We start from the raw sequence: 70,824 nt of genomic DNA on the forward strand, positions 1-70,824 counted from the left end.
TTCGTACGTAGGGATAGATATGGGTCGGGTTGAGTTAGATTTTTTGTCCACCCAATTCGGCCCGAAAATTTTACATCTTTCACCCGATCTGATCCAACCTGAAAAATATATACCTTCCACCCGACCCAATCCCGACCCGACTTTTTGAGATAAAATCGAACCTGGCCCGACCCGAAATAATCAAAAAATTATTTTTATTAAATAAAAACAGTGATTTAATTAGAAAAAAATAATATATATAGGGGTATTATTGTAATTATTCCTAAATATAAGATAAAATTATATTTTTTTCGAGTCAGGTCGAGTCGATTATTTTTCACTCTAAACCCGAACCCGACATGACCCGAATATCACACCCGAACCCAATTTTTTTAAAAAAAAATCTGACTCGATCGACTCGGATAAGGTCGAAATACGTCAGATTCATGTCCGATTCACATCCCTATTTGTACGATTTTGAATCATTATAATATGATAAAATTGATTGAATTAAGACTTAGGGGCCATTTGTTTACTTCATAATGATTAAGCGTTGAATGATTCAAATGTTAAATGATTCAGAGGTTATGTATGAATTAGCTTTGAATGTGACATGCTGTTTGATAATGATTCTGAATCATTCAACGTTGTTTTGCTGAATCAATCAGCACTGAATCATTCAGAGGTACGAAACAAACGCGTTGAATGCTAAACGGTTCAACATTCAACGCTAAATGATTCTATTAAGAGAAAAACAAACAGCTCATTAGTCTAACCTACAACTTTTAATTAATTGGAGACAAAAAAAGAAAAGAAAAAAAGAATATTGACTGGTTGCTTTTCAAATTTATTCAGCACCAACCAACGTACGCAGCCGCACCAATTCCTTTACTCCTTAAAATTAAATAATATAATTAAAGTTTTAACTTATATTTAATTTAAGGAAATTTACAATTATAATTTTTATTTAGATGATAAATTATATCTTTTTGATTTCTTAAACATTACATAATTTTGTGATAATATCCAGACTCAAATTATACATGTTTTTTTTCTTCTAAAGTCACTGCTATATTTATAATTCAAATTCAAAATTGTGATTTATTTTATTTGGACTAACATTTTATTAATATAATATAGCAGTCGCAGTGACACTGACGACAACCAAACTTGAAAGTCAGAATATAGAAAATAGATTTATAATTCCCGAGCACACTTCCATTTCACCAATCCGAACTCAACTCCCTTCACCTTCCTTTTCTTCGCTCTCTCTTCAGATCCGACCGTCGTCCGTCTCCTAAGTAGGCATGGCTCTATCGCAGCTTTTCTCTTCTTCTTCAAGCTCCCGGAATCTTCTGAAACACCTCTCGTCGGCTATCTCCCTCCGCCGTCCGATCTCGACGGACACCACTCCCATAACCGTGGAGACTTCCGTTCCTTTCACCTCTCATCAGTGTGAAGATCCCTCACGCACCGTCCAGACAAATGCTAATGAGCTTCTTACCTTCTTCCGCGACATGGCGTTGATGCGTCGGATGGAGATCGCTGCCGATTCACTCTACAAGGCCAAACACATCCGCGGTTTCTGTCACTTGTACGACGGACAAGAAGCGGTCTCCGTCGGTATGGAGGCCGCAATAACTAAAAAGGACTGCATCATAACTGCCTATCGTGACCACTGCACGTTCATTTCTCGCGGTGGGAACCTGCTCGAAGTTTTCGCATAGCTGATGGGACGCCAGGCTGGGTGTTCTAGGGGAAAAGGTGGTTCGATGCATTTTTACAAGAAGGATTCGAATTTTTATGGTGGTCATGGGATTGTCGGAGCCCAGGTTCCGTTAGGATGTGGCTTGGCGTTTGCCCAGAAGTATAGTAAAGACGAAGCCGTGACCTTTGCTTTGTACGGTGATGGGGCTGCTAATCAAGGGCAGTTGTTTGAGGCTTTGAATATCTCTGCACTTTGGGATCTGCCTGCAATTTTGGTCTGCGAGAATAATCATTGTGAGCACTTTGAATTGGAATGAAATTTTGTTGTTTGATAAATTTCAGTATTTCGTGAATTTTATTTTTTATTTGATGTAACAGATGGTATGGGAACGGCAGAGTGGAGAGCCGCGAAGAGTCCTGCTTACTACAAACGTGGAGATTATTCTCCTGGTTTGAAGGTGAGACTTTGTTTGCTGAGTAAATAGTGGTTATAATTTTTGGTTCTTTAGTAACGTTATTATGATATTAAGTAAACGAGGATTTTAGATGTATGTGGTTTTGAAAAGCGACTACGACCATTATAGGTCATTATTGTGATTAGTTAATGTTAAAAACTGAGAATTACATGTCATTATAGTGATCATTGAATGGTAAAAAAGTGTGATAGTTGTGATTTTGAGGCTTTGAGCTATGCTAGAAGCTTCTTCGGCTGGTTTATTGTTTTGTTCTATTATCCTTTTACATTAGAGCTTGAATTTTGACTGAAGTTTCAAAAAAGCAGAATCTGAAGGTCTTTTTACTGCTTATACTGTTGGTTCTTAATATTTAAGTTGGTTCTATTCTAAGCTGTAGGTAATGCTTTGATGCAAAAAGAATACTTTGTAGTATATCTTTATAGAAAAAACCTTTTGTTCAGCTTACGAAGCATTATTTTTTTGACAAAACATGTTTGCACGTTTAGGATAGTGTATTCTTAAAATTCCTTTTTCCATGTGGTAAACAAAAATATATTTTTTATCTTAAATTCTATTTGTCATATGCTTCATATCCTGTAGGTGGATGGAATGGATGTTCTTGCTGTGAAGCAAGCTTGCACATTTGCGAAAGAACATGCCTTGAAGAATGGACCAATTGTAAGTTTCTTCATTCAACTCTTAATTATTATTTTTAAAGTTTTTATTATGTTCATTTGCTTGCCATTTTTCATATACTACTTTTCCCTTTTTTTAAAGGTGTGTATCTTCGATGTTTAACTTGAAAAAACTTGATTTTATTTGTCACTCGTCTGAATGTTTGTTAATTTGTGTTATCTTGCTTATGCCTAAAGCTATTTGAGAATAAAAAACCCCACTACATAATTGATCATACTTGAACAACCCCTATAACCTTATAAGCTAATTCTACATGCTTAACCTTATCAGCTAATTCTACTATTCTTCTGGGTAGTTACTGCACTTAGATAATATTTTTATCATTTCTCCTCTACACTTTGACTGAGTATGCACATGCTTCGTTTTAAAACCTTTTCTGATTAACTGATATTTGTTCACAACATTTGATCTGCGAGCTGGGGAATAGAACTCTCCGTTGGTATACTGTGCTTGCTTCGAACAGTTTAATACTTGTAATACTTGCAGTGTTGATCTATAAAATTTGGAGTTTGATAATCCATCTTGATATGTGATGCAATATTAATGCTTGTATTGCATTCCAAGGAATCCAAGCCTTAAGATCGGCAGGTCACTCCTTGACATTGGATTTCGGAAGTAAAATACAAGAGATTTGCACATAACGGACTAGACTATTAAGGAAACTTGTTACTTTTAACTTACTGCTCTAGATTGTGGCCTTGAAATTTCGAAGAATCAACTTTTAAACCTCATTTTGATCTATCTCTGATTCAAGATGGATAGGACTTCAGATGAGTTGATAAGGATAGAGCTTATCGAGAACAATGTTGGAACCAATTGCTTGAGAAGTTTATCCGAAATTAAAATAAATATAAAAAAGCTTGACAAGTCTTCATGGCTTTAAAGATGCTTGTGAAATCTAGGAAACATGGAAAGTAGGTCTAAATGTGTAGTCCAGGGTAATCATAACTTTCAAACTTATTTGGGAACAATAGGCGACTATGATGTTATTTTACACAAGCTTTTTGGGAGTCCGGACTTATGAATCTCCATTTTCAGTTGCTTGTTGATAGTTCCTCTGATTCCCCTAGGATATTATGGTATGGCAATCACTGAGTAGCTGATAACTTGCTTTTTTGCTAATATTTGATGAAAAGATGCTTACAAGGACAATCTATTGGTCTGAGATAATAGTAGTATGAGACAAAAACTGTGATTCTTGTAGGTACTTAACTCCTATGAATTCAAAGTATTGGAAACTTCATTCTACAAGATGCCTAATGATATATGACTCCTAATTTTTTGGGCTTACAAGTCATGATAATTGGAGTGGTATTGATGGAATGATTGTAGATTAGCATTCTATCTAATTAGTTGATGAAAAATATCTATATGTTGCTATTTCCGTTTTGAAATCTCATACTATTTTATATAATTTATTGCATAAGTAATTTATATTAATTCATGCCCTCTTATATGCAGATTCTTGAAATGGACACTTACAGGTATCACGGTCATTCCATGTCTGATCCTGGAAGCACCTACCGAACCCGTGATGAGATTACTGGTGTTAGACAGGTTGATGTTCAATCATGTTACTTCTCCAGGGATTCATTTCTTAAATGTTATATATTTCTTGTTGTCTTGAAATTAAGTAATCTAAAACTGACATTCTAAATGTGATGTTTCTAGGAGCGTGATCCAATTGAAAGAATTAGGAAGCTAATATTGTCTCATGACCTAGCTACTGAGAAAGAGTTGAAGGTATTTTTAACTAAAGTTAATTTTTGAAACTATCAGAATTGAAATCTTGTAAGACTTGTGTAGCGATAAGACATTACAATAATGGGAAAATTTTCAGGACATTGAAAAGGAAGTAAGAAAAGAGGTAGACGATGCAATTGCTCAAGCTAAGGTAAGACATTTTCTTGTTGCCTTCGTTTTTTGATTTTGTAATTCTGATTTTAGATGGTTGTATTTATATGTATGTATTTTTTTATTATTTTATTGTTTATAAATTTTGTCTAGTTGTCAGCGTATATGGTAGGAATGTTTACAACATTTGTTCTTTCTCCTTTCTCTGATTCCGGGAAAATCCAGTGCCAGAGTCCTCTGAACTCTTCACTAACGTATACGCAAAAGGTTTGGGTGTTGAGGTATGGAACATTTACTTAGTATATGTTTTTTTCTTATCCCTATCTTTGCATATGTTCCTTACTTCATCCTATTAGGTAAGTGTGAATTTCAGTAATGAGTGGGCTCTCTTTTTCCTTTTCTTCTTGAAGTAACATTGCTATCAGAGAAGAATGGTATCCTTCAAATGTAGAGCTGTGCTAAAACTGATCATCACGACTCTATTTTGAAAAATCAGTTAATCCAAACTAGTCTAATTGTTAGCCTATTTATTTCTTACCAAGTTCTCCATGCAAAATGGGCAAGAAATTACCTGATTAATGCCAGTGGGCTTCAATGTCAATGGTTAAAATGTTATGTTTTCCCTTTCAATTTTGGTTTTCATGATTAAGTTTGTTTAGTATCCATCATGATGATCCTAGATGCTTTGACAATAAAGTTGAAGATCATGGGTAGGAACCATGAGTTAAAATACTTTTGTTGCTTAATCAAGGCATTGATATTTCTTTTGTGTACTTGTGCCTGAAAGGGAATTGTATTTTGGCCTTATGCTCAAACATTGAGGTTAATACGTAGGAATAGGTGTGGCCATCATCATATAAAATTTTCAATCATATGAAAACAATGCTCAAACCTACTTAAGATATTGTTATCAAAATTTTCTGGCCGACAGTCATTGAGGAGTTTGGATTGGACTAGGTTGTATACTTGGCAAGAATTCTAATTGAACTACCTTCAGTAGTTGAAATGGTTTCAGCTAACTTTGGATTTTTACTAGAATTCCTGTTATTCAAGGCAATGAACATGGCAAAACTCACAGTTAGTACCTTACTTGAAGGTTGTCTGGTCGAATTAAAACTTTGGATAATGAGTTAGTCAACTGATAAGAGTTTCAAGCTGGTTGTCTTGGTCTTCCACTTACGGGAGTTTTAACTCAACCAAAGCGTATCCCCTTAATCAGACCTACCATGAAAAATCATACATTTATATAGTTGGTAAGTGTACAAGGGGAAATGTGCCAAGTAAATTATTGGAGAATGCTAACCTGCCCTTGCACGCTTGATTGACTAAATGGTTTAGGGATTGACATCACTTTCTTGCCTTGTGTTAAGACTTTTCCCGGTGTAAGAATGGAGCAACCGGAATTTACCAAGATCTAGTGCCTTTAACATTCTGCAAGGCGGACTAGGATTGCATCCTATGGAACTGAACTAAAACCTCGAAAGAGGCAATTCCGGTATCAAAAAGTTCTAGTAAAGCCACCTACTATTTCAAAAAGAAGGAAAGCATATTACATCTATTCTGAGATTGCTAAAAGTAAAGCGTGCATCACCTGGACTATTTAGTATTATCAGTTAGAATTCAAAGTTGATTTGTGGTTATGAAAAGAGATTTCAAGGCTATAGCGTGTCGCGGGCTTCATCTACAATATTAAAACGTGATTGCAAGTCATGTCACAAACATGAAGATAAAAATAAAACTGATAGATTTGTGTTATTAACTGAATATGCTTAACCAAGCTGTTTCACTTTAGGACATTTATTAATGTGTATTCTGCCTCTGTTTATACCTATATAAATATGTAATGTTGCATGGAATATGAAATTATGTTGTTGAATCAATTGGATGCTGGCTCACACAACCCTTATTTCTTTTTAACTGCAGTCATTTGGAGCAGATAGGAAAGAAGTAAGAGCTACACTTCCTTAAACACTTGTTCGGAACATCATTCTTTTCGAGTTTTACCCACCATCAAGAACAATAAAGAACCAAAAAGAAAAGGCTTGACCAGCTACAGGTTTGATTTTGTTATGTGTATGGAATACTTGATTATTTTCCTTTAGATTATGGGGCAAAATAGTTCCATTTTAGCAGTGTGCAGAAATCGTGGGTTTAACTTTAAGCCCATGGTTTTACGTTCCTATGATTTAATTGGTTGCTGATTTGCTCAGACCGATCCATGGATAAATTCATTTCTTGAATTGCAGAAGAGCATTAATGCTCGCATTTATCAATAACAAATGCGTTCAAGAATCTTAAGGTTCATTCTATATAGTTTTGTCCATGCCCACACTAATCCATTTCCAGTGTTGCCAACTTAGATTATGGATGAATGATTGAGCCACTGACTTTTTAGCATATTTCTTTTGCCCCTCTTAATAAATACTTCGTCGTCGAATTAAACTCTTCATTTTAAGAATTAAAGTTTAATTTATTACTGTTCAATATATTAATTATTATATGTACGTAAGATTCATTTCCAGATTGTATAAAAACAATAATGAATAACAAGTAAATGTGTATCGAATGGTTTTTTTAGATATCCATTGAAGTTTTGAATCTTTTCATTCTTATTTTTCTATGTTCGTGTTAATTTTCTTTATTTTCCCCAGATTTTCTCGCTCTATTTTGTTAGTAAAATTTTTTGGAAAAATCAGAAATTAGTTAATATAAAAGTAAAAAATGAAAAATTAGTTATAAATGAAAATCATATCAATAGTGTAACTTTTTAGGAGAACATAAAATTTTAAGTTGAAACTAAAAATATTTTTTTTTTATAATATAATCCTTTCGTTATAACTGAAAATGCTATAAATTTTTATAAATTTTTTAGATTTAATAATATAATATTTTAGATTAAAGTTATCTTAAATTAATCTTAAATTAAGATGTCGTATAACATAATAACAAAATTATTGGTTAATTTTGCATATTAAATTTTAGAGTAGGTTAGAGGCGGGTGAAAAATTCACTTCTTAGGCGGTCAAAAATTTACCCACCCTATTCCGTTTCCATCCATATTATCAACCAACGCCTATTATGACGGCTATTTTAATTTTGATAAACTATCAAAATGGTCACTTCCATTTAATTTTTATTCACTTTATGACCGTTTGAAAAAATTAACGTTTTGATTATTATAACGTTAAATGTTTTAACTTGATGATTTGATTTATTAATTAAAAATTGATTTTTTTATTTGATTTCTAAATTTTAAATATAATATTAATTTGATCATAAAATTTTAGATAAAATATCAATTTAACTTATAAGTTTCAAATAAAATATTAATTTAATCTTTAAATTTGACTAAAATCTCTCGTTATCAATTATCACTCATCATCGTGGTTTGTCACTATCGGTTTCCACAAGTTGTTATCATTGACAACATAAATGAAATTAATTAAATAATAAAAAATTAATCAAATAATTAAAGTTTTCAATGAAAAAAATGAATATCCCAACACATAATGTCACGAAAAATAAAATCGAATATAATTAAACATGTATTTATCCTATATATAGTTAAAATTAATCTCATTTATTTAAATTATGAAATGAGTATAATTCTCGTACAATTGCCTTTAATACATCTGACCACCTGTGTCGGTAGTAATGAAGTCGGTGTGCATTAGAGGTGGGTACATGGGCTACCCGCCCGTTTAGCATGCGGGTTTTGACGGAGCGGGTTAAAAAGTTTGCATTCATAAACGGTTTTAAATTTTAAGGCCCGTGGCCCATTCATTTAACCAGCGGGCTAAACGGGTTTACCTGCGGCCCGTTTAATAAAAATAATTTTAAATGTTTTAAATGAAATAAAAAATAATGTTTTAACTTATTACACCTTTAAAAATGATCGAGCAACTTGAAAAGGAAGGTAGCACTGTCAAAATAATAAATAATATTTAAATTTTATTTTAAATAACCGGAAATAATTATAAAATAATATTTTTTTAATTTTTTAATCATAAATATATATAATGATATAATTACTTAAACTCAAATTAAAAAAACAATATTCACTTATATCACCAAATTGAAAAATAAATAAAACAATAACCACATTATATTTTTATAAAACACGATTATTCAAGGCTATAATATGAATACACAGAAGTGTCTGAAAGCATAAATTCAAACATAAAAATTCAACAAAGTCAAACATTATACAAATCTAACAAGAAAGTTGTCAAGTGTTCCTAATAATTGTATTTTATGGATACTTTAGAGAAATAATAAAACATAATATGAAAATATAAAATAAAATACTTACAGTATAAGAGTAAATTTGAAAGATACAGTTACACTAAAATTGATAAAATATAAGTCATTAATTTGTTAAAATATATTTATTTTGTAAAAGTCTTTAAAAGTTGAAAAAATATGTTTTCAATTTTTTCTTTTACTTTTCTTTATTATTTTTAATCTAAATATTACGTGTCATGTGATATATTATTAGAATATCACATGACTTTTTATAATTAAAGAATAAAATTGATAACATACTTCATGAAAAAAAAAATAAAGGTCAAAATTAAATAAAAAAATCTTTAAATACCAAAATGATAATGATATATATTTAAATGAAAAAATATCAAGCAACGGTAAAATTATGACAAACGTCCTAATAAATTTAAGAATTACAATAGTTATAAGTAGTATCATATTTATAAGTAATTTATATTATTTTTCTATAAAATTCTTTAAGTTTATATTCTCTAAAATTTTATAAATTTTAAATTAAGCGGGCTTTAGCGGGTTTTACGGGTAGCCCGCGGTTATACCCATTAAACCCGCGGGTTTAACGGTCCGGACTAAAAAGCTCGTAATTTAAACGATCTTCAATTTTTTAGGCCCGAAATTCATATGCGTCGTGGTTTAAACGGATAGCCCGCGGGCCTTAACCCATATACTCAGCTCTAGTGTGCATTGCCCAAAATTGAATATTAATTTTCTACTTTTAGCTGCAACTCTTCTCACTTGTAACCGTGCAAATAAAATTCAGAGTATCCTGTGTCAAATATACCTACTTCCCCCATCTTCCAATAAATTTCTGAATTAATCCCTTAACCCTGTTGTTTTACCCGGGCAGACCCACACGTACAATTAGTTAAATAAACATCATATTTCTGACTCCCCGTTAACAACATTTAGACAGAGTTGTAAGTTTGTCTCCATTGCTCAGGTCTCCTCTCTCACATACACTGACAGTGGTTGTTTATTAGGCAACTTTTCATGGAAATCGGTGGAGTTTTGTGTTTATAATTCAGCAAGTTGTTGGTTGGTTCACGAGGTCTACTCTAAAACTGTAGCATCTTTCGTTAACTGTATATTAAGATTGTCACACGTTAAAACTTTTTCAACCCTTATTTATTTACAACTTGCCCATGGAATCTCTTTCATCTACAACTTCATTTCCCCCTTTTATATTTTCAAAATTTTCTTGATTTTAAAAAATAAAAATCAGTTAATTCATACTATCATATTAATATTATTAAGTGTCACACTGTACACTAATAATCAACTATGATTTATAGTAAAAAAGACAATACTAATGTAATTTTTAAATTTAAGAATTCATTTTGATATGTTTTTTTCACAAATAAATGGATATTATTTTTTTAAAATATAATTAGTGGTGAGCATTCGGTCGAGTTAAGTCAAGTTAAAAATTTTTGAGTTAATCAAGTTGATGAGTCGTATACACTTATTTTATAAATCAAATTTTGTTTAATTTTTTAGTGAAGTTGAGTTGTTTGAAATTTTGTTTAAATTTAATTATAAATATTTATAATGTTATATCATTAATTGATTCTGATTTAAAAGACTTCTTATAATAATATATAATAGACATATATTTCTTCATATTTTATCATATGTGATATACATTTATCATGTAAAATTAAGGGGTTTGACTCGAATTTGAAAGTCGATTCACTAATTAGCTAAAATTTTAAGTTTTTCGAGTTTTATTTTACATCTCATTTTTTTATCTTCAAATTAGGTCAAAATTATAAAATTACGAGTCAAGTTGAAAATTCAATTTTTTAAATCGAGTTTTATTCAATGAAAACTAAAATAATCTAGAAGCCTATATAATAATATAATTATTCAATGAAAATTCAATTTTTATCTCATTTTGTTTCATTTTGGTATTCAAACTTTATTTTTTTAATCATACATAATGTTTATTTTATATTTCAATTTGGTATCAAGCCATTAAAAATTAACATAATTGCTGACTTAATATTTTTTTCCAATGACGATATATTATTACTTTATAGTGATACAATAACATCACTTTTAAGTTTTTAACGGCGGTATATCAAATTGAAACATAAACTAAACGTTATATATAATTTTTTTTAAATAAACTTTAATTATTAAAATATAATAAAAGTGATATTTTAGATACTAGACATGTAGTTTACCTTTTGTTTATTTAGACCAATGACATAGGTTTTACGAGTAAAGAGTCGTAAAAGAAAATTACCGTAGTGAGCACGAAAAGTTAGTTTGGAAGTGGAATAATTTCTACTTCAGGACTTGGGGGGGGAAAAGTAAGGTTTTAAGTCAAATTTAAGAATTGAATGTGAATTGGGTTATTTGATCCTAATACATCTTCAAACAAGATATCTGACTCTTCATGCCCACTCAACCCTTGATTCTTGGTCTAATTATAAATTCCATCCCTCTATTTCACGACATTTTATATGATAATCCATCCACTTTTATTTCTCAAATTTTGATTTTTTTATTACGAAAAACTGTGAAGTTAGTTTGATTGTTGGTAAATACGTAAAATTTAAGAGTTGACTTTTTGTTATATTTCATTTGCATGTTAACAATTGAACGAGAATGTTTAACAATGCTACTCAACTAGATTAATCTCTCAAATTTTCATATAATAAGAAAACTAAAGTTTGACAAGTGAATATCGAGGGACTAACTTGTCAATTTTCCTAAAGTGAAAGGATAAATTAATAAATAGACCTTGATTCTTCTTCTCTTTTCGCTTTTTGACCTCTTTGGGAGATCACGCTCATTTGTTTAGTAAAACATGGATTTTTGATAATAAATTTAGGGTAAGCTTTAAGCTAATCAAACCTAAAAGAGAAAATTGCAAACTAACACATGTTAGTTATTACTACTAGTATAGTTGTTAATAGTTTTATTAGCAAATAATGTACCAAAACTCTATAGTTTGTTTATATTTTTTCACAGGGTCGTGGCTAGGTTGCTGAAGGCCCCGTGAAAATTCTTGTAAAGAGCCCTCAGATCTCGAACTTATTTTTCTGAAATAATAAATGACTAATTTTATTAATTTAAAAAACTGATAGATATACTCTATTTTGGGGCCACTGTGCAAATTTGAACTTGTTTTTCCCAAAAATAAATTTGCTTGTTAACGAGATTCGAACTTAAGATCAACAAAGTCATGGGCCCAATGATCTAATCACTGCTTTATATATATATATGTTTTTTAATGGCAACAACTGATAGATATACTTTATTTCGGAGGCCCTGTTTTTTGAAGCCCTGCGCTGTCGCGCACTATGCACTTGCTTAGCCAGGCCCCTGCTTTTTCATATAAAATTTTAAAATATTTAACTATTTATTTTAGATAAATAAATAACATTTTATTTTAATTGATTGAATTCAAAATCTTAAAAAATAATATTTTATTTTATTATTGATGTCACTTGACTTGTTCATATTTAACATAATACTTGAACTTAGCTCAATAGTTCAAATAAATTATTTACAGTTAGTGACAGTATAATGTAGGTATAAAGGTAGGTCGTGGTCCTCTTCAAATATATAGGATAAACTACTTATTTACTCACTTAATTATTATTTTAATTTCATTTTGGTCACTTAATTATCATTTTTTTATCAAACCTAACATTATGTTTTGGTTATATTTTGATCACCTACCGTTAAAAATAAACAAATATGTTAACATGACAATTTTTTTATCTTTTCAATAATAATGTGACATTACTTTTTTATGACACCTTAGCATTATCATTAATCTTTTAATGACGAGTGATCAAAACGTAACTTTATATATGATTTAAAAAATAATCAGATGACTAAAAGTAAAATTAAATAATTTAAAGCCATATTTAAATGCCTAATTAGATGAAAAATATATTTATGAATCAAACAAACTAACTATAAATTATCATTTTGAACCTAAATATATACTTTTCCAACATATAATAATAAAACATCTCTCTTAATAGTAAATGAACTAAAACAAACATTTTGTGGTAGCCGAGAAACTTCTAGTGAATTTTTAATTTTTTTAAACTCCATTAATACAATTTAAAAAAATCGTTGTGAATTGTATTTTGTCTATTATGCTTTAAATTCAATTAAAAATATAAAATGATGCGAAATCAAAATTTTCCTACATATTATATAGTTATTTATGTTTTCTAATATTTATATATATATATTATTGTTTTAAAATAATATGATATGATTAAAGTGTGATATATGTTTAATTCTTAATTATTGATAATGGACACACCCTGCATATACAATTGCTCAAATCTAAATATTCTACAGAGAATAAAATTCCCTATATGATAATAAATATATTAGTTTGATACAAAATAGACTTGTCTAATAATCGAGTAATAAATAGAGTAATTTGTGAATTAGACCTATATAGAATGACTCAATCCAAATAATAATTTTTTTAAATATTAATTTAAAAATATTTTTATTAAATTGAAAATTTTGTATTTTAAGACATTATTATTTAATATAGTATTGATGGAAAATAATTCTACAAACAATATTAACATAAAATCAAATATATTTAAAAATTAAAACAAATACATTTATTATATTTAAACATCATTTATAAAATTATATTTTACTAATGATCAATGCATCAAATAATAACTTATTTTTAAAATTAAAATCAAATATTTTTGTATTTTTAAAGCTACAAAAATTTTATTTTAAAATAAAAACAAATCTCACATGATGAAACCCTAATAACGTCTTACTTAAATCAACAGTTATTCTTGTCATTAAAGGACAACCCAAAGCTATCCTTTCCCTCTGGCCTCTGTTACTCCCATAAGGAAAAAACAGGAAAGGACCAACAAATTTTCCCACTCCCCAAACACTCGGTTTTCCCTTTATGTATTTACCTTCCTTTTATTTCATTTCCCTTCATCAATAAACCGCGTTTCGCTTTGAATGAAACCCGAATTAATAACCAGCGAAAACCGTGTTGATTCACCCAAAGTCTTGAAACTTGAAAGCTCTGTTGCTTAATCTTTACGAGCATCATTTTCTTTCTCGTCTTCCCTTTCGCCGCAATGCCAATCACCTGAAATTTCTTTGTCAAAGGAACTCAGAAGTGAAAGCTAAAACCTAAATAGAACACAGTTGTCTGTCTTTTTCTTCTTCTGTTTTTCTGGAAAAACGATAATGCGTCCCGTTTTCTATGTCGCCGCTGTTTTGCTTCTTCATTTCTCGCTAACGGCGACGCTTTGTGACGGGATTCGGACCATCGGAGGGGGAGATGGGTCTGGGTCTGGGTCCGGGTTCGAGTTCTCGGAGGCACCGGAATACCGTAATGGAGTGGAATGTCCGGTTTCTGCCAACAAAGAAGTGGTTTCGTCTTGCGATCCGGATTTGGTCCACGTGGCGATGACGCTGGACTCCGAGTACTTGCGTGGATCGATCGCCGCCGTCCACTCCGTCCTCCGCCACGCTTCGTGTCCCGAAAACGTATTGTTTCACTTCATTGCCGCCGAGTTCGATCCGGCGAGTCCAAGAGTCTTGAGCAAACTCGTCCGATCCACGTTCCCTTCACTCAACTTCAAAATCTACATCTTCAGGGAAGACACGGTAATCAACTTAATCTCTTCTTCAATCCGTCAAGCCCTCGAAAACCCACTCAACTACGCCCGGAACTACCTCGGAGACATCCTAGATCTCTGCGTTGACCGAGTCATTTATCTCGACTCGGACCTGGTCGTCGTCGATGACATTCACAAACTCTGGAACACGACCCTGACAAACTCACGTGTGATTGGCGCTCCCGAGTACTGCCACGCCAACTTCACAAAGTATTTCACGGATGCGTTCTGGTCCGACCCGGTGATTTCCCGGGTATTCCATTCGAGAAAGCCGTGTTATTTCAACACGGGAGTAATGGTGATGGATTTAGTCCGGTGGAGAGAAGGGAATTACAGGAAAAGAATAGAGAATTGGATGGAAATTCAGAGGAAACGAAGGATTTACGAGTTGGGTTCGTTGCCGCCGTTTCTGCTCGTATTTGCCGGGAATGTGGAAGCCATTGATCACAGATGGAACCAACACGGGCTCGGCGGCGACAATGTACGAGGTTCTTGTCGATCTTTACATACCGGTCCGGTGAGTTTGTTGCATTGGAGTGGGAAAGGGAAGCCCTGGGTTCGACTGGATGGCAGAAACCCATGTCCGCTCGATCATCTGTGGAAACCCTACGATCTTTACAAGGGAAGTTCAATCAAAGATCAGTCTTCTTTTCCTTCTTCGATATTCTTGGGATTTTCCAGTTATTTGTTATGATTCTCTCTCTTTGTTTCTTTACATTGTTACGGAGCTGTACACATATTGAATTCTTTTTTCTTTTCTGGGTTATTCTTTTGTGCTCTGCATATGGGTATCGATTCCTTTCGTTCATCAGATAAGGGTTCCATGATTATGGAACAATTTTGGTTGGTTGGGTTTGATGTCTTTGTATGTAATTGGGGAAGACAACATTACTTAGAGAGGAATAAAGTTTAGTTGTTCATTATTCATTATGTATTTCTCAAATCTCACTTTTGTTCACGGGACCAACTCTTTTTACCAGAAATTTCAACAACCCAAACGACATCTGTTATGAACTTGATGTAATAACAGTTTTGATCTCCTCAATATTAAGTCAACTTATGTAATGGTTACACATTGGTATTAGAGTTCATAAATGACTTGTTTAGAATATCACCTTTATCAGTGAAAGTTATCCATTTTGAAGTCACATCCCAACGCTTGACATATGTTGATATCACATAATATCAAAATAAAAAAATAATGAATAATGAGCTAAAAAAGACTATACAAAATTTATTATTCATATGAATTAGCCTAGACTATTCTACTAGTAGTTTTTGCAGACGTGTCGATCCAAGACCAAGTGTTGAGCAGAGAGGTTCCTCCTCCAAACGTCACATTCTCACATGGGCTCTTCCAGAAGATTTCATAATACAGATCAAGAGGGTGAATTTGTGTATAATCCAATCATAGACTTATATGTTAGACTCTCTTTACAAGCAACCATAAAAAACAAACAATTTTAATGCACAATTATACGACCGTTGATGGGTCTATTTTATGTGAGTGAAAGACTTCAACTACCCCTTCTCCTGCATCATCATCAGCACATAAATATATCAACCGCCAAGGTTCCTACGTATTTTGGCAACATCCTGCGGACTCATTTAAAACGCCTTTTCCAAAACCACGTCGGGAATGGGCGGACCCGACACGAACGCGGCCCTCGAAGCTATTTGTGCGCCAGGGTTTTGGCTACTCAGGCCCGAAATAGTCAGAGCCGGTTTCCTCGAGTCCGTGTTGTAAAGAAAATGGATCAGTCCTCTAGGAAAAACGAACGAGTCTCCAGGCTCAAGCCTTTGAGTGAATAGACGATTAGAGGAATCCACAAAGCCCACTAGAATAACACCCTGGAGACAAATGGAGACCTCCGAGGCTCGAGGGTGCGAATGCGGCGAACAAGTCCGTTACCGGCTATGTCAACACGGGCCATGGTTATGCCCATTGTGTTGATCCCTGGCAAATTCGCAAGGATGGTGAGGGTGACACTGAAGCCGAACTGGTTCGCCTTTGTGTCGCCTGGTTTAGCTAGGGCCGAGGTGGTGAATTGAGAGGACAAAGATAGAGCTAGGTTGAGACAAGGTGCACCATTGAGGTATAAAGGGGATTTAGTGTCTGCAATGCAGTAGTCTTAGAGTGTGTCCGGGTCGGGTTTAGCTAGACCCGTTAGAAGAGTTGGGCACAAGAATATTTGAAGAAAGAAAGAGGAGGTATCCATGGTGAAGTTTGTTATATTATGTGAGTTTGAAGAAGCAGATATATATGATGGATTCTGAGACAGTGATTGTACGTGGAAGTGGAGATTGAGTAGCTTAAGAGGCATTAGAGTTCGAGGAAGAAACAAGGCAAGTTAGAGTGCCCCTAGGGGCCATGGCAATTGGCATGACTTATATATGTTCCAAATTCACTGGATACCACACCACCCACCATTCGTGTTTTCCACTCTTATTTCTATATTATCTTTAATCTAATAATCGTCTCTAAATTACTCTTTCTTTATATAATTTTTCATTAACTTATAGTTTCTATATTGTAAAAGAATGACCCTAAGATTTTAAATATTTCAATTTCATCCTCAAATTATGACTATCATTCTAAATTAGTCCTCAATCTCATCCCCAAACTATGACCTTCATTCTAAAATGGTTCCCAAACTTTTTGATCATTCTAATTTTATCCCAAACTATATGTATATACTAATCACATCCATTGCAAATAAAATTGCTATGCCAAGTTATATTAATATATATTTGAAAAAAAAACAAAAATTAGGTTAAACTATGGTTGAAACTAATTACATATTTGGATGAAATTAGAATATTCAAAAGTTTAAGAATTAATTTAGAAAGATTATCATAGTTTAAGGATGAAGTTATAATATTTAAAAGTTTAAAGACTAATTTAAAATAAAAATCATAGTTTGGGAACATATGATGCAGTTAAATTTGTATTTTATTGCATGTCACGTTATTTTCATACATTTTCAAGGTAAATGTTAGAATTTAAACTCACACAAGATGAGACAACATAAATATTATTTACTATTCAATAAATTATTGAATCTTAATACTTAAATCGTTTAATTTGTACTGTATAGAGTAAATGTCCTTATGATTTTTTAGATCGTATTTTTTATTATATAAATATGTTATTTCATCCATAAGGTTTAGAAGAACAAATTAAGATAGTCGATACTATACTAGTGTACATATTATTTTTTTTAATGTTGGTACATATCGATATTTGTATGTTTTGGTATTTTATTTTATATTTATTTTAAATCATTTAAGAGCATGAGATATTGGTAAATAAACAAAAATGAGCAAGACAATAGCATACACCATCTTAGTTAAACGAAACTGAAAAATCAAAAGTCCAAATCGCAGCACCGCCGCCACAACAACCACAACTCTCCTTTAAGGCAGACATTGTGATATTTAATTATGCAAAGCAAGTGGTTGGTTTCCTTATCTCTTCTACTTCACTACTTTCCAATGTGGACCCTTTTCTTATACCCTTATCTATTGTTTCATTTTCCAACCATCATCTCATCATCACTCTTTTTTCCCAGATTTTGACTCAATTGTTTTTCAGTTACTATCATTAAAATTATTGTCTAGATTCTGTAGTTACATCTCCTGTTTCTTTTTACTCAATGTACCCAACTTTTCCTTCACTTTATGGCTTCAAGCTTTAAGCTTTTATAATTGTACCAACTAACCTTTTAGCCAAAGTGTCATATATGTACCTTAAAGCAAGTCTTTTCCCACAGTAATTATTCATGATAATATGATATAACAAGTTTCAAAGGTAAATAATCTTTGGGTTCTTTTGTGTTTGCTTTGATGATTGAGTTTTTTCTTCTTCTTTTTATTTGGGACTTTCCACAAGTACTAGAAAGAGACAGCTTTTTCATTTTTAATATGAGAGCTTAAATCATACAGACACGACCACATGCTTTCCATTATTGGTTTTCTTTGAAGTGTCATATATTTGGTTTTCAATTTCTTCGAGGCTTCTCTTGTCTTTACACTGAGTTACTTCTACTTTGGGTCCTTCCTTAGTGATCCAATGGATATGGACAAATGATGCCAGCTGCCATGTTTGATGTTGTTAGCTTTGTGTGCTTCAAGTTTTCTTTGTGTGTGTGTGTTTTTTTGGAGAATTTAATGGCTTCAAGTAAAGAATTTAAGGTACTACACTGTCCTTTTGGTTTTTAATTCACCTTCTTCCATTATTGTTGCTTGGATTTAATTTTGTTTTGTTATTATTGGGTTGTTGATTGAATTTTGCACTTCATAATTGCTTCAATTCTGTTTGTTCCTTCAGAAAATGCTCTCAAAATTGTTTTTTTAATGTGATTTGAATAGATAAATACAATGGGTTCTTCAAATCCAGCTCTTGAAGTGTCGGTTTCTTTTGGTAGATTTGAGAATGATTCACTTTCTTGGGAAAAATGGTCGACTTTCTCCCCAAACAAGTACTTGGAAGAGGTCGAGAAATGTGCAACTCCGGGATCGGTTGCTCAGAAAAAAGCTTACTTTGAAGAACATTACAAGAAGATTGCTGCAAGGAAAGCTGAGCTACTGGCTCAAGAGAAGTCTGATGAAGGAGATCCGGTTCGAAAATCGAATGGCGATGAAGGCGATAAGCAAGAAATTAACTTGTTAAGTGAGGTTAATGATGTTCAGGAGCCTGAAACTGCAAAAAAATATCAAGATTCATGGGTTGAGGAATTGAAGGCGAGAATAAATAGCATGGTAGAAAATGAAGAGAAACAAGGAACAATGGGTAGCATAGTGGAAAGTCCTGTGATAAATGCACCAGAAGAGGCCTTTGTGGTGAAGAAGGAAATGGAAACCCCTTCAAAGGGGTCTCAAGATGTTGTGCAGTTATCATCGAGATCGGAAAATGTCATCGAAAGCACTCCCGAGATTAAAGATAAAAACTTGAAATCGGGCCAATCTGCAAAATCTCATAAGGTAAGTTTATCATCATCTTCATCACAATGTCTTTTTCTAATCGATTTGTGTATTGGAGCTTGACTTAAGTGAATTTGTTGTGTTTGCTTGTCTAGATCACAGCAGTGAATAAGGAGAGAAATGATTTGAGGATGAAGAAGAAACCTGCCTCGCCTGTGACTAAAACACCACAACTTTCTACATCTAGAGCATCAAAGACAACATTAACTCTTACCACAAAGTCTGCTTTGAGAACTCAATCGAAAACGGAAACTACATTATCTTATTCTTCCACCAAGATCAAGGATTCTTCTGTGGAACAAAGCAAGAAAGTGGCTCCTAGATCCTTGCACATGTCTCTTAGGTTAGATCCCTCGAGCCATGACCCGGCTTCCCTTCCTGCAACAAGGAAATCTTTATTTATGGAGAAAATGGGAGATAAGGACATTGTCAAGCGAGCATTTAAGACATTTCAGAGTAATTACAACCAACTGAAACCTTCCAGTCAGGAACAATCTGCAGCAGCAAAACCGGTATTATGTTGTCATTTTATAATTTTGATCCTAAAGGTCTACCTGACATTTCTATTACTACATAAATTGACATTCATGGATCTTTTGTTTCGATTTTTCTTGCAGGTGCCTGCAAAGGGAAGAGAATCAAGGGTTCCCACTTTGAAGACTCCGCAAAAGGAGAATGGAGGGTAAACTTCTAAATTAAAAGATTTCAGATGACTAATGCATATATGCTTGCATCAGTGGACTTGCATGCTATTTGAGTCCTGATATGGATTTGATCTTGGATATAGACAATGTATCGGTATCTGCTGAACTTTTTTGTACAACATGGCATTTGTCTCATCAATTGACATTCACATTTGACACGTTTTGGAAGCTTAACTAGTTATTCTGTTAAAACTGATATTAATGAGTTTCAAAATATGAAAAAGCTATCATTGAGCATGTGAGAACTCAAATGTGTGTGTGTGTAAGTTGGCTAGTGTTTCCCTTGTTTCTTTTTTCAGCTGAAGTACTGATTATCATATAATTACCAAGCTTTTTGTCATTTCTGTCTGATCCCTTTTCTTCTGCATCTTTCTTTTTTGAGGCTGAAAAAAGTAGAAAAGGCAAAAAGAAGAAGTGGGGATTGAACAATTAACTAGTTTTTAATTGTTGGGTCACTGATATGTAGCCAACCATACGATACGGCTTTAAAGGAACATTGTTGTTAGAAAAGTCATTTACTTCAATCATAACTAGCTTCTTCATGGCCTTAAATTGCCAGGTCCACAAGAACTTTCCTGGGTTTAAAGTTCATACTATCATTTTCTCGATTTCTTTCAGAGGAAGTGCGAAATAGTTCTTAAAATATTACTTCCAACGTTTTGCATGTGCCTAAAGCGTCCATCATCCCTAAAATTCTTCATTGTTGCATTAATTGATTTGTAACAGGTCTTCTAAAGTTAGTAGCATGGAGAAAAAGAATGCTAAGGCTGCTCCATCTTATTCTGGCTTGAAAAGTGATGAAAGAGACGAGAGAAAAAAGGAGGTATGCAATGATGCTCCTCCCTTCTCTTCCTTTTCGTAACACATGCACTATTTGTTTTGATATGGATGCACATTGTTCGTCATTAACTAGAATCTCAACATCTCATATCATTTATTTCAGTTCTCCAAGAAACCGGAAGGAAAATCCAACGATAGGGAAGCAGCGAGAAGATATCTGCAGACAAAATCAAAGGTACGATTAATTTTCTTTGTGGAGGATGTCTTTCCATCCACTCGATATAGTTGCACATGCACATAAAAACTTGTAATGAACCAAACATAATAGAGATATCTGACAGGCTGTTTGGTTGTTGGATTCTAATATAAAGAAAATGTCATCTCCCTCGTACTTACCGACACATGACTTCCTAATTTAGAAGAGAGACATTGCTGAACACTATATGATTGACACAGGATAATAGAGATGCAGAGATCAAAAAGTCAAGGCAGAACCTTAATTTTAAAGCTACACCTCTGCCTGGTTTTTATCATGGACAGAGAACATCAAAAAGCCCTCTCGATAAGGTATTTTCTTTCCTCGTTTCCTTTTTTACGACTGCATGTAGTTTGATTACTACCCAAAATGAAACTTTTGATGTCAATCATCTTAAACCATATTTGCTGGCCACCTACTTAGTCATATGCATAAAACTGTGATTGCAATCTAATACTTGACTTTTAAGTTGAGGAACTATAGTCAGTTCTGGTAGAGATACTGATGCTTTCCATTTTATTGCTCTGCGGTTCCGCTGGTGTGCACCGTAGCGTGTATCGTAGGATAAAACGAATACAGTTGTCTCTCACACTTGAGACTTAACCTCATCACGTCAATTTTAAATCTTTGTAAGTTAGTACTGAAACTTAATGTTACTGTTTCTTGTGTGTAATTTCACAGATTGGTTCCAAGAGTGACATCCATCGGTAACCTGGCTTTGTTGGGTCAATAAACCGGGCATCATATACAACTTGGGAGGAAATACCAATAACGTTTTTCTATTTATAAAAAAAGGACGGAAACATAAGAGCTACATCAGCTTCTGAGGCTGACTACGTTGCCGGGCAAGGAAAGGTATATCTGAAGGCATGTTTTTCATTGAGGATGCATATGCCATGATATAGAATTCGTCGTCGATGAGTCACATGATATAGAATGCGTCAATCTTGTTATTGAGTCGGTTCATATAGTAGCAGAGAAGTATAATTGTAATATATCTTAATGAGGACAAAAAGAACACCACTGAATGTGTATCGAATCCTGCTTGACATTTGAGATTGAATCAACTTCAAGTTTCAGCTACAGCCTCTGTCATCTCGTATGCAATTTTCTATTATTTCTTTGAACCGAAAGAGAAAGGGAAAACACTGACTAATTTCACACTTTCTGAATGTGTCATTTTACCAAACACTCATTCCTTCCAACTCAGGAACAGGAGCATCCGATAAAACTTACAATCTCAGTTAACAGATGAGTCACATGGTTCTCAGCTAATCATCTAAAGGCAAAGTCATTGATCTTCCTTTTATGAGAAGAGAAATTCATGAAATACAAAGTCAAAGACAAGAGAAAAAAAATGTCATCTGCTAGAATTTCAGGCATGACATCAGGTGTTCATATTCTAAGGAATTGACTTTCCTACTCTTTCTGTTTGTTTTGCTTCCCAGCCTGCTGCCGAGTGCCGACCACTAATTTAATGTCTAGCTTCAAGCCATTGGCAAGAATCCAAAGCCCATTTTTTTAGATAATTTTTATGTTATCATGTAACTATCATGACATAATTACCTGGGATGAACACAAAATTTTAGGAGACGAAAATAAATTATTAATAAAAAAATATAAAAAATATATGAGAATTTAAATTTTTGAGAGATAACTAACCTGATTACAATGGTTTTGACACTCAACAACCTTTTTTTTCACAACGTGGGAAAAAGAAAGGAAAACAAACTGGAAGACGCTAGAGATTCGGCATTTAAGAGCCAATCAGGGAAGCGATAACTGACACAAATGGCAATGTATTTGTAACAACCCGAAAATTTTAAAATAATATTTAATTGGGAATTGAGGTTTTAATTGAGTAATTGGTGAAAATTTGGGGACTAAATTGGAAGTTTTTAAAACTTGAAGCTTGTTTAAGAGTTAAAGAAAATTCAGGGACCAAGCCCTGAATTTACCCTAAAATGTTAGGTAAGGGCTATTATATACGTGAATTGGTTTCTGATTTCAGAAACCAATTCTTCCCAAATTCCCTCTCCCAACCTCAACTGCCGACGACAATCCCGACGCCGTCCGAATTCCGATCGTCATTTTAAAAACCACCATCGTGTTCATCATCAAGCGAGGAACAAACCCTTCAATTTAATTGAAGCGAAACGCTGCCAAACGTCGTGAATTTCAAGTTAAAGCATCGACGTTTTTTTAAGCTCAATCGCCTAGAAAATCCTAAATTCATCGCCGATCGTTGCTCCTTTTACGACACCTCCCGCACCATCGTGTTCCTTGTGCCGTTCCGAGTCCGCCGGTGTCATCCTCGATCTCCGTTGACGGCGGCGCGTGGGGAGGTGGATCAGTCAAAGATTCGGCCGAGTCGAAATCGAGCTCTCCGCCGTTCAAAAATTTGAACGATCTTTGTAAGTATCTCGAAATCGTTCAAATAATTTTTAGAAATTTTTTCCGTGATTTTTAGAGCCCCGAGGACGTCGCACGCGCCCACACGCGCCGCCGCAGGCGAGTGAACGCTGGAAACCGGTTTTGACCGGTTTAACCGGTTTTGAACCGGTTTTGACCGGTTTGACCGGTCACGACCCGTTTACCCGTTTACCCGACCCGTTGACCCGACCCGTTGACCGTTGACCGGTGCTATTCTGGGAATTAATTCGGTTTTGGTGCTATTCTGGGAATTAATTCGAAATGGGTGCTATTTTGGTAATTTTTTTAAAAAAAGGGTGCTATTTGTGTAAATGTTTGACAGTTTGTTGACCTCCTTTGACCAGAACTTTGACCGGCTTTGACCAGCTATTAGACAACCTTTGTTTTTGACCAAGAATAAATATCCTGATAGTTTTCGACGTTCCGAATCCGTTTTTGGGGTCCGTTTTGCTAAATTCAAACCCGAAAGTCTCCAAATCGTCAGTCAACCCCGTTGACTTTAATTTTGACCAAGAATTCGAAATTTCGGAAGGTCATACTTTATATTTTCGACGTCCTGAATTTGATTCCGAAGTCCGTTTTGCCAAATTCTGACCCGAAATTCCCGAATCGAGCTTGTAAACCCAAAAGGCTTAATATTTTAATATTTTGATTATTTAAATGAGATTTGGTCAAGGATTTATTCAATAAATATTTTATGAAGGTACTCGTGTTTCACCTGAACAAGGATCAATTAGGTCCGGTATTATCCGTTCGTTAGATCAGCCTGAACCGCGTACTACGAGAATTACCCGTAGGTTTCTGTATTTATTTAAATAATATTTAGATTATTTATATTAGGATTCCAATATGGATTTTTCCAATTCGTAGGATCTAGCGCTGCAGTAGAACGTGATCGACAGACCCAGCAATAGGCTTCCCTATCTGATTTCTCAGACTGTTACAGGTGTGTTTCCCGACAGTGTTAATTATTTCTGTTTTAAAATATACATCTGAACATTATGTATATGACATCTGATTTGCCACATATTTCTGAAATGAATTCTGGTTACGGTATTTTATACCGATCTTCTGATATTGAATATTCGATATCTGAAATTCTGTATACTACTGACTTGTCTTCTGATTTCCGTATTTCTGTATATTATTGTTAAGCATGAACACTTTTATGTTTTAAAGATTTAATCATTTTTTCATTCAAATACATTCATGAACATCTCCATCATTGGGGGGTATCGTTGAAGGAAGTATATCCGTAGGTTCCTCGGCTTTGTGCTCAGGGCCTTATTTGTTGTGTGGGCTGGGTGTATGGTTCTGGGGAACCTACACATTCTGTTTGTGATGGGCTGGGGGTGTTCATATTTTTTTTACGACATGATGCATAAACCGACTTTACTGGAATATTGTTATCAGTATGTTTTTATATACTGTATGGAACACACTGGGCTTTTTAGCTCATTCTGTAGTTTTTACCATTTTTCAGATAACAGCAGACCATAAGCTAGCAGATTTGGCATCAGGAGAAATCAACTACTTTATTTTGTACGAACATATATTTCTATATGTTTTTTTCGGTTATGTTTGGTGACATGTATTTTATTATCGTTTTGGACATATTTGTATTATTAATATTATGTTCTATATTATATTATCGTCCTATAAGTGGGAAAAAAAAAACCTCTGAATGGGATATGTGACCACTTAGGTTTGGGTCTAACTCACAGACCGGTCTAGGGGGTTACATTTGGTGGTATCAGAGCTTTCGGTTTTAAACACTCGGACTGTATATGGGTCCTAAACTTTGAATTTTTAAGAAATAAAAAAATGTCACCTTATGTTATGATTTAAAGTTTTATCGAGATCCCTGATGCTAATCTGACATATGTTTCAAATTCTTCTGTAGAGCCTTATAGATCCAACGATGAATACTGCTAGAGGTCGTAGGACAGGACGTGGACGTGGTAGAGGGCGAGTCACTCGACCTTCTGTTACGATAGATGATCCGATGTCACCACGTGATCCTCCTGTTCAGCAAGTAGATACGACTCTTTCTCATGATGATCAGTTTACTCCTGTGAGAGACCCTCCCGTCACTGAAGATGAGGATTCTGAGATGAATGAAGACGCCATTAATAGAGCTATCTTCCGCATGTTTCAGAGAGCTGCTAGAGCCCCTAGTAACATGACTGCAGTGGAGATTTCAAATTCTCTGGTTGCTGCTGGTGTAGTACCATTCGAGGGTATTACTGGTGGACCTCCGACAGACGCTGAGTATTGGCTGGAGGACACAGAAAGGATTATGGATGAGATGGACCTCAGACCTGAGCAAAAGTTAAAGGGGGCCCTAACTATGTGAAGAAAGAAAGCTTCAGATGGTGGCAATCCATTTCTGGTAGTATTCCGAGGAACCAATTAACATGGGATCTTTTCAAGACGCGCTTCCGAAGTCGCTACATTGGAGAGAGATATCTGCAGGAGCGACGCCAGGAGTTTCAGAATCTGGAGCAGGGTAATATGTCTGTTATGGATTATGAGGTTGAATTCATCCGATTGAGCCGATATGCTCCTGGACTTGTGGATACTGAGACAGATCGATGCTTGAGGTTCGAGAATGGACTCAGGTATGAAATCAGAGTCGAGTCGCTACTCACCGAGAGAGGAATTTTGATGCTTTGGTTGAGATAGCCAAGACTGCTGAGGAAATAGAGCGACTGGGTATGGAGCATCGGAGAGATAGTGATCGAGCTCAAACCCGATTCAGGAGGCCTTCTGGTTCTGTTAATTCTTCTGCACATCCTAGCAAGAGGGGCAGGGTGAATCTTTTCAGAGAGGTAGTGCAAGTGCCAGGCCTGTAGCATCCAGTTCTTCAGCTATTCAATCTTCTAGACCTGTTGATTCTGGTTCGCAGCCATGTATTATTGTGGAAAACCTCATCCTGGGGAATGCAGGAGAAAATTTGGTACCTGTTTTAAATGTGGTTCTGGTGACCATTTTATAAGGGATTGTCCATTATCAGTTACTACAGTTCAGACGTCAGCTCGTACTCCCGCTCGTACTCAGAGTACTGTTCAGACTCCTGTAGGTGGTCGTACTCAGGAGAGAGCACCTGGATCGGCTAATAGAGGCCGAGCATCTCAGAGTAGGGGTCCAATCAGATCTGAAGCCAGACAACCTGCATTGGTTTACACTGCTAGACTTCGACAAGAGATGGGCCTGATGTGACTGCAGGTACTGTTACTATTCATTCATTCCATACTTTGCATTGTTTGATAGTGGGCTCTACAAATTCCTATGTATCACATTCCGTTTCTGAGGGTCTAAATATTCCTGTTGAGAATACTGAGCGTTCAGTGATAGTTCAAAGTCCCTTAGGTCAATCTATTGTGTTGGATCGTATTTTTAGAGAGTGCCCTATAGAGATCAATGGGGAGATTTTTCTGGTTGACCTGATGGAGTTACCCTTTGAAGAGTTCGATTTGATTCTTGGCGTAGATTGGTTGGACAAACATCGAGTAAATATTGATTTTGAGACTAAGAGAGCTGTTCTGAAGACCCCAGATAATCGAAAGATTGTAATGATTGGGGAACGACGGGGATTTCTGACGAATGTTGTGTCTGCCTTGGTAGCGGAGAAGATGATCAGGAAGGGTTCCGAGGCGTTTCTTGCTTATATTTTGGACACTAGGATCGCAATCCGATATTGAAGCATCCGAATTGTCAAGGAATTTTCTGATGTTTTTCCCGAGGAGTTGCCTGGATTACCCTCCTGATAGAGAAGTCGAGTTGTGATTGAAGTCTATTCTGGTTCCACCCCGGTTCAATGGCTCTTATCGTATGGCCCCAAAGGAGCTTAAAGAACTGAAAATCCAACTCCAGGAGTTGTTGGACAGGGGATTTATCCGACCCAGTGTATCACCGTGGGGAGCTCCAGTTCTCTTGTCAAGAAAAATATGGGACATTGAGACTCTGTATTGATTATAGAAAACTAAACAAACTCACTGTTAAAAATAAATATCCTTCGGGTTAACTAATGCCCTGCTGCTTTTATGGATCTGATGCATAGATTGTTTCGACCTTATTTGGACCATTTGTAGTGGTATTCATTGATGATATACTGGTGTATCTAGAAGTGAAGTAGAACATGCGGAGCATTTAAGAATTGTTCTTCAGACTCTAAGGAGAATAAGCTATACGCTAAGTTGAGCAGTGTGAGTTCTGGCTCAGCGAAGTGACTTTCTTGGACATATCGTCCGCTGATGGCATTCAGGTGGATCCAAGCAAAGTGGAGGCTATTCTGAACTGGAAGCAACCTAGAAACGTCTCTGAGATCCGTAGTTTCTTGGGTTAGCTGGTTACTATCGTCGTTTCGTTGAGGGTTCTCCCTTATTGCAACTCCTCTGACGAAACTATTAAGGAAAGATGTTCCATTTTGTCTGGTCTGAGGAACCAACAAGCTAGCTTTGAGAAATTGAAGACTGTTCTAACTCAAGCCCCAGTTGTCAGCCTGAATCTGGGAAGGATTTTTCTGTCTACAGTGATGCTTCTCATTCTGGATTAGGATGTGTTTTGATGCAAGATAGGAAAGTTGTCGCTTATGCGTTACGTCAGTTAAGGCCGCTGAGCGTAACTATCCTACTCACGATCTGGAATTAGCAGCTGTGGTTTTTGCTTTAAAGATCTGGAGACACTACCTCTACGGAGAAACGTGTTATATATATACTGATCATAAGAGTCTGAAGTATCTACTTACTCAGAAAGAATAAATTTGAGACAGCGTCGCTGGTTGGAGCTTTTAAAGGACTATGATTTTGAGATAGAATAGCATCCAGGGAAGGCTAATGTAGTGGCAAGGATCGGTTCGGAGTGTGTATCAGGATGTATTTGTGTTTTCACGGTCGTTACTGCGTCCCTAAAGATGATGAGTTGAGACGGGTTATTCTTCAGGAAGCTCATAGTATAGTCCTTATGCCATGCATCCTGGCGGGGACAAAATGTACAATAATCTCAAAGAACGCTACTTTTGGACTGGTATGAAAAAATATTTCAGATTTTGTGGCGAGGTGTTTGACTTGTCAGCAGGTTAAGGCAGAGCACCAACATCCATCTGGATTATACAGTCAATTAAGATTCCTGAGTGGAAATGGGAGCGTATTACGATGGACTTCGTTACTGGTCTTCCTCTAACTCCTTCCAAAAGGATTCTATCTGGGTGATTGTTGATCGACTCACCAAGTCAGCGCACTTTATCCCTATTCGAGTTAATTATTCTCTGGATAAACTGGCTAAATTGTACATTTCTGAGATCGTTAGACTTCATGGTGTCCGTTGTCTATCATATCTGATCGAGATCCGAGATTCACTTCCAGGTTCTGGAAAGCTTTGCATGAGGCTATGGGTACTCGTTTGAATTTCAGTACAGCTTTTCATCCTCAAACTGATGGACAGTCTGAGCGAGTGATTCAGGTGTTGGAGGATATGTTACGGGGCTGTGTGATTGATTTCCGTGGTAGTTGGGAAGATTTCTTGCCATTAGCTGAGTTTGCTTACAATAATGGTTATCAGGCAAGTATTCGCATGGCACCGTACGAGGCTCTGTATGGACGTAGATGTCGTACTCCTATATGTTGGACAGAGTTACATGATAGAAAAACTTTGGGTCCAGATTTGGTTCGAGAAACTGAAGATACTGTCAGACTGATCCGTGATCGCTTAAGAGAGGCATTTGATAGGCAGAAGTCATACGCAGATAAGCGACGTAAGGATATCGAGTTTGAGGTTGAAGATCAGGTTTTTCTCAAGGTATCTCCATGGAAGAAGGTATTGAGATTTGGACGTAAAGGTAAACTGAGTCCGCGATTTATTGGGCCGTATCGTATTCTGAAGAAAGTTGGACCTGTTGCTTATCAGCTTGAGTTGCCTTCCCAGCTCAGTCGTATTCATAATGTTTTTCATGTTTCTATGTTGAGGCGATACCGTCCAGATCCAGATCACATCATTCAGGTTGATGAGGTAGAGCTGAGACCTGATTTGTCATATGAGAGGAGCCTGTTCAGGTTTTAGAGAGGGATGAGCGAGTTCTTCGGAATAGGCGTATTCCAATGGTCAAAGTTCAGTGGAGTAATAGTAGCCCCTCAGAAGCTACTTGGGAGACATTGGAGTCAATGGAGATCCAATTTCCTCATCTGTTTTCATAAGGTAATTTCGAGGACGAAATTTCTTGTAGAGGGGAGAATTGTAACAACCCGAAAATTTTAAAATAATATTTAATTGGGAATTGAGGTTTTAATTGAGTAATTGGTGAAAATTTGGGGACTAAATTGGAAGTTTTTAAAACTTGAAGCTTGTTTAAGAGTTAAAGAAAATTCAGGGACCAAGCCCTGAATTTACCCTAAAATGTTAGGTAAGGGCTATTATATACGTGAATTGGTTTCTGATTTCAGAAACCAATTCTTCCCAAATTCCCTCTCCCAACCTCAACTGCCGACGATAATCCCGACGCCGTCCGAATTCCGATCGTCATTTAAACCACCATCGTGTTCATCATCAAGCGAGAACAAACCCTTCAATTTAATTGAAGCGAAACGCTGCCAAACGTCGTGAATTTCAAGTTAAAGCATCGACGTTTTTTTTAAGCTCAATCGCCTAGAAAATCCTAAATTCATCGCCGATCGTTGCTCCTTTTACGACACCTCCCGCACCATCGTGTTCCTTGTGCCGTTCCGAGTCCGCCGGTGTCATCCTCGATCTCCGTTGACGGCGGCGCGTGGGGAGGTGGATCAGTCAAAGATTCGGCCAAGTCGAAATCGAGCTCTCCGCCGTTCAAAAATTTGAACCGATCTTTGTAAGTATCTCGAAATCGCTCAAAATAATTTTTAGAAATTTTTCCGTGATTTTTAGAGCCCCGGAGGACGTCGCACGCGCCCACACGCGCCGCCGCAGGCGAGTGAACGCTGGAAACCGGTTTTGACCGGTTTAACCGGTTTTGAACCGGTTTTGACCGGTTTGACCGGTTTGACCGGTCACGACCCGTTTACCCGTTACCCGACCCGTTGACCCGACCCGTTGACCGTTGACCGGTGCTATTCTGGGAATTAATTCGGTTTTGGTGCTATTCTGGGAATTAATTCGAAATGGGTGCTATTTTGGTAATTTTTTAAAAAAGGGTGCTATTTGTGTAAAATGTTTGACAGTTTGTTGACCTCCTTTGACCAGAACTTTGACCGGCTTTGACCAGCTATTAGACGACCTTTGTTTTTGACCAAGAATACCTATCCTGATAGTTTTCGACGTTCCGAATCCGTTTTTGGGGTCCGTTTTGCTAAATTCAAACCCGAAAGTCTCCAAATCGTCAGTCAACCCCGTTGACTTTAATTTTGACCAAGAATTCAAAATTTCGGAAGGTCATACTTTATATTTTTCGACGTCCTGAATTTTGATTCCGAAGTCCGTTTTGCCAAATTCTGACCCGAAATTCCCGAATCGAGCTTGTAAACCCAAAAGGCTTAATATTTTAATATTTTGATTATTTAAATGAGATTTGGTCAAGGATTTATTCAATAAAATATTTTATGAAGGTACTCGTGTTTCACCTGAACAAGGATCAATTAGGTCCGGTATTATCCGTTCGTTAGATCAGCCTGAACCGCGTACTACGAGAATTACCCGTAGGTTTCTGTATATTATTTAAATAATATTTAGATTATTTATATTAGGATTCCAATATGAATTTTTCCAATTCGTAGGATCTAGCGCTGCAGTAGAACGTGATCGACAGACCCAGCAATAGGCTTCCCTATCTGATTTCTCAGACTGTTACAGGTGTGTTTCCCGACAGTGTTAATTATTTCTGTTTTAAAATATACATCTGAACATTATGTATATGACATCTGATTTGCCACATATTTCTGAAATGAATTCTGGTTACGGTATTTTATACCGATCTTCTGAATATTGAATATTCGATATCTGAAATTCTGTATACTACTGACTTGTCTTCTGATTTCCGTATTTCTGTATATTATTGTTAAGCATGAACACTTTTATGTTTTAAAGATTTAATCATTGTTTTCATTCAAATACATTCATGAACATCTCCATCATTGGGGGGTATCGTTGAAGGAAGTATATCCGTAGGTTCCTCGGCTTTGTGCTCAGGGCCTTATTTGTTGTGTGGGCTGGGTGTATGGTTCTGGGGATCCTACACATTCTGTTGTGATGGGCTGGGGGTAGTGTTCATATTTTTTTTTACGACATGATTGCATAAACCGACTTTACTGGAATATTTTTATCAGTATGTTTTTATATACACTGTATGGAACACACTGGGCTTTTTAGCTCATTCTGTAGTTTTTACCATTTTTCAGATAACAGCAGACCATAAGCTAGCAGATTTGGCATCAGGAGAAATCAACAACTTTATTTTGTACGAACATATATTTCTATATGTTTTTTTCGGTTATGTTTGGTGACATGTATTTTATTATCGTTTTGGACATATTTGTATTATTAATATTATGTTCTATATTATATTTATCGTCCTATAAGTGGAAAAAAAAACCTCTGAATGGGATATGTGACCACTTAGGTTTGGGTATAACTCACAGACCGGGTCTAGGGGGTTACAGTATTTCTTTGGATTTAGACATGAGATGGTGTCATGTAATACATCTTAGACACGCAACAAACTTCCCCCCCCCCCCCCCCAAAGAAACGATAGAACATGAAATGATTGTGTAAAAAAAGTGTTAAAGTGGTGGGGTTGGCAGCATCGGTGTCTTGGTTCAACTACATTAGAAATTTCATGGTAAAGCCATAGTTAGTTCTTGCATAAGCTTTTTACTTATGCCATTTTTGTTTATTATAACGAGAGCAGTTTGGTTTTTATTTAATAAATATATGGGTTATTGCTTGAAGTTTTGGGTTATGGCAGTTAAGATTTCATGTTTGAGAAAACTACCGGGGCTAGTGATAATATACATACATATATATATATATATATATATATATATAGTATTTTAGGAAGGCATAACAATTTAGATTGTGCCAAGAAAATAAAAGTACACATACATTTCCTGGTCTTTTCATCTTTCTTTTTACGTACGCCAAATTACAAGTAACAAGTGGCGTCTCTGGTTATGTAATTAGGAAATTGAAGAGAAAATTAGTTAATAGAATTATACTCTTACTTCTATCCCAATCTTTTATTCTTCGACTCTTAATTAACAAGAAATAGAACAAATTTTATTATTTATGCATATACGAAGTCGTTCCTTGGGAATCCAAATAGGCCCATTGAGGTCTCAGAGAACAAAATAGCTAACTAATTAGAATCAAACGTCACCATTTCATGTGAAGGAAAAAAAATGAAAATACAATTCAAATGGCCCATGCAGGTTTCAAACCTGCGATCTTCGCGTTATTAGCACGACGCTCTAACCAATTGAGCCAATAGGCCGTTGCTTGGAACCCTTTACGTTTAAAAATAGATTCATTTTGTTTGCTCATCAAACAGTTATATTGAGTTGACAGTCTCAAAGCTATGAAAACCATGGGATAGCCGGTCATGATTTCTTCGATTTCTATTGAAATTTATCAACAAATAGCCATTGGTATGATGATACAACTTTTTCCTTTTGTATATTTTGGGTTGTGAATTTCGGCTCTAATTTTCTGTACTGGACAAGTGGATATAACGCTTCACAGATGATTGAAACTCTGAAACTTTGCTTAGTGGTAGAATACTCCCCATCACATTCAATGTTATTTTCTGCTCTACAATAGCCCGTATGTGCAAATCCTAGATTTTTTTTCTTATGATTATTCTTCTGCATATTTGTCTAATATCAGTTTCACTAATGCATGACGTTTTCTATGCGGTGCTTGCTCAATGGAACAAGTTTGAATCAGAAAAATCAGACTTGAATATTATTTACCACTTTCATCAAAACTTGGTACAAAACAAATGGAAGAATTTTAAAAACAATTTCCTCTAGTTGTTCCGAATCTACACCTTTCGTATGAGGTTTATGTACATTGCCCTTGACAACCAATATCTCTTCGAGTTCATGAATCTACATCCGATTCGCTGGAATTGCTCCTCGACTTATCTGACATGAAATTTGGTGGCAACACTGGGAACCTCATTTTGGTTCTTGACTCCTGTGAATTTGGTGATCGTGGTCCATGATTTGCAATTGATGACTTCCTCCTTTGTTGGTTCCTTGCAATTTCTACACAGGCCTGATCAACCATACCGAGGAAGTCTTTAACGATGACAAATACTTGGAAATGATCCTTTGAAGCCCCTGCTTGATAGTACTCCGTTGTTCTTCTTACGTTATCCATCACTCTTCTTTGCTCCTCTTTTAACACATTCAGTTCTTCTTCGGCGTCGTCGACAAACCCTTTCATTTCTTGCACGAATCCCCCTTTTCCATCAGCCATACATTGCAATACAAGGTGCTTGGTTTCCGCTACACGAGCAGCAAGAGCCGAGCAAGTGCCTGAAAATGTGTTGAAATCTATTGTGGCTGCTTTCTTCACGTTGGTGAACTCGGAACTGAGGCCTCCTACCACTGGTAATCCGAGTGTTACATATTCCTTCTCTCTGTCCACTTTTACCGTCAAATTGCCAGTGGTGTTATTGTTGTTTCGGCTGCTGCCGCACCGACTCAAGCTGTGACTTCGGCTGATAAAGCATTTCTTTCCCTCTGACCGGACTACTTCTTCGACCACAAAGTGGAGTAGAGTAGTCTTCCCGTCGGTGCTTTTAACATCGGAGAGCTTAAGCAGCGACGTAAGGTTAAAAGCTTGAGCATTGCCTCTGGCAGTCCCGGCATTCATGCGATTGCCGGCCTTCAGTATCGCTTCAAGGAGTTTCATAAACAGTCTTTGAGAGCGAAGCTCCTTGCACCCTAACTCTAGAGTTTGTAAAGACTCCTTCATGTGGAGAATTTCCAAGTCGTAATTCGATCTAAACTGCATAGCAGTAAGGCGTGTGAAAGCCGACGGAAGAGCTTTTAAAATGTGGAACAAAAACGACTCGGCATCGGCGAGTCGCGTCGGATCACCATCGAAATCAAGGATTTGGGACTGTTCTTCTTCTGTGGGGGAAATTCTCATGAGCTTTTCAAGAGTATCCACCTCAAGACCTTGGCCTTCATTGAGTGCATCAAGCAGTTCCTTACGAGATAGAGCTAAGGATTTAAGCACAATCGCAATGTTCTGTGATTTTCGGGGATCGAGAATCATGATCTGTGCCGGTGAGCTAGTGTTAGCACTCTTTGTGTTCTTTTCACCGGTAGGGGATTTCTTATTTGTAGCCACATATCCAAATAAAGCTTCCATAAGATCATCATCAACCCTGAAGAATCAATTGCATTTTTTGGTTAGAAATAAGAGCAAAATCGGCTAAATAGTTCGAGAAATTGAAAAGTTTAAAACTTACTTGAAAGATCCGCCATTGATTTTGTCCCATACCATGGAATGATCAGCATTCTTCTTGTTCACCTTATCCCAATGCAATGGCTTCAATTTCACCTGACTATTATCGGTATCTCCAGAAGACTCCCCAGTCTCCCCTGATTTACCACTACCGGACTTATATCTGGCCGCTGCAGGAGGTTTAAAGGACGTAACTGAACCGCCCGGTTTTTTAGGTGGAGGTGGTGGCGGCGAAGGGCCTTTTGCTGGGACCGGTGGCGGAGGAGGCGGTGGCGCTGCTGTAGTTCTATTTGGTGGAGGTGGAGGCTGCGGTGGCATTGACGGTGGAGGTGCAAATTTTGATTGAACTGGAGCTTCTATTTTCTCAACAGCTTTTAAAACAATCCCTTGAGATGACGATGGAGGGGCAAATTTTGATTGAACCGGAGCTTCTCTTTTCTCAACAGCTTTTAAAGCAATTCCATGAGACGACGGCGGAGGAGTTAAAGGACTCATATTTTCACTCGAATCTTCATCTTCAGGTGGTGGAACATGGGAAGTTGAAGATTTCCCACGAAGCAAAGGAATTTCACTTGCAGGCTCCACCTTTTTGCTTCGACTACCTTTCCGAACCATTCTACCACCGCCTTCTTCTTCTTCTTCATCTTTCGGAACATGCAAAACCTCTCGGCGGAAACCATTTATGGTACCTCCGTTTTGAAGCTGCCTCCAATAAAGAACATCCAAGCCATTTTCATCAACGATTAAGCCCTTTATATTCCCATTAACTCTACCGAACTCATCTGGGGGCACTCTCGGCTGGGAACTATCTCGAACTCTCTCCCTTCCACGCTGAGCAAGAACATATCTTCTGATCAAAAAGAAGAATACCGCGGCAATAACAATCGTGCTTCCTGCGGTCGCAGCTACTGCCTTCGCAATAGTACGATTGCTGTCGTTCCCCGAAGATGACGACGTCGATGGCTGCGGCGGCGGAAGCGGTGAGTCCAGCGGTCTTTCTTCAGGGATGGGTGCGATTGGCGGTGGAGTTTGAGTTGGGTAGAAGACTTCAATGTTTTGAGGTGAACCCTGGGAAGAAGAGAAAGGGAAGACGGAGATGAAGAACAGAAGGAAGAGGTGGAGAAGAATCAATATCCGAAACGTGACAGCCATGAAAGAGCTGTGCGAAAAATCAGAAGAGAATAAATGTTTAGATTTTGGTTCATGCGGGGGAATGAAATTTTTATGCTTTTGTTTCCATTTTCTGCGTCGGATTTGGTAAACTAGGCGTTGACATTTTCAAATGAGTAGTTACTTGGTTTTGTGTTACGGTCCCTCCATAGCCGCTCACTCTTGTCAAAATTTATTAAATACTCTTTCCTAAGCTCATCCCCCCCCCCAAATTGGAATATTTTTATATTTAAAAAACAAATACGAACATAAGTTATTTAAGAAGAAAAAAAGTGTTCACTCTTTCATAGCAGTTGAATGAGTGAATAATAGAAACTTGAACGAGTAAAATGCGAAGGGAAGATCAAAGAGATGTAAAAAAGTAATTGTAATAGTTAGATTAAAATATATTTAATATATGAGTTTAACAAAACTATTCAGAATTTACAAATTTAAAAAAAAATATTAAAATGAATATTGATGTAAAATAAAATACGTATAAGAGATCACAAATTAATAGATAAAAAGCATAAATTTAGTATGAATGTATAGACCATAAAAAATACAAATATATGACATCGCATGTATGTATCTAGGGACGAAGCTACCATCGAAGTGGAAGAGACATTTAATTTTGATGGAGTTTTAGGCTACTACTTTTGAAATCAGTATAATTAAGTCCTTACCCCCTCACAAAATTTATTGGTTTAATTAAATTTTAGGATTCCTTTATCTTTAAAATCAAATTTTGACTTCTAATTTTTTTGGGGGTTTAATTTACTCTTTAGGACTCTTCAATTTTAAAAACTATTGAAATTAAATCATGACTCCTTTAAATTTTATGATTTATTCAATTTTAAAGACTTTATTTATTTCAAAGTTAAACAACTTGTTCCCTCGTAGTTTAATCTTGGTTTCGTCCGTGCATATATATGATGTATACCAACTACTCTTTTGACATCAATACATTACTCAAAAGTTGCATATTACAAATATTGTATTTTTTCAAAAATAATTATCTCTCATAATTTTTAAAACTTATAAACAAACTTAATTATCAAGAATATTTTTTACATAAGAATTCTTCACTAGTTAAATTTAATCATTGCATATTTTTTATTAGTATACTTTTTATAAGATTTAACTTTATTTTTAATTAGAATTTGAAGTAATATTTAATAAAAAAAGTTTTTTATTTTTTTAATGTGAAATCAAAACAAGTGAAGATTTGAAAAATATAAGGACTAGAATGGATTAAAATTGTAATTTATGTATATGCAAAGGTTAAGAGTAGAAATTAACCTTTCAAGAATCTCTTAATGATTGTGGTCTGGAATCGGAAAGTTCCACTCCTCTATTTTTGACTAATTATTTATTAAAGACAAAAAGGAAATAACCAAAGAAGGGATGGAAATTGGAGGGTAAAATAGCTTTATTAATTTACAAAATGAGAGTCAACTTGCGTATTTAATTATTTAAATAATAATGGAAGAGTTGGCTCACCAAATTTTATAATCTAATTTGACTTCATCTTTATGTAATATTAGCAGTTGGCAGAAACCACTGACTCCAGGCGCGGTCTTCGGCGTTTTCCTCCCAATATTTTCGTCAAACATCAAAATCTAGAAGTATTCCCATTTTTTTTGCATAATGTCAAAATTAATCCCAGTCTTTATCAAAATAGTAATTTTGCCCCTTATTATATTTTTGGAGTATTTCGAATCTAATATTTTATTTTAAGGTAAAAAAACTCCTAACATTTGACAGAATAATCACTTTGTCCCTTGTTCTTTTTTGTGTGTGGGTATTTTAGCCTTCACGTTTAATTTTAGGTTAAAAAAGGCTTTTATATCATAACGTTAACCGTGTGTTATCTAATATAGATAAACTCTTTGTCTAAAGTAAAACGTTGAGGGCAAAAATATTAAAAAAAATATAGGCCAAAAGGGGTTTATTTTTTACATTATGACTTATTGACTTGTTAATCATAATTCCATTATTGACTTGTCCTTAAACAATTCTGAGATCGTATTTAAGATGGCATTACGAATTGAGAAAAACCAGAAAATGTTTGGTTTCTTTTTCTCCCACCCATTGACCCTTGAACGTACTTGGAAAGTTTGAATTGGAATATATACAATTTTTACATATTTATAAAATATAAAAAAATATTTATAAAATTTATAAACTTTTGTTTGACAAATTATTGTGGTTGAGATACCAATCTATAGTTTGAATTTTAAAGTCGATTTTTCTAATCAATTACTAGTAGTTGTTAATTTTATTAAATACAGAAAACAATATTTGAAATTATATATTTAATTTATAAAATAAAAACAAATTAATAACACCAGTCAAATATTTTTATTAAAATAATTAAACTATACAAACTAATCACTTAAGAATAACGATGTCTCATTCAGATATAAACATCATTGCTGACAGTAAAGAATAAACACCATCAACGCTAATATAAAAATACATATAACAATAATGTTTCGTTAACAAACTATGTTTATCACAACTAAATCATAATCTATGTTCGATCCTTGTGAGCACCTTTCAATATCCAACAACAGATCAATATAATAACTAAATAAGTGTCATATGATTCTAGAAAAAAAAATGTGAAATCAAATCTTGAAAAAAATACGTGTTACAAAAAAGATTATTTTTAGTTAAATAGAAAGATTAGTTAAATAATATATATTATAGTAGTTGATGAGCATAAAATTGATATAAAATACAAATTATTTTTAGTTGTCTTATAAACATTAATTTTTTAATAGAACCTTATGATATCTGATGTATTTGCTTGTTAATCTTGATTTGAATACTATAAAAGTTTATTATAGAATCAATCCTTATAATTATTTTACTTTATTTTTTATACTAAAATTTAAATCTTAAATATTATTTAAGGCAAAATATTATCATGCTAAACAATTCAGGGTTAACCAATTTTAAGATTAGGCCAATTCATGATCTACATAACTTTTCATAAAGCCGTGGAAACTCTTAAATGGGTGTAATATATTTAATTAATTATTTATTATAATTTGTAAGTCTCGTTGAATCGAACAGTTTACGAATTCTACTGAATTAAATATAATTAAATATTTTAATTATACTTTTCAACATTTTAAGAAAATAAGAGTTTGATGTAATACTCATCGATCATTGTCGTTTTTTGTCGAGAGATTCTTATAATAAAAAATAATTCTTAATATAAGATAAACTTTTTAATACATGTTACAATATTTTTATAATAAAAATATTATTATTATATTATTACATTAGGACTTTTTATGATAATTTACATAGCAACGTGGATAAGTAATTAATATGTGTTTAGCTTTAGAAAATTACTTTTTAGATTTAATTTATACTATTGATTCGAATAATTTGATTTTGTTGATTATCTATTATTCACCTCTTCTGATTTAAGTAGAGAGCCACAGTTGGTGAGGCATCGATTGTTAGTCAGTTTTCTCTGTGAAATAGATGAAAGCATAGTGGAGAAGATGTGAGTGAAGAAGGATAAGACAGCGGAGAGGATTATTGAGATGTATTTATATTGACTCTAGCTGATGGTATACTCAAACATAAGATAATTATAACTGCTCGTAGATCAACAAGCTAAATAGATCTAGTATACTCAAACATAAGATAATTATAACTGTTCGTAGATCAACAAGCTAAATAGATCTAGTGATCAGATCTTGGATTTCACTGTAACCGATCACGCGGGCCTGTCAGAGGTCTTGTTTGTGTATTGTAACTTATTCAGAAACTATAATATTCTTGTGCCTGGATGATATAGATTCCTTAAAAGCTTTGATAAATGAATGATTTTATCTGAAAATCTCAACGGACAGAAATATATAATTTTCAGAGGTGACCTCCAAAATTATAACATTAATCAAAACTTTGTTGTCACGATATCACAATATATTGAGAGAAAAAAATGGTTAATAATATTTAATTAAATATTTAAATATATTTTTAGTGTTACGATTAGTTTCTTATACTAATTATTAGTAATTTAAAAATTAAATTTATTTAATCGAATAATTTAAATTTATATAATCAAATATTACGTACAAAATTAAGATCTAATTATATTTTATCGGTTAAATATATTTAAAAAAATAAAAAATTTTAATAATCACATTAAATAATTATAATACGATACTGAAACACACCCTAAATATAATTTGTGAAAACGAAAAAACAAGTTTTTATCTGAACTTGGGAGGATAAGTGGATATTTATAAACTTCAGTACAAGTAGAATTTGTAAGCAAACCCTAGGCATTTGAATATTTTATTTTGTTGTATTTACATTTAAATTCTTTTAGAAAATGAAATTAATATAAATAATAGTGTGGCCACACAAACACAAGTTCTTGGAAGTTGGCTAAGCCGAAAACAAAGAACTTTTACCATCGTTTTCACGGGAGCGTCATTCCACACTGAAATCCTGGTACACACGCTTCAAATCTCTACTATTTTTTGCCTCCAGTTTTCTTTCTTTTCATATATTATTACTACAGCACACGAGATAAACACGTTTCCTGGTCGTCTTCTACCTTGGTTACGTTTCTTTACCCTCGCTGAAGTAGCATTTTCCTTGATTATTTCTTTCAAATTTATTGAATGAGTATGAAATTTGTTCAATCGATAAAAATTATATTATTTATTCTATTTATTATGATAGTTATGAAATCAAGCTTTTCTTTTAACTTTGGGAAATAAATGGAATTTATAAAGATTTGACGTGTTTGTCCTTTTCACACCTTTATTTTGGCACCTTATCCTTTGTGTGTGTGGTGGTTTTCAGAAAGTTGGGATATACGAGTATGGCCATTCCTTCCTTGCTACTTGGTTCACACGTAGATGACGAGCATTGACTTAGTTTTACTGGTGTTAATGATTTCTCCTCAACGTATCTTCTGCTTCAAAACAAAGTGTGAATTTTAAATATATGATATGTGAAATTGGAGCAATGACTTTATTGATAAGAATATATGAGTTATGTTGGTTATCGATTATTTGTCTATTTTAATTTAAGTGAAAAATCATAAGACGACGATGTTGATTGGTGTTTCATTTTTAAAAAAAGTGAAAGATATAAAGAAGAAGAAAGTAGTATAAGAGAAGTAATTAAGAGTTATTTATAATAGTCTTAATTTGTGGTGTCAGCAGTAGTATAGAGTAACTGTGACAACTACTCATAAATTACCTGACTATGTATATAAACTTGATAATTAAGTTTCAAATATCGTTTTGATAGATTATATGTGTTATTAAAGGTCTTGTCTATATACCGTAGTGTATCTACGAGATATAATTTTCTTTAAAATTTTAATAATCAAAAGGATCTATTTAAAAATTTTAACTGATAAATAACTAACAATTTTCAAAGGTGATCTCCGAAAAAGTGATAGCTTTAGACATTCAACCCACGCGCCCAAAAGAAATTATTGGCAAGAGTAGGGCGGAGCTAGTTTGTAAATGGGCCACCATCTAACAAGCCCAAAGCAGCATTCGTTGCCCATATTATGAACCTGAGTCTTCCCAGTCGGAGAACCGGCAGAAAAGAAAATAGCCGAAGTCTGATTAATGGAGTGTGCTGCGAAGGGGAGGGGAACTCGGTGCTTAGGTCCCCCGAGAAAGCGGTGCGGCCGCTGTGGAGCAGTTTCTTATTGCTCTGCTTCTCATCAGGTTCTTCAATTTCAAAGTAAAAAAGAAAGGAAATAATTCCAACATATTATATGCCATGTTATTTCTACGTAAACTTAATTTTACTTGTGATAAAATTGCACCTAGATTTCTCACTGGAAGGAACATAGAGAAGAGTGTGAAAGGTTAGAGCAGCAAATGAAGCGCTTAGATTTGTTGAATGATTTTCCTTTCTCGTTTTCTGTAGAATCTACGCTCCAGGTAACTGGCAACTTGCTTGAAACTAAGGGGTTCGATAAAACATTGCATTTAAACTTATGTTAGGCTTAAATTGAATTGGTTGCCTGGGTAGATTAGTGAAAAGCAAGAGAGTAGGTGTTCATTCTTGAGCAGGAGGGGCATTCATCTAGCGGGGATGTGGGCTTGTGAATGCTCTTGTGGTGCATCGGTTACTTCCTTTGGTAATTCCAGGTTTTCTTCAATCTCCCGATTCTTAAGTCTTCAGTGATGATATGTTAAGCCTTTGCTAGATGGAGAGTGTGACCCTTTAACTAGTTGATTGCTTGTGGTTGTTCAGATGAAACTTATGGTCACTTTAACTTTGTTTGAAGGTTTGAAAGTGATACCTGGAATCTCTCGAATATCTTGTGCCCATGTCACGGTATCACTTTTGCTTCTAGACTTCCAACTTTTTTGTATGGGTTAATGGATGCTTCTAGATTTAACCTTGTAATAGTGCAGAGCCTTCGTCTCCAATAGCAAAACAATTGTGCAGCTGGAAGGATTACTATGAGTGGAGGTGCATACCATTACAATCACCTGTTTCTTTGCTGCTTCACTGGGTATGGGATGCTAATATATGCTATAGAATCAGTTCTTTGTTACTACTTTATCATTCTAATCATCAACTGGTTTTTATTGCACATCTTTTACTTATGATTTCTTTATTCTTCTATGGTGGAAACAGAGGATGATATTTTAGTGTTTTTGTTAGTTTATAACTAATAATCATTCAATTCTATAAGGTGCTTTACTTTTCGTCTGTTTAGAAATATATGATCAAATGCTAAGTAGCCTCCCTAGTCCCGATTTCCAAAAGGTTTAGTTATGGTTTCTGCTGTAATGATATCTAAAAACAAATTTTCTCTGAGAGTAAATTTAGAAACTTAATTAAAGGAAATTAATAAATCATTAAGTCATTGAATCTAAATGCAAATTTGAATAAATGCAAATTTGAAGAAATGCAAATTTGAAGAAATGCAAATTTGAGTAAATGCTATATCTTGTAGGTTCCAAGTAGCTTGCATATGTTAACACTAATTATATATCTTTTCAATTTTTTTTGTCTCAGCCACTTACAATATATCATGCAATACAAATTACTGGACTGGGAAGCTTGACCTCTGAAATCAGAAAACTGCGCATACACTATCTTGGTACACTATCATCTTTAGCTTTAAATCTCCCTTTGCAATTTCTATATGCATTCATCTAGGTGTTCAATTAGCTAGCACTTATTTGAAACTAGCTGCTGATGCATGAGAAGAGTGGATACTATCATTAAGTAATGATGCATCAACACGGAGCACTCTATTATTTTTTAAGAAATGTGATATGTTTATTTATGCACGCTTGTGTGGCTCTTTTCCTTTTCCTTAGAAAATTAGTCTTTTCTTATTCCCCCCCCCCCCTCTTAGTGTTTTTATCTTTTCTTTTTGTAGTCTTAATATGGTTTATCTAAATTTTAAGTGTTCCTTTTATTTGTATGTTCAAAGGACCTGAGAAGGAGCTACTTCAACTTGCAGTCTTTGGAGAGTTACGTGCAATGTTTTCTGGGGTTCTTCTTCAAATTGAGCTTATTGGACCTGCAGTTCCACATCATAGGTTGATTTTGCCCTTTATTTTTTGTGGAACTTATACTTCTTGTGTCTCTTTACTAGAAGTACAACCCAAACTAGTTGGTTTGGTTGGGAATTGATTAAATTGTCAACTTATCTAGATTTTGGGGCTCGACAGGTTGCTCTGTTTCAATACCTTATCATAAATAGGCCTTTTTCCTTGAACTGTTAAAACTTCCCTCTTAGGTTTAATTTTGCATTTGTGGTGGCTGTATTAGAAAACTGCTCTTCGATCTATTGTTGTTCTTCTAAATGAGCCAACATTTTACGATTGATGGTTTGATTCAAACTTGTGCTGGGAATTGCTAATCCTTCCTGTTTCCATTTAATTCATAGAGATGGTGAAAAGATTGATCTACACAGCTATGCCCGTTGCATTGAGCAAGATTGCAATTGCAAATGCAAAAATGAGAACATCAGCTGTGGCGTAGGTGCTCGTACATCTTCTGTGGTGACACTGCAACTACATAGAGGATACTATCATGAGCGTTTCATAGATGTATCTAAGGTCTGTGTTTCCTTGTCTTTTCCTCTTTTGGTCTCTTCATGTAAAGCTTTTCATCTTGGGAATTGTATCAATTCTATTGAGTACTTAGTCCCCTTGTTTTACTGAAAACATTTTCCGTAAAATGAATTACATATTTTGGAAAACATTTTTTAGAAAATGTTATTGGAAGATGTTGTGTAAACCATTTTTCAGTAGTTGATAAATTTTCTAGAAATTATTTATTACAAATATGAAATATAATAAATAATATTATTTATTATAAAAACTTAATATTATTATTTTAAAATTATTAGAATAATTTATTTATATTATTTATGCTATAATATTATTATTAAAATATTATTTCTATAATTTTATAAATAAAAATATTAAGACTAGTATACTCTATTAAAATAAAAATATTATATTATATTTTTAAAATTATTAATAAATACATTTTAAAGATTTTTATTAAAATATTATTAGACTATGATATTAATATTAAATACATAAATAATATTATTCACTATTAATAATTCAATAATATTATTTTTAAGAAATTAATAAATAATATAACTTTTATTAATAATTTATTATATATTATTAAAATAAGAATATAATAGTATCATATATTATAATATAATTGAGTATATTATTGTAATAATAATATTATATTATTAAAAATATTAATAAATATATTTTAAATATGTTAATAATTAATATTTTTATCGAAATGATACTAAAATATCATATTAATATTAAATACATAACGTAATACTATTTTGAGTATTTATGTTTTGAAGTGAAAAGTTCGGAAAATGACTTACGGAAAATCAAACAGTAAGTCATTTTCCACAAAATGCAAAGAAAATTCTGTTGATCAGGAAAATGTTTTACATTGACCAATTTGTTTTTTTCCAACCAAACACTGGAAAATATTTTCCGGAAAATGTCTTATGTGAAACAAATAGACCCTTGGTTTCCTAAGAGTATCTCGTGTAACAGGATTCCCTCCCACACTTGGTTATTGCTCCAAATGCTGGCGTGGCAGCTTATGCAAGTTGGTTACCCACTATAGTATGTCTTCGTTACGCCATCTAGATTTTTGTTTTCACTTTATGATTTTTGGACAAGTATCTGTTTCTGTGAAAGCTCAAAGCTTTCAATATTTTGCTGGCCTTTTTGCTTGAGCTTTTCAGAATTCCCTCCCTTAAATTTGGTTTTTTAATCTTCATATCAGGAGCTAATAAAGAAGATAAATGTCCCTGCCGTATTTTCCGACTATTGTGAAGAAGCTTGTCATCTTGCAACATGCTGCATAAACACCGTTACAAGCCAGCCCCCCAGGCTTCCTGTAATCTGCTTGTTCTCCTTCACATTTCCCCCCACCTAACATCCCATGCCCACTTCCCCATGAGTTTTGAACATATATTTTGGAAGTTTTATTTGCTTACTTTAATGATTCATGTGTTGCTTCTGTCCTGTAGATTCAGTTAAATCCGTTCAGGCAGCCGATGGTTGTGGAAGACAGTGCACTGCATCTGCCTTGCTATTCTAATTGCTTCCTATTCGCTATGTGAAGTGATTTGCACTGTCAATCTTACAGTGGATTCTGTATGCAGGGTTTTCTAATGGTAATAGAATTTGATAACTGCTATAAATTGTTGTATTATTAAATTCATCCGTGCATTGTGTTCACCGGTTAAATTCGTGGATTTTTCTTTAATGGCAGGAAATGGCGGCTGGAAAATAGCTTAAAGTTGTACCTTTTTATAAGTGTTATATGTGAATAATGAAATAATAGTTTGTTAATATCTGCTGGGTAGCTTATTAATCATTAAACCAAAAAAAATCTTACATTTACTTTCTCAAGTTCATTATTGGCTTTTAGAGAGTAAGTTATTTTCAACTTTCATTTTTCAAAATAGTTTTGAAATCATGATTTCAAACTTCAAACTCAACAGGCATAGTCATCAAATGAGTAAGAAATTGAAATAGATGAGTTAGAAGTTACCTTTGGGTCTTTAATGACCATTAGGCACAAATTGATTACTTCTTCTTCATCATAAGAATATGTATCACTCCAAGAGGTTACATTGACCTTGTGTTTTTTGTTTGTTTGATTCATTTTTCTTTCATTGTAGATAACCAAACTTGATATGCTCTCTTTGTTAGGTTATGCTTTGAGACTTATTTTATTTGAGATCTTTTTTGTTTTGTTTGGGGGGGGGGGTGTTTAATCTCATCAATCTTTTAACAAATATAGCTCATTGTCTTCCTTAATTGTAATTTAAGGGCAACCCCTCTTCTTTTCTCCTTTCTCTTCTTATAGCTCATTGTTGAGCTTCATTTTCATGTGTAAGCAAAGAAATGGTAAGCTCATCAAGAGAGAGCTTTTCCAAATCCTCTGCTTTCTTAATGACAGTTACTTTAGCTTCTCAAGATTTTGGTAAGCTACCCAACATCTTCGTCATCGTTTTATTAGGATATTCTTTTCATTTGACTTAAACTCATTTATGATGTTGGTGAATCGATCAAACATCTTATCTATTCTTTTCAATGATTAAATTGAAAGTTTTTAAACTTTAGTGACCAAAATAGCTGTGGGAAGATAGTTGAGTGATGAAAAAGGTGCAATTTACCCATATTTCAAAGTTAATAATGGAGGGCGTAGTTTACCCAGAATTAAAACAAAGAAAGGGCGTCGACCTTGTCGGGAGTCCAGCATTTATTCAGGAATAATAAAGCTGAGAATGAGAATTGTTGGTAAAGAAGAAGAGCACATTTCACCGTCCCAAATATCCTCAAGTGATGAAAGGGTGTAATTTACCCATATTTCAAAGCTAATAATGGAGGGCGTAGTTTACCCATAATTAAAACAAAGAAAGGGCGTCGACCTTGTCAGGAGTCGAGCATTTATTTAGGAATAATGAAGCTGAGAATGAGAATTGTTGGTGAAGAAGAAGATCACATTTCACCGTCCCAAATATCCTCAACAGTTGTAAAAGGTCCAAATCTGGAAGTGAAAGGCGCTCCATTTACCCCTCTGCTTTGAGGAGTGATCCCATCGATCATCTTCAACTCCTCCTCATTCAAACACCAATCAAATATCTCAAGGTTTTGTTTCATTCTCTCACCATTGAAACTCTTCACAATCACCCCAACCCCTTGTTCATATATCCATCTCAGAGATATCTGTTTTATGATCAATTCTTTAAAAAAAAATCCCAAATCCAGAAAAACAAACCTAAAAAAACAAGGGGTGGAAAAATACCTGAGCAACAGTTTTCCCTTTTGCCTTTGCGATTTCTTTAAGTACCTTACACTCCATCACTCTATTGCTTCCATAAAAGGTTCCAATGGCACCCAATGGGGAATAACCTGTCAAAAAGATCCCTTTGCCTTTGCAAAATTCCCTCAGCTTCTTTTGTTGCCACAATGGGCTCATTTCCACCTTCCATGAAATCATATATCATTGTTATTCCAAAATCCAAATCAAAATTTATGGTAATCAATAGCGGATTTAGAAATAACTTTTTAGGGTCTACATATATATTAGTTATAATTTTTGTACACATAGTGGATACAAATAAAATTTTAAAGTGAACACAATCAATCGACCCTTAGTGAATCTGCTATTATGTGTGATAGAATGTTCAAGTTTGCTGGACTCTCCGACACAAGTATGAATAGAGGAAATTGACGGTGTGTATATTTTCATCTCTAGAACTTTATATACTGATTCTTTAAAACTTTTACAAGTTTACCTGAATATAAAATAGCGTATGTTCCTTTACGGCACATTACACATACACTTCGAAAACATATACCTCAATAGAGTGAGAGATGTTAATTACCTGGTTAACAGCCGGAGGGATTTTTGCAATGGCGAGGAGATCAGTTAACTTTTTGCAGGAAAAATTGCTGACACCAATATATTTTGTGAGGCCAAGCTGCTGACAATCTTCCATGGCTGCCCATACAGATTTGAAATCCAAGGGAAGGAAATTTTCTTCCTTTATTGGGAATCCACAAGTCCCAGGCTTCGCGCTGACAGGCCAGTGAATCAGAAACAGATCCAGGTAGTCCAACTTGAGATTTCTGCAAAGTTTTAGACAAACAGAAGTTACGTATAATTATATGAGACAGAACAATATATTTACATTTGTTCTTACTGTAAGCTTCTCTTGAGGGCGGGGACGACGAGTTCGCCATGAGCATCGCCGCACCATAGCTTAGTAGTGATGAAGAGCTCGTCTCGAGATTTGATTAACCCAATCGAAAGTGCTTCTTGAATCGCATCGCCCAACGGCTGCTCCGATCCATACCTGACCGCCGTATCAAAATGTCTATAACCGAGTTTGATTGCTTGGAGAATCGCCATTTTTGTAGCTTCAGCTCCTACTGGTGGGGAGACCGCGGTTCCGAAACCCAGAAGTGGCATTTTCTCGCCATTGGAGCCAAAAACGTGCTCTGGGATACTCAAAGAAGTTGTTTCCATCCCCAAACTGCTGATAAATCTGCTTGGCGGCGCTAATCTAGTTTTGTTCGATGTTTCAAATCAGAGCTTTTTTTAAGCTAATTTTGATCTAGCGGTCGCGTTTGACTTGTGGATCCTCTCTAGTCTTTTTTTTTTTTTTGGGAATTATACTGCATTTTGGTACTTCGTGTATATTAATGGATCCCAATTTGTGCTGTCTGCCTATAAGAAAGATTCTACGCCACGTGGATTTGAATTATACAGGTCCATTCTGAATTTTACTCTAATATAAATATATTCAGAGAGGTAATTTTGCTTGAATAATAGAATGAAATGAAAAATTGCTCATATAATAGGTAATACCAATTATTTTTTTATTATATGTCGACTTCTTAAAGTGGTCAGAATTATACTACGACTTTCCTACGTATCAATTTCAGACAGAAATCATCGTATCATTTCCACCTGATACAATAATAAGAGTTTTAGTTCTAAAAATAATTTATTTTATATAAATAATTTTGTCTCAAAGGGTAATTTGTAAAGTGATTTCAATGTTAAAAGAGGCATTATATTTTTTTGGGATTTTAGGTTCAAATAACAATTTTTTAGAGTATGTTTATATATTAAAAAAATTACTATAAAGAATAAATAAATATCTCCAAACGAAAATCCACACTTTGATTGCGTAACTTTAGAAACGTAAAATACTGTATTCATTAGTACACATAACCATTACCGTATACTCCTGAAGTGAAAGTAGTTGTGAGAACAAATTTTGCAGTAATCGAAAATAGCAAATCAAACTTCCCCATCCCAGAACTCCTCGACGCACTTGAAAGTTCCACTTTCATCGACAAATAATTCTCCGGTGCAGCCCCTGCTTTGTGGGAGGTCATCGATCCTTATCAAGTCCTCCTTGCTCAATGACCAATCGAATATCTCAAGGTTTTGCTTCATCCTCTCCCCATTGAAGCTCTTCACTATTACACCCACGCCTTCTTCAAATGCCCATCTCAGACATATCTGCTTTTGGATTAATAATAATCAGATCTTATCTCACATAATTTTAAAACAGCTTTAGTTTTTAAGGAAATTAACAAACACCCGACCTGAGCAACCGTCTTCCCTTTTGCCTCCGCTATTTCCTTGAGCACTTCATTCTCAAGAACTTTATTGTTGCCCCAAAGGGTTCCTGAGGCTCCCAATGGAGAGTAACCCACGACAATGATCCCATTTTCCTTGCAAAATTCTCTTAGCTTCTTTTGGTTCCACAGTGGGTTGAGTTCCACCTAGCAAAAAGTTGCAACTTTTTTCACTATATATTCCAACATTGGAACCAAATTGAATGCAGCTGTTGAAATCCAAGTATTATAAGAAAAATAATATTTTCCGTTACTACTTAGAGTAAGTTGAACAAAATTGGACTTGAAAAAATTGAATTTTTCAACTCAACTCGAAAAATTTCGAATTCGAGTTGAGTTATAAAATAGGACTCGAATAATTCAATTTTTTTACTAATTAGTGGTTTGATTTTCAAGTCCAAGCCGAGTCCCTCAATTCTATATGATATATATATATCTATCTATCAATTCTGTATGATATATATATATATATATATATATATATGTATATTGTGTATGGTTATAGAAAATAGTCTCTCAATTTTGTATGATATATATATATATATATCACATATGAAAAAATATTAAGAAATATATATATATGTATATTGTGTATGGTTATAGAAAATAGTTTAAATCAGAATCAAATATTATCATAATATTGTAAATATTTATAATTAAATTTAAACAAAAATTTAAATAATTCTACTAGAAAAAAATTCAAATCATGTTTGAGTTATAAAACTCATTTACTCAATTGTCTCGAAATCTTTCGACTCAACTCGATCAAATACTCACCCTTAACTGAGACAAGTGAATGAGTTCGTTAATATTATACCTGATTAACAGCCGGAGGGATCTTTGCAAAGACAAGTAGGTCAGCTAATTTTTTGCAGGTAAAATTGCTGACACCAATGGACTTGGTAAGGCCAAGCCTCTGGCAATCTTCCATGGCTGCCCACACGGAGCCGAAATCCATGGGTAAAATATATTCCTTCCTTACTCCAAACTCATATCTACCTCGTTTTAAGGTCAGAGGCCAGTGAATAAGATAGAGATCGAGGTACTCCAACTTGAGATTTCTACAGTAGAAACAGTTTAAAACTTTAGCCAGAAGTTACCATGTTATGTATGTAAAGGAAATATAATCATATGTTTACTGCAAGCTCCTATGAAGTGCAGGAAGAACAAGATCTCCGTAAGCATCACTGCACCAGAGCTTGGAAGTGATGAAGAGCTCGTCTCGAGATTTAATTAAGCCACGCGAAATTGCTTCAACGATTGCTTCGCCAAGCGGCTGTTCCGATCCGTAGATATGAGCCGTATCAAAGTGTCGATAACCAAGCTCGATTGCTTTGAGAATCGCCTGCTTTGTAACTTCCGGTGTTACCAGCGGGTAGGCTGCCGTCCCGAAGCCCAAACGCTGCATCCGCCGCCCGCTTGACGGCAAAACCTGTTCCGGAATCCTAAAAGATGTTGCCACTGATCTACTTCCCATCTGCATGGTTGGTTTTTCTACAAATCAAACTTCTGCTCCTTGTTTGAATTACTGAATGAAGTTCAAAGCCTTGGTACTAGATAAAAGCTGAGTTTGAGTTTGTGGCCAAAAAAACCGATATATTTTTCGACCTTATGTGAATGTTATGACAGCCATAAATGATAAATTGAAGGCAAGCAGGTCATGTGGAAAGTTTACTTTGATTTTTCTTTGGCAAACTATTTGATAGATCAGCTATTACCTTATTTCTACTTTGGTCATTAAACTATTTGTTTGACATTTTGGTCATTAACATTTTATTTTCAATTTATTTTGATCATCGATGGTTAAGGTTTAATTGTTTTTTAATGTAGACGGTGATACAGATAATAGCTTTAGTCCCTAAAATTTATATACTCTATTAATATGATCCTTTCCTATCTGCAGGAATTTCTTATGGTTTTTATTACGATGAATCCCAATAGCCTGAACATTTCTGATATGAAGAAGCATTTTTTTTTATAGTTTGCTCTGTTTTATCTTACATGAGATCAAATTTCTCCATCCCAAAGTTCCTCTTTAGTCTTGAAAGGAACGTATTTGGAGATATAATCTTCTCCACAGCAAATTCTGGTTTGTGGGATATCATCGATCTTTCTCAATTCGTCTTGGCTCAACGACAAGTTGAATATCTCAAGGTTGCTTTTCATCTTGTTCAAACTCTTCACCAATATGCTGACCCCTTGCTCAAACCCCCACCTCAAACAAATCTGTTTTTGAATACATCAATCATCGTTTTCATTTTTCATACAAAATTGGAGGAAAGAAAAAAGAGCAGATGTATTTCCTTTTTGTATGTGGGGGGGAGGGGGGATTAAAAAACACCTGAGCAACTGTCTTCCCTTTCTCTTTTGCAATTTCCTTGAGCAATTCACACTCCAGAACTCTATTGGTGCCCCAAATGGTACCTTGCGCTTCCAGTGGAGCATAAGCAGTCAAGAGGATATCATTTTCCTTGCAGAAAACTCTTAGCTTTTTTTTGTTGCCACAATGGGTTCATTTCCACCTAGCCAAAAACATTGTTAGCAGAATAATGAAAACGAATTTGTTCAAACCCAGATCTTCTATGAAATGAAGATCATTTTTATTACTGAAACCTTTCAATAGATTTCGAAAAATCAGACTCAAGTGCGTTCGAGATAGGGAATATTACCTGGTTAACAGCAGGCGGGATCTTAGCAAAGGCAAGGATGTGAGCCAATTTTTTGCAGGAAAAATTGCTGACACCAATGGATTTTGTTAGTCCAAGCCTTTGACAATCTTCCATAGCTTTCCATACGGCATTGAAATCCACTGCGATGAAATCTTCCTGTTTTATGGGAAACTCTTAAATCCCAGGCTTTGAGCTTACTGGCCAATGAATGAGATAAAGATCAAGGTACTCCATCCCCAGGTTTCTGCAAAACAAACAGTTTAGATTACTGAAAATCGTATGTAATACATAAGGTGGTGATCAAGTGGTGGGTATTACTTTAAGCTCCTGTGAAGGGCAGGAAGAACAAGTTCGCCATGGGCATCACTGCACCAGAGCTTGGAAGCGATGAAGAGCTTATATCTAGATTTAATTAACCCAACCGAAACAGCTTCGGCGATTGCTTCACCAAGTGGCCGCTCTGTGCCGTACAAACAAGCTGTATCGAAGTGGCGATAACCGAGTTCAGTCGCTTGGAGAATCGCGGCTTTCGTAACTTGTGATCCCACCGGTGGAGAAGCGGCAGTGCCGAATCCCAAAAGCGCATCGGCCTGCCACTGGAACTCAAAACGTGTTCTGGAATACTCAAAGAGGATGACGCCTCGAAACTGATATCCATCTGGTTTACGGTGTTAGTCTACAGTTCTTCGTCAGCTCAAAATTGTTTCTGTTTTGGCTTATCAAAGGAACTAGGGATCTTTGTCTGTGTAGCGAACACCAGGAGCACGCCTGGGATGGAGGTGGCATGTGAAATTATTGCAATTGGATAGGTCACGGGCTTTTTGAACTTCTTTTGCTCGTCTTTACTAACACCATAGTATAAAATTGAATCTCACCGTGCCTCCATTTAAGGTAAAAAAAAAATTAATTTTATTATAAATACGGCTTTTCTTCACCTATTAAAAATTATTTTTATTCTAATATTTATATTTAATTATTTTTCAAATTAATATCCTTTTTTTCTGTCGCCTAGTACAAAAATGTTTCTTAAACAAATGCTTTCTCCAAAACACATTTCCTGCTCACATACTAAATAATAATAAAAAATATATTTAATAAAATTCGTCTTTACATCAAATAGTTTAGTACTTTGATGGCACAAATCAACTTATCTCAGTGGTTGAAGAAATTGTTATTGTTCTTAGAAGTCACGGGTTTGAGCACCAATGACCACAAGGAAGATCGAACGTTGATTGTATCAGAAAATGCCGTAAATTAACACATAATTAGGACATTTCTTATAATCGTTCATATAATAAACTAGTCACTTAAGATTCTATAAGGACCATACATTGAAAAAGTTAAAAACCCATCCAAAAATTCAAACAAAATATAATCGTGAATAAATCCGAATGCATCAACAAACGAACTATAACATGAACTCAAGCTATTGAAAGGCCACCGACAACAACAAATAAGAGTTGAACATTATGAGAAAACTATCAGACCTCATATCCAAATTTAATCCGAGGATCCGAAGTAGGACAGATTAACAAGATAACAAATAAGTGTCATCTTAATCAGTCGAGGTGACGTCAAATTCAACCCTAAACGATCAAACTACTAATGCTCTATGAAACTTTTAGGGCACTTTTATTTTGGTTAAATTCAACCCTAAATAAATATCATCTTGATAAGTCGAGGTGACGTTAAAGTATATCATCAATCCCTAAAATTTCAGGGCACTTGCATTTTGGTCACCAAACTTTTGAAACTTGCAATACAATCATCGAACTTTTAGTTCGTTTTTAGTAAGGTCCCTGCCATTACATTTGCTAACGTGGCACCTAACCCTGTCAACCCCTTGTTAAACCCCTTATTCTTATTGTTCTTCATTTCCTCTTCTTTTTTTCTCATACCTCTTGTCACCCCACCTTTGGTCAGCGATGGCTTACACCGCCATCACCATCGTCATCGGCGTTGCCTCCCGACCACACCTCGACCCTCAATTCATACTCATCGTCCATCGTTTGTCTCAAATCGTGAGAAGACCATTCTGACTAAAACCCCTTAGTCACTTGTCGAGACTCATATTTGTTCGCCATGGAGATGACCCGAATCTCATCAAAAAACCCCAACGCCTCTTTTTTGTTTTCATTGATTTTTGGTCGATTGGACCGTCCATTCGCCACACCATCACCACCGTTGGAGTCCTCACACCATTCCGACCAAAACCCAGTCGATCATGCCTCCTCCGTCTGTCATTGGTTAAGAAAAAAAAAGAGATTGAGAAGAAGAATAAGAGCTATAAGAAGGGGGTTGACGAAAGTTAGGTGTCACGTCAGTAAAAACTAACGGGAGGTAACGACAAGGACCTTACTGGAAACGAACTAAAAGTTCGATGATTGTATTGCAAGTTTCAAAAGTTGGGTGACCAAAATGCAAGCGTCCTAAAAGTTTATGGACTATTAAATACTTTACCCATAATTTTATGTGTTATTTAATTTATACATTATACGTTTTCTCTTTAATTATGTTTTTATGTGGTTGTAGTTGTTGCCGCTCTATTAACCATTTTTAACAAAACTACACCAATAACGTCGAGTGAGTATTCATGCATTGATTGAACTATAACTATTAATTTCACCAAAATACATATGATTGGACCAAGTAAAATAAATGGTTTGTTGAGATTGAAAGAGTGATGTAGATGGTCTTATATGCACACTTGGGTCATAGTGAAACATGGTTCCACAAGCCCATTAAGAAAGAAAAATATGTTGAGCAAAGTGTGCACCCCAACTCAACTTTATACAACGGTTTATTGTTTTTCGCCCACCATTTCCTCGATCCATGTCCCTCCTGGGGGTCCTCGGATTCGGACTTTTCAGGAACATTCATTCTTTTTCTTCTTTTTAAGGGGAAAAAGGAATTGGCTTTGAAGAATATTCAGAAAGCAATAAATATTGTAGGACAGGTAAGTAGGTAACTTTGGTAAAAAGCACATATGGTGGTGGAGCATAAAGGTGAAAGAATTTATTTCATACCAAAGTCCATGACTTTCTGTTCGCCCCATGAAAATGGAGTCATAATCATTACTGAGGTGGGGGAAATTGGTTTACATCATCCTGTTTTTTTTTCCTGTCAAAATGGACCAATTTTTTCAACAACAAAAAAAAAGAACCCTCTAATTTTCTTCAAGTTTTTCCAAAAATTTTCAAAAATATGTCCTTTTCTTTTTGCTTTGAAATGACAGAATTCAGAAACATTTTCTCGGCGGCGAAATCATGTGCCTGTTTGTCCCACCAAAAACTGTAAATAATCATAAGAATCGGCTTATATCTAAGCATTTTCTCGTTGTATAATAAGTATTAAATTTAGGTGCTATGATTCATTCGGGAGTCATTGTTTCTCCAATTATTTATTATTAGAAGATATATAAGGGTAAATACCTACTTAGATTACCTCATTTTAATTTATTTTAATTTTGTCCTCTTTTTCTATTGTTAATTCTATTTCATCCCTTTGAGCTAATACGTTGGTTCTTTCTCATGTTGTTTTGGTGTTATTGTGGAAGTAAAAAATTATTCTTTTTTATTTCATTTCATCATCATTTTCATTAAAATAAAGGTTTTTTCTTCATCCATATTCGGTTGTAGATGAAAACATGCATTCTATAGCCTCTTACAATTACCTTAGACATTAGCTTGTCTCATCGTACTATGTTGTTTTATCAGTTTAAGTTCTATCAAAATTTCTTTTAAAAACTAATGAAATTAAACATAAAAAATTTATCATTTTCGAGATTTTCTCATATTTAAGGGGTTCATTTGTTTGAAAATCTATATGGTGAGGAGCATCTTTTCAAGAATATGGAAAACATATCTCGAAACTAGTTTCATCGGTTGATTGTCGAAGAGGATCGAGCATTAGAATATCGAATCTTTGGATGGTTTCTTTTATCAAATTTGAGTAGATTTTGTGGAAATCAATACAAAAAGAAGAAAAATGAGTGAAGTGTGAATGTTTTGGTAATAATCTTGTTGTGAACGGTGATAATTGGTAGTGGGTGGTGATTGTGTGACAATAATAATTGGAGTAATTGATGGTTTTCTAAAGAAAAGAAAAGAAAGAAACGACCACTTCATCATGTCGTTAATGATTTAATAATTTAATATCCTAATTGAATTTAAAATTAAAATTCAATATTTACATTAAAACGTTTAAAAATTCAATTCTAAAATCAATACAAAAGCTAAAGTTTAATCACTAACTATGTAGTTTACCTTAAATATAATGCAATAAAAAATGAATTCCGCCTTAAACCCTAGTATTGAACTATATTTTATAATATTTTAATATAATAAATTAAGGCAAAAATGTTTTTGGACTTGATTGAATATTGTTCTTAAAGTATCGATACTATATGAACAATACCGATACTGTTTATGTGATACGATACCAAAAGTAAGAGAAGCATCGACACTCTCTAGGTAGTATCGATACTACTAGATGTTTTCCAAATTGCTCAAATTCTAGAATGCAAATTAGGTACCGATATTCAAGGGGATACCGATACTACTTTTAAATATTATCGATACCATGAAGCATATTATCGATATTGGTCAAGCCCAACGATCTTTAACGACTAATTTATTTAAATATTAGAAATGTAGTACAAATACTCATGAAAAGAGTACCGAGACTCCTTGTTCTGGGTAGTTTTATTTTACAGAAAATTAATCCCCAACGGCTCCAAAACATCCTCAATGGCTAGAAACGATCATAAATTCATTCAAACATATAAAAACATGTTGAGGACACTTGAAGAAGGTTGAAACACCTATCCAAGCAATCAAACACAAGAGAAGAGTTTTTCATTATTATTTTCCTTTTTCTTGTAAATATTAGTGTTTTGAGCTCATTGAAAATCTTTTAATTGTTTTCTTGTGAGTTTAATTTTTGTAAACACCTTATTTTTGAGAGGTTTTTCTTGTTTACATTTTTTAACTTTGTTAAGGGGATTTGTTATAACTTAGCCTTTGAAAAGCTAAGGAGTTGTAAATAGTATCTCTTTATCCTGGAAAAAGAAAGAACAAATTAGTGAATTTGTTATAAAATCCTAAAGAGCTTAAGTAGTTGATATAGACTTGGTTGAGAAGTCGAATTATTATAAATCCTTGTGCAAATTGTTTCATCTTTTTACTCCTTACTCTCTAATCTCAAAAAGCAATTCACCCCTCTTAACAAATCATTGGATTGTTCAATTGAGCTTCATCTTAAATCCCAACACCTAGAGTAAGACTGAAATTGAACAACAAAAGACAGAAGGAACTAGCCAGCAAAAGTGAACATTTTCTAAGAGATAAGTCCACTTAAAGTGCCTAACTTTAACAGGGTCAAACAAAAAGTTATCAAGAAATGGATTAAATGTTGATTCTTTCCCATTTTTAATATCTTTTTTGTAATGAAAAGTTAAATCAATTCTTAAATTTCGCTAACCAGAAGAACATATTATTGCTTTAAAACTATTTTTGGAAGCTTGCTGAGCTTGTCTTCATCAGCACTAAACACATTGGACACCAGACATAATCTTTTCTTCTTTTTCTTTCTCTATAAATTTCATGGATTTTCACAACCTCAATCATGTTCTCTATCTTGTCTCCACTTAACCACTAATCAAGATGTATTTGAATTTTAAAGCTAAAATCTGGTTTAAGGTGAGCCATGGACAAAAGACAACTATGAATGCTGTGTTGACCAGTGAAGAATCCGATGTCTGGTGTCATCATGTTGCCTCACGAAATCTTTTCATGGGGGGTTGAAGATGGAGCCCCCAACATGTCGAAGAACAATAATCACATGATTCCTTGTATTGCCCTCCAAATTAGACCTGAAATTAGGATGTTTTGTCTTGCTTAAGCAAGGTGATTTATTATAACCCTTTCGTTTACTCCACTAAAGTCTCTTTTTCAATGCCTGCTGTTTTAGTTGTTGATATGAAATGGCAGCAATGCAATCACCATTGTCATGCTATCATCACCATAACCATTATCTTCGATTTTATACATCGTCGTCGTCATCTTGATGGTTGTTATACCCATAAGGAGGTAGGTTAAGAGTAAGGCTGTAAGTACCCTACGCTACACATGACCAAAGTATTACTGCAACCTTATTAGGGATGACAATTGAGCACGACAGAATGGATATTTTTAAAACCGTCATCGTTTTACATATGCTTTGTATGTTTTATTTCACCTCTCATATCGTTTTACTATAAATGTGTAATCTTAAAAATTATATATATATATATATATATATTTATATTATACATCTATTCTCGTCATATCTCAACCTTTATTTGAATTTTATTATCCAAACATATAAATAAAACATTTATGACCATATATGGACATAAAAAAATTAAGTTTTTTATCGTGATTTTTTATCCTTTTAATATTTATATATGTATAAATGTAGAATGGTAATTTCATATAGTAAGAGGAAACAAGCAATTACTCTGAACCCACTAGCTGGAGAAAAAAATCCACCCTTCACCATTCGCTCACCCATATATTCTTATATTTTACTTGGTAAAAAATATTTAGAAAAGGTAAAAGAATGTTTTACTTTGTATGGATTGGGACAGTCTATTTTCAATTTAAAAATTAATCAAATATCAATCAAATTAATAAAAGTGTGCGTGTGACGATAAAATATATTATACTTTTAATGAGAATATAAATGCACGAATAAATTTTAAATATAAATAATAAAATATTTGTAAAATATAAAAGAAAAATTCAATTAAATTGAAATAAAATGATATACAAGATATTTATGTTATTTTTACTTCTTTTGGATTTTCTTTAATTTCTTTTACATGTCACATTAGGTTGTACTTATACAATCATTCTTTCACTATTAATAATATTAAGGTTTTCAGAGATCTTCTGTAACACTCCTAACCCGTATCCGACCCGGATACGAATCTGATGTGTCACATTAACTTTTCAAATCATAGACTATTAACATAAAAGGATAATTTAAATTTTTAATGAAAATAAAAAGGTGGAAACCCTCAATTTAAAATAAAATAACCAAATTTACATTCATAATTACATAAAAGCTTTAATAATTTATATGAATACAAAAGTATGAGTTTACAAAATAGATCAGAGCATTTCAAATTAAACGTATAATACATGTCAATAGTTTACAAAATTTTAGAAAAATCTACATTCAATTTGTCTTCATCTGATCTTCAAGGGAGCACGCTATCCTCTCCTAGCCTTATTCTTCCGATTTCTTTAAACCTACGTGTGAAACAATCACACGCTAAGTCGATGATTTAGTGAGGCAATTACTAGCAACTAAAGTTATATAAGCAAAATCGTTATTTATCTCATAAAACATTCCATAAGAATTTCAAGTGATTCCCATAAAAAGAATGTATGTTATTATACATTATTTGTTTTATGACTTATTTTCAAATGCCCAAACGTATACTACTGAGAACTCTAGGTATTTGAGTACATTGAGGTTGTGCACTAATGTTGTCACCACAGCTCGTAATTTGCACCGAAGTGCCACATAATTGTCCCGAAGGATCACATAGGTTTGCACCAAAGTGCCACATAATTATCCTGAATGACCACATAGAACCCTCGACTCTTGACATGCCAACTATACATTTAATCCTCATACATATACCTTGGGCTTTTAACTACAAAATTATTTGTCATTCATTATTCGAAGTATCTCTTATTCACATATGCACTTTCACATTGGTCCTTTTCGGATACACATGTTCAAAGGTCACATTTCCATAATCATATACACATAATCATAAAACATAGCTTACATAATATAATTTGAATAAAACATTGTAAAATATAACATAAAAGAAATTTGAAGGTTTTCGATCGAAAACACTGAGGTTGGCTTATCATCGCAAGCCTTCCTCAATTGTAATACAAAACCGAGAAGTTGCACTCACCTTTGCCTCACTGAAGTCCTAATCGAAGTCCTTATCACACTTGATCGAACTTATAATGTCGGTTTGACATGAATTTGATTTTGTGCAAGGTCTACACAAAACAATCAAAAATAAATATCGGAATTCTAATCACTTATAACCAATCATAATATCTTAAGCTGAAATAAACACTTAATTTCTCAGTTCATGTTCAACAGTATCGGTACTCCTCCTACAGTACTGATACTTCCCCTTTATGGTATCGATACCCCCTTCTGGTACCGATACCATTTTGACATTCTGGAAACTTATCTTGAAAATGGTATCGATACTATCCCCTTGGTATCAATACTCCCAACTCAGTATCGATACCCTCTTCAACCAGTACCGATATTACCCTTCGAATTCCACTGATTTTGCCTTGAAGTATCGGTATTATTCTTCAACCAGTACCTATAAATAATCATCATCACTTTAGATCTGATATCAATACTAACAGCTAATAAATAATTAAGTTATCTTCTAAAACAAAAGAACGAGGTCTCTCTCTCTTTTTTTTCAAGCACTCCATTATTTTTCTTCTTGAGCTCATCGCACTCTATCTTTATATATATATATATTTATTACAATTCTTCATTCTTAAAGATTTATTTTTTGTATGTTCCCTTTTATATATAATTTCCATCTATTGGGTTGTAGGAGATTAAGAGCCGAAAAAATGAAAAGGTGCATTTGGTGGTGTCCATGATAATTATCTCCATGTGAAACAAAGCATAAAATCCCTCTGGTAAATACTAATTAAGCACGCAAATCTTTGTGAAATTTATCCCCTCTCTCTATATATATCTATCTTCAACCCAAACCCAAAAAAAAAAAAGAGAAAAAAAAAGTTGCAGCAATCATCATGTCCTCTCCCCTCTACTTCCTCTCATCATTAACCCTTAGCTTTCATCATCGCCACTCCATGTTTTGCTATCTACCAACCGCACAAAAACCAACGCCTTCCCCATCGCACCTCCGATCAACAACAACTAAAACAAGAAAGAGAAGGAAGAAGAAAAAAAATCAAAACTCCAGATGAAGATTACTTTTCTCAAGAAGAAGAAACGAAACCCTAAACCCTCCTGCTTCAACTGCAAATCTAATCTGAGCTATGGGTTTCTCTCTTTTTCTCCACCATAAAAAAAACAAGGGATTTATGAAAATTATCACAACATCGTTTTTCTTCTTTTCTCTTCATTTCTTGGGGAATTGAAGCATCATGGTCCGATTTGTATGCTACATGTCAACAAAAACCTAATACTATATATACCAGCTGTTTCCTTTATTTTTCTGTATGGGATTTTTCTTTGATTTTCTTAGCGTCTGAGATCTTAACCTATGTGTTTGATCATACCCTCTATCTCTCTCTGTGTGTTCTTGAATATTATGATAATTCTGAAGTACTGTAATTTCTTTCTGCTGTTCTATGTATTTCGATTTGTATGAACAATAAATCTTATTGTTTTTCGATGAGATGAGCAGTCGAAACATTGATCTCTTTTTCTAGTAATTTTATTGCACAGATTTTATATATGAAATATACTCTACTCTAGCATCCATCTCTTCAGTTAGGGTTATGAATATATATCCGATTTCATTCTATGTTTTGTATATATATTTGATCCCTTTGAAACCTAGCTATTTAAATGCGAAAAATGATTTTAAAAAATCATATATATTAGACAAATTATTGAATTATTATAACATAGTTTATTCATATATATACATATGTTATATTTAATTTTTTAGTTGAATTAGTATCACCATTAATCATGTGTGAACATAATTATAAAAAAGATATATGATTCTCTTACTACGCTATCTATGATCATTATTGAATTGTTTTAAAAAAGATTACTGTATATTTTTATTTCAAATGTTTTCTTTCACCGACGTTATGAATCATGCATATGAAGCAAGGATAAACTTTTTGTGAATTAAATGACAATTAATATATGTTTATGGATTTATATAATTTTGTATTATTATCAATAAATCATAGCTAAGTTTTGACATTGCAAATGAATGGCTTTATTTTTTTCTTTTATATAATTTTCTCCTTTTTTTTCTTTTGCGGGGGGGTATTCTGTACATTTCTTTTCTCTGGAGCTCCTAATGCATTGAAAATGGTATATATGCTGGAGGTTGACTTCACCTCACCTTCTTTTTAACTGTTGGCCTTTTTAATTAATCATTTTTCCATTCTTTTAGGCCTACTAATATTACTATTGTAAGGATCTTTAAAACCATTTTAAAGATTCAAAGTGAAATTAGATTAATATTATATTAAATAGTACGAGAGGATTATAAGATATTATTTATTTAAAAAAAAATAGTTATTGACAATACACATCTTACGAATGCAACTAGACCCAAGGGGATGGTTAAAAATTAAAAAAAATAAGTAGCTATAAAATTTAATGCAATGGCTAACTATGTTTAGGGAGACAATAACACGGGGGCGAGGACCATCGTTTAAAAAAAAACACTTGAACTCCCTGCATTTAAAAAATAAATATGCCTCTCGTATTATGTTTTATCTAATGTAGCTATTCAATTCAAAAAAAAAATCTAATTTGACCATTTGATCAATATTTTCTGTTGTTGACCAATGTCATCATTAACTCCTGCTAACGCAACACATCAAGCAGTCCACCTCCCTCTGTTTAATGCTAACTCGACGTTGACTGAGTTTATATTAATCTGAGTTGGAAACTGACTAAAAAAAGGGGGGAAAAGCTTTTACATTGGAAACCAATGACTGGTGATCGTCGTCGTGCCACTGCCACTGGCCATCACGAATAAAGGGGAAAGGTAGAACCTTTTTGGTGCCCAAAATCGATCATTCGTTTTCTCGAATACCGCCCTGATCATCGCAAACTACAAAAAAGACTCTTCGACCGTCGTAGGTTCCATCTCCCTAATCTTCATCGTCCACTGTTGGATGAACTCACCTCCACAATATGTTGCTCGCATCGTCGTGAATAACATCTTTATTGTTGGAGTTTACCAATTATCACCGGGAATGGAGCGAACCGAGACTCCTTATCATCAGCGTCTCCATCTCGTTTTCCTTTTCATTTTAGCTTGAGTTGCTTGTTTGAGTTGTTGTGTTATTGTCATTTACTTGCAAGTGGTCATGGCTTCCATCACCAGTTGTTGAAGTGGACGAGAGCAATTGTTGACGACAAAGGTAGAGTGCTCGACGGTTGGGCTGTTTGAAAGCCTCATCTTCACCGTTGGTTGTCTTTTGTCTTCTTCTTTTAAGTAATTAATTTCCAACTCAGTTTAATATAAACCCAATCAACGTCGAGTCAGCATTAAACGGAGGGATTTTGATTGCTCAACGTGCCATGTTAGTAGAAATTAACGACGCCGTTGGTCAATGACGAAAAACATTGGTCAAATAGCCAAATTGGATTTTTTAAGTTCAAGCATGGTTTTCAGAACCGACCCGGTCAACGAACCGGCCGTGCTACCGGTTCACTGGTTCAACCGGTCGAACCGGACGACGTCATAATTATTTAAAAAATTAAATAAAAATACCAAAAACATTTAATAAAAAATAAAAAAAATTAGGTTGAACCGGTTCACGGTCCGGTTCGAGCGGTTCACGGCCGGTTCGAACGGTTTCTTGCGGTTCACTAGAACCGGTTCAACCGATATAGAATGGACCGGACCAAGCAGCGGTTCCTGATTGAACCGGCCGGTCCAGTCCGATTTCAAAACACTGAGTTCAATGGTCATATTAGATGAAGAAATAATACGAGGGAAATATTGTTTTTTTAAGTACAACAACCTCAAGTGCCTTTTTGCCTTGATTTATATAAATAATTTTAAATAATTATAAGATAGTATTGTTCAGATTTTTTTTTAATTATTTACAATATACTTAAACCTTACAGACGCAATTATCATTAAATTCACTACAATTCCACAGTTCACATAGTCCGTTTCATGACTTGCATTCGTTTCACTTAACTACGTGTGTATAATCTTAAAAATTAATATTATTTTTATAGATATTAGATATATTCAATCCCATTTATACTCAATTTATTTTTTGTTAATTACATTTAAAAAATTTAATATTTGTAATACAAATAAACACTTATACATGTTTTTTTGTGGGTAGACTCAAAAGCTTGTTGGTACCCTTTTCTTTTTAAGATCATGAACATGAAAATCATAAAATCATTTTCATAGAACAGTAAATACTTTTTCTTCTCTTGTTCCAGTTTCGTTAGAGAAAGAATCCAGTAAACCCATTCCCCTAAAACACTTGCTCTGTTTAGAAGCCGAGCGGGCTTCTCTTGTACGCCTAAATGAACCTAATCTAATGACATTGTTCAAATTTATTTATTTTTAGTTTGTTTTATAAAAATATGAACTTTTTAACCTTCGATTGTTAGAAAGATGTTTAGTTTGAAAATTAATACCTAATGAGTGGTTTGTCTTGAAAACGTGGAGTTCTGTCAATTACGTTCCACAGACTGTAAGCAGAGAACCAGTGGATGTATTATTTTTTAGGTGATTTTGACTTAGTTGACCTATTAATTAGGTTGCAAATGTATTACGATAGACATAAATGTGATTAGTTTATTAAAATAATAATTTTTATAAATTTATATGATAATTATTTTTTAAACCCTTTCGGGACCCAACAAATATAAGCATTTATGTTGATTGATTAGTAGAAATATAAGGTTAACTGAAGAATGAAATCCCAAGGTGCATAAGGTTATTTTAATTGTTATATCTTTTTTGTATGCTTGATGGAGAAAATGCTGAGTGGATGTTCATTCTTGAAGTATTGAATAGCATGTGATATTTTTGTGTGTACTAAATCCTATATACTTATGATTTTAATTTTAAGTTAGTAATTTGAAATGATTTTATGGACTAATGTTGTATTTGCTATTTTGATGAGAACTTTTCTTATATTTAGATTTGGTATTGATTCTTTTATATAGTTTATTTTTATCATCGTTTCATGTTAAAAAATCAATAATTTATTAACTTTAACTGATATAAAAATTTTATATGCAATAGTAAATTCAATCTGAAGCTCGAGCTTGAATTAAACAAGCTTAATTGAGCTTAAGTTTGTGCTTGGGTACTAGAATAGGTAAACAAGCTTATAGAGCTCAAGCTTGAGCTTAAAAATGATGCCCAATCGAGAGCTCATGCTGAGTATCAAACACCAAGTCCTGAATCAAGCTCGAGCTTGTCACTTTTCGGGCTTGGCTTGATTACACCAGCATTCCTTTTGGCTTGTCCTTTCACCAAAAATATCAATTTGATTAGCTTTAAATTCCTCATTTTTTCTATGGATTTACAGAAATGGTGGGACTTTCTGTTGGAGAAAAACATTTCATACAAGGTGGAATTTCCCAAGACCTTCGTTTAGATTGTAGAAAAAGGTTAACCTACCGACCCATATATGTTGAAACTGGAATTATTCCACAGGTCTGGAACCTTCTCACAGTTTTCAACACCGACAACAATATACCTGTTTACCTTTCTTTTTTAATTTGAATTTTCATTGAAAGGTATTGTGACAGGCACATGGTTCCGCAAGAGTTAGGCTTGGTGCAACTGATGTTATTGCTAGTGTCAAGGTATTACTTCATTATATGCCAAAATTTATTGTTTTTTGTTTTCTTCTCGTCTTAGATATAAGGTAATATGATTTTACTATTGTACACTTTCGCAGGCTGAACTTGGAAAACCAAATGCATTGCAACCTGACAAAGGAAAGATTGCTATATTTGTTGATTGTAGTCCAACTGCAGCACCAATGTTCGAGGTGGTTTTTGCTTTACCAGTGAAATCTTTTCTTTCTTTTTGTTGATTGAATTGGTTGAGTTCACATGAATATTTTTGTTCTTCATTTGATTTCCTTGTTAATATTTTTTGTAAAGAATAATAAAAAAGAATTTCCTTGTTAATGTTGATGAAGGTAATATTACGATATTGCAATTTTGTTTACATGATCTTTATGAAGAGTTTGTAAATGGCTAGTTGCCATCCCTTTGTAGTGGTTGCATGTTTAATGCTATTATCTCTTCTTGCTTAAAAGAAAAAGGGTATCTGTAATGTGGAAGGACTACCGCTGTCCTAGTCTTTATGTTCTTCCTTTTGCATTTTTATACATTCTACCATGTAAGATGAGTTAGAAATGTTTGTCCATCTTTAATCCTCTTTTATGTTATTCATAATTCATTAGTCACTTTTTTTTATGCGTTAAAATTCTTGTATTTCATTTTTCACAGGGTAGAGGGGGTGAGGAATTGTCAACAGAGCTCTCAGTTGCTCTGGAACGGTGCATCTTGGGTGGTAAAAGTGGAGCAGGTAGACATTCTTACAAATGACTATTCTCTGCACTACGTTGTTATTTTATATTTTGTCACTTTTCTTTAGTTTGAGTATGTAATTATCTTAATCCATATATTCCAGGAGCTGGAATTGATCCTACATCTCTGGTAGTTGTGGAAGGAAAAGTGTGTTGGGATCTCTATGTTGATGGTCTTGTTATTAGTTCAGATGGGAATTTGCTAGATGCCCTTGCTGCTGCCATTAAGGTAATGCCTATTCGGAATTATATTTTTCTCTCTTGATTTGGTTTTGACTCGGGTTTAAATTTCAAATTAATGGCAAGTATTGAAAAGCAATTTTCAATGTTATAATTACACGGAATGAGTTCTGAATCATTCATGCTCGAATCTGTCTTCTCTAGTTTCGTCAAATACCGTGAAAATTTGCCTGACTTTTATTTCAACATTTTGATTACCTGTATCCTATCTGGCATGCTGAGTTGTCCATTTTTGCATCAATTGACAGTTTCATGTAAATTTCCATGAGCAGTGTTCTCAAATAGCTTTTGTCCCAAAATTAAACAAAGTTCTTTTCTGTCTGTCACATTTTGTATTTCACCTTTGTAAAATGACTTTTCGTTAGTTTACTTTGATGCATATGGTGATTGTGCTGGTTTTCAAACTAGAAAAAAGTTAACCACTTGAATTTGGTTTTTGGAAAGGCTGCTTTAAGCAATACTGGCATCCCGAAGGTCGATGTTGCAGCCGAGATGACAGGTGATGAACAACCCGAAGTCAACATTAGTGATGAAGAGTTCCTACAGTTTGACACATCCGGAATTCCCGTCATAGTTACACTAACAAAGGTAAAGCAGTTTGTCAGCCGGTATCATTTTTGTCAATTGTCTAAAAGTTTTCCTGTCTGATCTTAATTTTCCTTGCATTCCACTTTTTGATTAGGTGGGGAAGCAATATATTGTTGATGCTACATCAGAAGAGGAATCACAAATGACCTCAGCTGTCTCAGTTTCTGTTAACAGGAAAGGGCATGTTTGTGGGCTTACGAAACGGGGCGGTGCGGGCCTAGATCTGAGTATCATTCTTGACATGATATCTGTAGCAAAACATGTTAAGTGAGCACAGCTAATAAACAAATTGGATTCTGAGATTGCTGCTGCTGAGGCTAGCGAAGAGGAATGATGACTTTGTTATCAAAACCTTTGTTATGAATGAAAATATGGGCAAGACTTTTTTCCTTTGTAAATGGGGAGATGTATACTTTTGAAATCTGTTGTGTAATATTACTAATCATGCAAGGGTACAAAACACACATCAAGTAAATTAAAATTACTAATTAACGAGTTTAATTCTATTTGCGGTTGAGATTCTGGCAACAATGAACAATTTGGACAATCTAGACACATCCTATATTTAAAAAACTTCTCCCATGATCGTTTTTCACGTGTATAGTTTACGTGCCAATTCTCTTACACTGCATGCATCATGCACGTACAAAAGTATAATCCTTAGATAATATATTTTTAGAAGAAAATATATTTTATAGTGTTAGATTCTAAATCCTACATGGATGTAAAACATCAAAATGTGGACTTATTAGAAATTAGAAGTGGTGATAAGTGGTATTAAATTATTGTATTTCTGGATTAACAACTTACGAGCAAGCCAGGTTAATGATTCTTAATTATATTTTCTTCTTCTTCTTCAAGTTTTACTTCATTTATATGTTATATTATTTATTTTTATAATATTGAATGCTTTAAGTACATGATCTGCCATTGTAAAGTCTTTGATGCACTATAAATTGTCATGTTTCTTTGAATTTTAGATGGCTATAAAGAGTTGACTTCCCCACAAATTCAAGTTATCACGTAATTAAGTTATTGGTTTGTTTTGTTCTCCTTAATTTTCGAATTTTAAGACGTTCATTAGTTGAGGGGATACCACTTAATTTAGATTTTTAATTAGCTTGAATGGATATTCAGCTTCCCACTAAACTGGGGCTTAATTAGCATTGGACACCTATAATACATCTTTTTAGCGAACTATAATATAATAATTAATTATTAATTGATTTAATAAAATAAAACGTTGAATCTCTTAAATAATCTTTACTGTTTGAATACTTAATACAAGATGAAGCTTATTATTTGCAATTGAGCATTGGCTCCACTAATTTGAAAGCGATGATCGCGATGATGCAACATGCAACCTGCAATCACGGTTTGCCATGTACTTATCACACCATCAGCAGCAGAAGCAATTTTCCTGCTTTAATTTATAATTTCCTTCCTTCCACTAATAATATATAGTAAACAATGAACATGTGAAATTAATTCCTGATTTTGTCATATTATGCTCCGTGCCCAACTTTTATCTCTTAGTTTAATATTGCTCTCACTGTTGTTTCAACTTTTCAAATTGTGAAACCACCAATAGACTCGGAGATAAAAGAAAATATTAATTTTTTAAAAGTTTTGAGTTGCAAAACGCATGTGGATTGTCAATAAATTAAAAAAAATTAAATAAATACTATCTTATAATCATCTTACACGATTAAGAAAAACTTCACAAATGGGATATTTTGATTTTCCCAGTTTCTAGAACATAGTTTATTCAAGTATTCCATGAAATTTCCTAGTGCCTTCCAACACCTGCCAATCCTCCACCAGTAGCTTCAATTCTTCACCTTCCCCCTTTCAAGTTTTCACTTTGGTTGGGATTTTTTGTCTCATATCGGTTAGATAGTCAATCAAACTCTAACAATTAATATTACGTGTCTAAAGTATATGTAATTTATTTATTTTAAAATAAATCACTAATTTTATTCAAATAAAAAATATCCTAAATTACAATAAAGATTTATAATCATAATCGTAAATTAAGCACGTAATTAGAACAATTTCTTATAATCATTGAAACAAAACTAACAACTTAAGATCACATAAGGACCATACAAAAAAAAGATTAAAATCTAACTAAGAAAACTCGAACAAAGATAGATATAAACATATTTGATTGCATCGGAAAACGAATCACAAAAAGGGATCAAACTACTGAAAGTCCACCGACAAACCACAAATCAGACTCGAGCGACGTAAAAAGCTATCCACATACGCATAACGGGTATTCAAATCCAATCCGATGGTCCAAAACAGAGAAGATCAACAATATAACAAATAAGCGTCATCTTGATCCGTCGTGACGATGTCTAATCAACCATTAGAAAAAGATAAGTGAAAACAACGATCAAATAACAAAAAAACGTGCTAAAAGGCAGAAGAAAACGTGTTATAAAAGCAAATAAAAACGTGTCATACAGACATACTTATTGAAAATAAAAAATAAGATAAAATAAAAGGATAATAAAAAATACCGACGATCGATAACTAACATTAAAATTGGTGCTGCCACTGATCAACAAAGACAATATAAAAAGTGATGAACAACTTACAAACAAGAGAAAACTAGGAGAAAAAACTTTTTGATAACAAATACCTATATTTAATTAATTTAATTACAAGATTATATCTCTTATACATTTTTAAAGGGTTTTGTACTAATTAAAGGGAAGGACTCATAGGCACTATGACGGGATCAAAACGTAGCTGCGGATTATTTAGCTGGGTGGAGCCGTGGTAAACCAGTTGGAATTGTTGCGATGGTGGAACCGCCAGAGGAGCTGCGAGTTATTTTGCAGAAAGACATTGAGTCTAGTTAGTGTTTTTTTATTCCTGTATTAGCAAAAAAATAAATAAAA

The 70,824-nt window shown here is 34.2% G+C and overlaps 7 protein-coding genes, 1 non-coding gene and 3 pseudogenes across 9 annotated transcripts; 5 read left to right on the forward strand and 6 right to left on the reverse strand.

Annotated features, from left to right (window-relative positions):
* The first annotated feature begins 1,254 nt into the window (after window positions 1–1,254).
* Window positions 1,255–6,823, forward strand: LOC120171474 (annotated as a pseudogene).
* A 7,323-nt stretch (window positions 6,824–14,146) lies between these two features.
* On the forward strand, window positions 14,147–15,547 carry LOC120171482 (probable galacturonosyltransferase-like 9). The gene has a single exon (XM_039179195.1). The coding sequence runs from the start codon at window positions 14,187–14,189 to the stop codon at window positions 15,312–15,314; it is 1,128 nt and encodes a 375-aa protein (XP_039035126.1). The 5' UTR covers window positions 14,147–14,186; the 3' UTR covers window positions 15,315–15,547.
* A 633-nt stretch (window positions 15,548–16,180) lies between these two features.
* On the reverse strand, window positions 16,181–16,839 carry LOC120171492 (annotated as a pseudogene).
* A 1,828-nt stretch (window positions 16,840–18,667) lies between these two features.
* LOC120171504 (protein WVD2-like 7) lies at window positions 18,668–22,248 on the forward strand. 2 transcript variants are annotated; one of them, XM_039179217.1, is made up of 8 exons: window positions 18,668–18,814; window positions 18,998–19,603; window positions 19,699–20,115; window positions 20,221–20,285; window positions 21,034–21,130; window positions 21,251–21,322; window positions 21,544–21,654; window positions 22,025–22,247. In XM_039179217.1, the coding sequence occupies exons 1-8, from the start codon at window positions 18,707–18,709 to the stop codon at window positions 22,052–22,054; spliced, it is 1,506 nt and encodes a 501-aa protein (XP_039035148.1). In that variant the 5' UTR covers window positions 18,668–18,706; the 3' UTR covers window positions 22,055–22,247. The 2 variants fall into 2 exon arrangements, with proteins under 2 accessions (XP_039035148.1, XP_039035143.1); XM_039179212.1 differs by having other exon boundaries at window positions 18,692–18,814; window positions 18,992–19,603; window positions 22,025–22,248.
* A 10,908-nt stretch (window positions 22,249–33,156) lies between these two features.
* TRNAI-AAU lies at window positions 33,157–33,230 on the reverse strand. Its single transcript has one exon. It is a non-coding gene; the product is annotated as a tRNA-Ile (tRNA).
* Window positions 33,231–33,725: 495 nt separating this feature from the next.
* Window positions 33,726–36,418, reverse strand: LOC120171521 (formin-like protein 4). The gene is made up of 2 exons (XM_039179225.1): window positions 35,223–36,418; window positions 33,726–35,138 (listed from the first exon to the last, which is right to left on the reverse strand). Exons 1-2 carry the CDS (start codon window positions 36,368–36,370, stop codon window positions 33,839–33,841), a joined length of 2,448 nt encoding a protein of 815 aa, XP_039035156.1. The 5' UTR covers window positions 36,371–36,418; the 3' UTR covers window positions 33,726–33,838.
* A 5,519-nt stretch (window positions 36,419–41,937) lies between these two features.
* LOC120167128 (zinc finger MYND domain-containing protein 15-like) lies at window positions 41,938–46,174 on the forward strand. Its single transcript, XM_039176231.1, has 11 exons — window positions 41,938–42,093; window positions 42,199–42,312; window positions 42,404–42,522; window positions 42,663–42,712; window positions 42,793–42,893; window positions 43,403–43,487; window positions 43,827–43,935; window positions 44,286–44,457; window positions 45,442–45,513; window positions 45,677–45,790; window positions 45,924–46,174. Exons 1-11 carry the CDS (start codon window positions 41,992–41,994, stop codon window positions 46,014–46,016), a joined length of 1,131 nt encoding a protein of 376 aa, XP_039032162.1. The 5' UTR covers window positions 41,938–41,991; the 3' UTR covers window positions 46,017–46,174.
* A 1,060-nt stretch (window positions 46,175–47,234) lies between these two features.
* LOC120171531 (non-functional NADPH-dependent codeinone reductase 2-like) lies at window positions 47,235–49,013 on the reverse strand. Its single transcript, XM_039179228.1, has 4 exons — window positions 48,612–49,013; window positions 48,294–48,537; window positions 47,711–47,890; window positions 47,235–47,631 (listed from the first exon to the last, which is right to left on the reverse strand). The coding sequence occupies exons 1-4, from the start codon at window positions 48,935–48,937 to the stop codon at window positions 47,404–47,406; spliced, it is 978 nt and encodes a 325-aa protein (XP_039035159.1). The 5' UTR covers window positions 48,938–49,013; the 3' UTR covers window positions 47,235–47,403.
* Window positions 49,014–49,693: 680 nt separating this feature from the next.
* On the reverse strand, window positions 49,694–51,576 carry LOC120171540 (non-functional NADPH-dependent codeinone reductase 2-like). The gene is made up of 4 exons (XM_039179233.1): window positions 51,201–51,576; window positions 50,879–51,122; window positions 50,029–50,208; window positions 49,694–49,942 (listed from the first exon to the last, which is right to left on the reverse strand). Exons 1-4 carry the CDS (start codon window positions 51,542–51,544, stop codon window positions 49,718–49,720), a joined length of 993 nt encoding a protein of 330 aa, XP_039035164.1. The 5' UTR covers window positions 51,545–51,576; the 3' UTR covers window positions 49,694–49,717.
* A 481-nt stretch (window positions 51,577–52,057) lies between these two features.
* LOC120171550 lies at window positions 52,058–53,446 on the reverse strand (annotated as a pseudogene).
* Window positions 53,447–64,950: 11,504 nt separating this feature from the next.
* LOC120171561 (exosome complex component RRP42-like) lies at window positions 64,951–68,183 on the forward strand. The gene is made up of 8 exons (XM_039179243.1): window positions 64,951–65,054; window positions 66,069–66,198; window positions 66,294–66,350; window positions 66,446–66,538; window positions 67,005–67,083; window positions 67,189–67,313; window positions 67,769–67,912; window positions 68,007–68,183. Exons 2-8 carry the CDS (start codon window positions 66,073–66,075, stop codon window positions 68,181–68,183), a joined length of 801 nt encoding a protein of 266 aa, XP_039035174.1. The 5' UTR covers window positions 64,951–65,054; window positions 66,069–66,072.
* The last annotated feature ends 2,641 nt before the right edge of the window (window positions 68,184–70,824 follow it).

The sequence above is a fragment of the Hibiscus syriacus genome, unplaced genomic scaffold, assembly GCF_006381635.1.
Source record: "Hibiscus syriacus cultivar Baekdansim isolate YM2019G1 unplaced genomic scaffold, ASM638163v2 tig00003041_pilon, whole genome shotgun sequence".
In the NCBI taxonomy this organism is placed as follows: Eukaryota; Viridiplantae; Streptophyta; class Magnoliopsida; order Malvales; family Malvaceae; genus Hibiscus; species Hibiscus syriacus.

Bases quoted from the DNA above. Each gene is read 5' to 3' on its own strand.
- LOC120171482 (XM_039179195.1), top strand. From the start codon at position 14,187: ATGCGTCCCGTTTTCTATGTCGCCGCTGTTTTGCTTCTTCATTTCTCG.
- LOC120171504 (XM_039179212.1), top strand. From the start codon at position 18,707: ATGATGCCAGCTGCCATGTTTGATGTTGTTAGCTTTGTGTGCTTCAAG. The intron at 19,604-19,698 runs GTAAGTTTATCA...TTGCTTGTCTAG, and splicing joins AATCTGCAAAATCTCATAAG to ATCACAGCAGTGAATAAGGA. The intron at 20,286-21,033 runs GTAAACTTCTAA...GATTTGTAACAG, and splicing joins CCGCAAAAGGAGAATGGAGG to GTCTTCTAAAGTTAGTAGCA.
- LOC120171521 (XM_039179225.1), bottom strand. From the start codon at position 36,370: ATGGCTGTCACGTTTCGGATATTGATTCTTCTCCACCTCTTCCTTCTG. The intron at 35,139-35,222 runs GTAAGTTTTAAA...TTGATTCTTCAG, and splicing joins ATCAATGGCGGATCTTTCAA to GGTTGATGATGATCTTATGG.
- LOC120167128 (XM_039176231.1), top strand. From the start codon at position 41,992: ATGGAGTGTGCTGCGAAGGGGAGGGGAACTCGGTGCTTAGGTCCCCCG. The intron at 42,894-43,402 runs GTATGGGATGCT...TTTTTGTCTCAG, and splicing joins TTTCTTTGCTGCTTCACTGG to CCACTTACAATATATCATGC. The intron at 45,791-45,923 runs GTAATCTGCTTG...TCTGTCCTGTAG, and splicing joins GCCAGCCCCCCAGGCTTCCT to ATTCAGTTAAATCCGTTCAG.
- LOC120171531 (XM_039179228.1), bottom strand. From the start codon at position 48,937: ATGGAAACAACTTCTTTGAGTATCCCAGAGCACGTTTTTGGCTCCAAT. The intron at 47,891-48,293 runs GTAATTAACATC...ATTTCATGGAAG, and splicing joins TCCCTCCGGCTGTTAACCAG to GTGGAAATGAGCCCATTGTG. The intron at 47,632-47,710 runs GTATTTTTCCAC...ATCATAAAACAG, and splicing joins AAGGGAAAACTGTTGCTCAG to ATATCTCTGAGATGGATATA.
- LOC120171540 (XM_039179233.1), bottom strand. From the start codon at position 51,544: ATGCAGATGGGAAGTAGATCAGTGGCAACATCTTTTAGGATTCCGGAA. The intron at 51,123-51,200 runs GTAAACATATGA...TTTCTACTGTAG, and splicing joins GCACTTCATAGGAGCTTGCA to AAATCTCAAGTTGGAGTACC. The intron at 49,943-50,028 runs GTCGGGTGTTTG...ATCCAAAAGCAG, and splicing joins AAGGGAAGACGGTTGCTCAG to ATATGTCTGAGATGGGCATT.
- LOC120171561 (XM_039179243.1), top strand. From the start codon at position 66,073: ATGGTGGGACTTTCTGTTGGAGAAAAACATTTCATACAAGGTGGAATT. The intron at 66,539-67,004 runs GTGGTTTTTGCT...CATTTTTCACAG, and splicing joins CTGCAGCACCAATGTTCGAG to GGTAGAGGGGGTGAGGAATT. The intron at 67,084-67,188 runs GTAGACATTCTT...CATATATTCCAG, and splicing joins GGGTGGTAAAAGTGGAGCAG to GAGCTGGAATTGATCCTACA.